This window comes from Megalops cyprinoides, chromosome 15, assembly GCF_013368585.1.
Source record: "Megalops cyprinoides isolate fMegCyp1 chromosome 15, fMegCyp1.pri, whole genome shotgun sequence".
Lineage (NCBI taxonomy): Eukaryota > Metazoa > Chordata > Actinopteri > Elopiformes > Megalopidae > Megalops > Megalops cyprinoides.
The window spans coordinates 20,317,810-20,389,898 of record NC_050597.1 but is presented as its reverse complement, the minus strand read 5'-3'; the positions used below and the strand labels follow the sequence as shown (position 1 = coordinate 20,389,898).

Sequence of the window (72,089 nt, the reverse complement as noted above, 5' to 3'; positions counted from 1 at the left end):
ACAAAGGATGTTCGTTAACAAGGACATCAGTATTCAGCTCGTCCCAGGTCTGCCACTCAAGCTCTGCAAGGCTGCTGACACAGTACTTTGCACATTGAATTACCCTCCACAGAAAGCCTGACTGTTTTCTCTTCATTTTTAATAAATGTGTTTATTTATCATTATCATTTAGATAGAAGTGAAGGGGAGGTCAAGGCAGATATATTTCCAGCTTTTCTCGTGGTAACCGTAGTTCTTTTTCTCAAAAAATGACAACTACTCAACAGCTCATTGTGGTCTGTGAATGTCATGATTTAGTTACTAAAACATTTTATATAAAAAATGAGATGTAGCTCTAAATTCAAGACACAAAGAAAGATAAGCAGGCAGTGAGAAAAAGAGTGAAAGTGTGTGAGAGAGAGAAATGGACCAGACTACAAAACATGTGGCTTGTGTATTATCTAGATTATTACCATAATTCAATTAAGTACAAAGTCATGTAAAAGTCCTGAAGAGGAAACCAGAATTATTCACCTTCGTCTGACAATATGGCGTATAAATCAAACAACCGGCCATTCGCCACTATGAGCACTAAGCTGCAAGAAATACTATGCAATTGTTAATTAGCTGGTTTTTTTTATTATTTATTTGTTTTATAGCAGAACATGGCGCTGTTTCCTGGATGCTATTTTCTTTTGGGAGTGAAAGTGAAGTTTATGACACTGTCAGCCTGGATGCGTGTGTGGGGACTGAGAGCGACGACGCGCCAATGATTTCTTCCAAAAGCCATTAAGGCAACATGGAACAGATGGAGGGGCAGCGCTAATTTATGCCTCATCAGAAAATGGAGATTGAAAGCAAAAGGGAGGGAAAGAAGCCGCTGGCAAACTTGCGGCGGTGGAGGTGTGATATGCTATCGGGTTCGGGACATTTAAGAGGAAGCCCTGAGAACTGCCAGTCACACCGCTAAATTAACCAGACCCCCAACAGCAATTATACCACAGCTCTCAAGGCAATACAACATCGGCACCGCAGCCATCTGGATGGCTCGCATGCCAACCAAGGACTAGGGGTATGGGGAGTGGGGTGGTAGATTGGATTGACTCCTGTCCAATTGCCATAAATGCATAATAATAATAATAATAATAATAATAATAATAGATTACATTTATATAACATCTTTCAGTCTGTCATAGTTCTCAAAGTGCTTTACAGTAAAGGGGGGGGGGGGGGGGGGGGCGACTCACCTCAACCACCAGTAATGTGCAGCATCCTCCCAGGTGACGCGTGGCAGCCAGGCAGCCAGAATGTTCCAGAATGCTCATCTCACATCAGCTGACATGGATAATAATAACTAATTAGTTGTGGAACAGGAGGGCCTCTGTTTTCGTCACCTAAATTATTTGTTACTTTGTTTTGTTGTGGGTGGCATGTTCCACGTGTCTTCCGCTCAGATAAGGGTGGTGTTTCACGCAGATCACCTTAATGATGAAGTTAAGTATGTATTTTTCCATAGTCTCCGTAAGTGTGGGGAAATGGCCTCCCTGAATCTGAGATAATGTGGTACCAATGGAGGCCTTGTTCTAGCCTGGACAGATAGTGAGGCTGGAGCCCATGCTAATTTCTGTGGCCTCCAACAGCTGCTGGAACAGCAGTGGAATTTATCAGCTCATGAATGAGTAATGAAACCTATGATAATACAGTGTTTTGACATGCCTCTTTTTTTTGAGTTTTCTGTTGACAGGCCTTAGAATGTTTCTTCCTTTTTTGTAATTTGAAGCTGTGTCTAGCTGTTTCCTGGTATTAAGCTGCATTAGTCATAGTAGCATTCATTACATAAATTGGTACAGTTTTTCAGGACCCACACTGCAAAAACAGTGAACTGAAAAAAATCATAAATGTACAAATAAACATAAAATGTGACATAACATAAAGCAAAATAGCAGCCACAATTGCAGTGTGGGTGTCAGATTGTTGTTAGAAACATTTTTATACTGAAATATATGAACATCCGACAGCTCCCATCATCAAATATTTGCCAGAATTGTTGCCAGAATGTCATCACTGTTCTGAAAGTAAATAATGAACGTCATTATAAAGGTGATTAAAAAGGTGAAATTAATTAAAGCTGAAGATACAAATGGTTCCTGTGGTCACTGTTGTTGTTCAATTACCTGACAGGACAAGGAATTAAGCTCCTGCAAAAGTGGCCAGCGAGTCACAGCACGGTCTGGCGATTGTCCCTGTCTGGCTTGACAAGCAGCGGCTTCTCCATGTGTCTGGGGTAGCCCATGTCTGAAGTCTCCACTTCTGCCAACTCTTAACAAACATGATGTGGCCCTTTTTGATGTTTTTCTGAGTGGCTGATGTCCATGCTGTTTGCAAGCTTCCAGATAAACACTGTTCTTCAAAGGGTTATCCCACAGGTATGTATTTATGCAGGCAATGCAGCCGCTGCTGCTCCTGACAAAGGCCAGAAAAAAAAAAAAAAAAAAATCAGAAAAGGCCCTAACCAAAGATCAGATAGAGTTACTCATCTCAAACGAAGACCTTACAAGGCCCAACTAGAACATACATGTACACATGCAGCATACTGTTTGGCCATATAGTGTGTGTGTGATAATATATGGCCAAAAGTATGTGGACACCTGACCATCACACCTATATGACCTTATTGGACATCCCATTCTAAAACCATGGTCGTTCATATGGAGTTGCTGAGCTGTTGTTGCTCCCTGACGCTTCCACTTGACAATAATAGCACTTACAGTTGACCGGGGCAGATCTTGCAGGGCAGAAATTTTGCGAACTGACTTGTGGCAAAGATGGCATCCTATGACAGTGCCACGTTTAAAGTCACTGAGCTCTCCAGTATGCATGACCCATTCCACTTCCAAGGTTTGTCTATGGAGAGTGCATGGCTATGTGCTTGATGTTATGCACCTGTTAACAATCAGTGTGGCGGAAACACCTGGACTCAATAATTAGGAGGGGTCTGCACATACTTTTGGCCATATAGTGCATAGACAGCTCTGGCTACAAGCTGCTGATATTTGGCCAAATCATTTTCCTAATACGTGTTTCCGGTGCGTGACCGAGCAGTAACAGCAGTAATGCGCACAGTGCAAGAGTTGTAGTGCAAACTACTGGTGAGAGTTTTATTTTTTCCAAGAAATGCAAGAAAAAATAATGCCAGCAGAACTATTTAACAAATGACAAAAACACTTCGGAACACAGTCACGAACAACTGCTTTGCTTGTCAATTACAGCACAACACTACTCCACCTCTTCGACTCACACCCTAATTTAATATTGCGATCAGCTTTATCCATGTTCATCTCCTCCCCCAGAACATACCAACTAAGGGAAAGTCAACTGTCGTCATCAGTTCCAATATTTCCATGAATTTTATCATTAACAACAATATTGCCCACATTGTTCTGAGAATACAATAAATAATTGCACTGTAACACTTTACAGGTCGATATAATAGCATGTAATATCAAGTTTCGCGTAAGAGACCATCCCATCTTCTCCATCCCCTGACGCTGCCAATGTCCCCCAAACCCGCCAAACAACGGCGTAAGTTATATTACCTTTTATAATATTTGCGAATTCATTTGACTGTGCAAATTTCCCCAAATTCTCAAATACATTTTACCAATGTTTCAGTCCCTTGCTTTAGTTCACCGATTATTTGTAATAATGCACGTAGTTAGCATACTTGCGGAACATGGACGGTGGCGCCCCAACTAGGAACCAGCATGCTAACTTCGGTGCTGCTTATTCCATTTGCCAGACTGGCTCTACTTATGGCAGAACTACAGGAGCAATCCTATAACAGTTCTTCATTTCCATCTCAAAGAACTCGTAAATAAAAAGTGCCTTCAACTACAAGTTGTCTCGTTTTTACCACAGCAAACCCAGTACGCGCTATTGCAATTTAATAAAATTTATCTTATTAAGGAAGGGAGGACTGTTAGACATGGCGTAAGGTAAAGTAACGGTGGGAACAACACAGACACACAGAGCCACAGGATATGAATCTCTCGGTATTACAGCAGTTGCTAGGCATTTTATTGTAGACACAACAGCACCAACTGTTAAAAATGGGACACCACAAATACTTTCCATCTAACTACTGATTGAATGCTGTACTTTTGCTTTTCTCCACAAGATTTCTCCATAAATTGAAATGCCCTCATCCCAGGCATATACAAGCGAAGTTATTAGAGCTTGATCCACCTGATCATTCCTTGCTCCTCTCAGCTGAAAACACACAGAAATTGTTAGCAGCACATAGACGTTTTCTTACAGCAGACACTGACTTTTTGATGTCACCATATGCTTTTTCCTACCCTGAAATCATGCGATATCTTATCTGTAGTCACTCCCATTTTTCTGAATTCACATGATTTCCATTTTGTCTCATGGCTTAAATATGACATACTGGGAAATATGCATAAAACCAGAAGCATCCAACTGTTAAAGTTGTAATTTCCCATCACTTCAAAAGTGAGTGATGTATAAAAACAATTAAAGCATTTTATAGGCAGACAGTACACAGAAAGATCATGGTGTTTTATCAAAAAATAAATAAGGGATAGGTACATAGTCACCTTTAAATGACTTTATGCCATTTGCAATGTGTGTGCCAGCATTGGTTCTTAGCAGGTGCTGTGCAGGTCTGCTAGTCTTTCTATAATGTTCTGTAATGTTGTCTTTCTATAATGTTATACATCAACATAATAGTGGGAGTGTAACATATATTTAGCCCATCCTGATGTCATAAAGATCAATGGATCTGCGTGTCTCCCACTAAAAAAATGATTTTCACGAATACACTGTGCATACACCTAACTCTTCAGAGCAGTTGTGGTGAGGGAACAAAATTGCCCATTAGCCATCAGAATCTACAATCGGTAATGCACAAATCATATTTATGCGTCATATAAACCATTTGCATTTGTTCTCCACCTGTGTTAGCCCAGAAACGGCCACATGATCATTTTCAATGGTAATACCTTGGAGATTACTTTTAATGCATGACTGAGGCAAATCAGGAACACATTTTGTTGGTGTTATTGCCTACTGCCAGCAAATCTCTCTGTATACATTTTTATTAAATGCTAAAGTGTAGTAAATAAACATGTTCAGCTGTAGCAGTTTCATCTGAAATCTCATAACGAATTACATGTACTTGAATAGTTCCATAGTCATACATACTGTGAAATATTTTAGCACATCCAGATTAAATACTTTAACCTTTCTGCTTTATTTCTGTAATAACGTTTCTAAAACATTCCAGTCCAAAGTGCTGTTTTCTATTTTGCAATGGAATTACTATCTCATGGAAAATACATACTGCACAAAGGGATGTGAATGTCTAAGAGACAGACCCTGACTTCTGCCTGCCCTTCGACTGAGCGCAAATAAAACACAGAAAAACAGGTCTTCAGTTCTTTCCTCTGGAGAGGTGTTGGCAGAAGAGAGAGAGGGAGGGAGGAAAATGGATGGCAAATGAATAAATAGGGAGAAGAGAGAGAAGTTTCACATTGTCAGTGCTGGATTAGACCCTTAGCAGGAGGAAAAATGGGTGGAAATCTGAAGCAACTGAAGATGAGAAGAGGTACCCTTGGGACAGAGATGGTGGGATTTCACAGTGTGGTTCAGTGATGCTTCATGAATGACCTTTGCAAACACTGTCTGAAGAAAAGCTAAAAACTCTATTAATAAAAGCGGAAGACAGAGAGACATTGTATCCCTATCCCCTTTCATTTTATTACTGTGGAGGTAAGAATTAAAGAAATTAAAAATGATACTTTAAATTAAAAATTGTCATACATTTAATTTTCCTTGATCTTTTCCTGTGATTATAAAATGTATCAGTTTTCAGTGAGGCTCCCTCACCTGTAGCGAATTTTTCATTGGTGGTAGAAAGGAGAAATTGGGGACCAGTCTTGACTGTATGACAGTATCTTTTTCAGTGTTGTGTTGTGTAGGTAGCATGTTTGTATTTTTTTTTTTTGTATTTGTAGTTTCTCTCTCTGCAAATATTTGTTGATATTTCCCAGCAAGTGGCTGGGAGGCTAGGCTAAAACAAACTGGATTTGATTTCAGACTAACACCTTCAGAATAAGTCACAGGCCTGATCCAAAGAATTGTGTGCCCTAAAATTGACCTTATGTGGCTCTGTGATGCGCATGATCATGTGATCTAAGGGTGAGGGGGCAATGACTGGGGTATTCTGATGGCCTTTAAAATGTGCCTTTGCCTTTTCACAGACAAAAACTGTTGATCTGTATAATGCATGACCTTCAAATATATGATCATGGCATTGGAGTTAAATCGATATTTCCTGAGAACACTAATTACTTCTCCACTTAAACCTTGATTTAGTCAAATAAATTCAGTACCATGCACTCAACAGTCTCATCTGGGTGAATAAGATAAATGATCCTAGTTTTATGAGCTTCCTTTATATTTCAGTGTTTGCTGTGCAGACCTAACTTGTCCTCACCCACATCACATAAAAATGGTGGAACAAAGACATATTCTCTGTCTAAATTTACTTCCCCCTTGAAAAAGTACACCTCCCTTCTAAGAGCCTAGTGGCTGTTCTATATTCTTATGGAATTCCATACAGCTGTTTGTCCTCATTACAGAACCAAGCTGCAAGACAAGTCTACTTCTAACTTTGTTTATTAGAAATTAAAGTCGTTCTGGCTTTGTGATGAGCATTTTTAATGTGTGTGTGTGTAAAATGTTAAGGTTAAATGCATTGAGTACCTGTACATTGCAGTATGCAGCATTCCAGGTCTTCAGAGAAAAGCTAGCGGAAACTAAAAATGACATTGTCCAGCCAAAAGCCCTGGCTGTCAATCCCATACCAACTAAACAAGACCTGTGGAGTTGCCTGTGCCTCACCCTCACCCTCTGTGGAGCTGTGTCTTCCTTCTGCCACCTTCGCCATCGCCTCAGAGAGGGAGATGCATCATGTTGCGGTCTGGACCTTTAGCTAGTCAGGTAGCCAGCTAGCGAAGTGGTGCAGGACGCTTTCAAAATGTCCTGCATAAACAGTGTCAGCTCTTTCTCGAAAATATCCTGCTGCCATTTAAACTGCAGGTAATGTTGGCAAATCTCCCTTTCACTTCACTCACCTAAAGAGTGTTAGCACATTAATACAGGACACATAGTGATTTATACTTATAAAACACCATACAACAGAGAACATTACTTGCAGTAATTTATATATGTGTGGGAGTACATTAGGATAGCCAAATTGATCACGCTGGTTGAGGTAATTATTGAGCATTCATTAATCAATGGGGTGTATCTCGCTGAGGCGTTCCATTTGCCATCTGTGCCTCTGTATTTGAGACTTCAGAGAAAGTATTTTGTCAAGTCGTAAACTTTTCAACAATTTATTGACAATTAAATGGCATGAATTAAAATCTAAACTTCAATATCTGTCACTAGAAGGTCAGTTTTCTTTGCGTATCCTAACCACCTGTACCCTAATTGTACATACTCATCTCATTATAAACAATTTTAATGTTACACAAGATCACCACAGTGGGGCACTTTTTATTCCACATTTCTGTTAATAGAGAGAAAACTGACTTCGCGGTAAGGTCAGAATGCACCTATAGTGTATTTTTATAATTCATGAGACACATGTTCATTGTGGGAAAATTCTGCCCCAAACGTACCGTTGTATATATCTCCCACATAGGAACTTAAGTAGCCCATGTATAAAATTGCACAGTAATTATACAGATGTGCAACTCTTCTGAGGAGCACTTAAGCAGAGTTTACACAGTCAAGGGGTATAAGTGCATCTCAGTTATCCATTTCCTACATGCATACTATGTTATAATGTATTTACTTCTATGACTTAACTTTTATTAACTCAGTGATAATACTCAAGTATGTGTATTGAAAGTTTTCTCACAGTGTAAATAGGCCTGTAAAATATAACAGTATAAATAGTGAAAACCTTGGTCCGGAAACAATAAAAAGTTATAAATATGTAATGTGATCATTTATTCCCACTTTATATTTACTGTGGTATAGCTCCTCAGCAGGGGTCCATATCTGGTGCTCAAGACAAATATAATGACAACAGGGAAACATTATCTCTTAGATATGGTCCAATCTATTTCAAGTCTCTGTCACTGCAGATGTGGAAAACTGTGATGTCAGCACCCAGTAATCCATAATGATGTATTTTAATGGTTGATGCCAGGTGAAGATAGCACATCTCAGCCTTATTGATGAGAAATGGCAGAATTTCAGGTTCAGGTAAAGTTCAAAAAGTGTATTGAGCAAGGATTTCCTTTTCTAACGATAATAAATGTAAATGATGAAAACTGAGTGCATGATGGAGGCTGATGTACTGAAGCAGATGCGCAAATGGCCATGATTTTGTCTTTTTTTTCTCTGTCCTCTATAATTAGACATTCTGGGACACGTACTCAAGAGCTCTTTAATGAAGCCTTCCTATCCACTGCATGGGGGGAGGAACATATTAATACGTCATTAATCTATGGAAGTTTACCAATGCACCAGTTTCCATTAAAGAAGAAAAATGGGGATATATATTGTGGCTGGGTCATGAAATCATGGGAGAGATGACAGCACATCTGCATGGGGGGGTGGGTTATGTTTTTTCATAGTGGTCTTTTCCAGTGGGTGTGATGAAGTCTACAGATAAATTTGTTTGTTTGTTCTTTCCTTTTAGCAAACTGCTACCACTACAATGACTCCTACTCTTACCACCACTATTACTATTGCTGCTAATGCTACTGCTACTGGCATAAGCCTTAAGAAAGGGAGTTTAGTAGCTGTAAGAACAGAATATTATTAAACATTGATATATTCTTCCATATGTTTGAGTTGGCTAGCATTGATAAAAGAAACACTGATGACAAGGCCGCTAATGTCCTTCCTTGTAGAATGAAGCGAGCACAGAACAGAGTTACGTGTGTAGGTTTCCAATGAGGAGAACCTACACTAAGATAAAGCTGGCACAATGATATTTCCTCAGGGAGAATTTGATGTTCTGTTGCTCAAAGGCACTATCACCCTGTTTTCTGTCATTCAAGTTAATAAAATTGATTAAATAACATGACATAATTTTTCCATCATTTTGCCATAGACTGACTATTCTACATATGTTGCATGATGGTGGACGCTTATGACACATGCATGTGATTTGTCAACTTCACAGAGGCTGCAGTGAAAGGTCTATCCATGAAGTTCTGAATGTTTGAATAGTTCTACAGTGATACCGTGACAGAATAAATTTATTGCCAAATAAGCAACATGAGCAAATCTGTGGATGTGTTCTGGGTTTGCTGATAAGGTCAGTGAGTGGAATTATTTGTTATCCAGCATCTGTTCATTTTAGGACAGTGTGTCGTGTAACTCACCGGGCTTTAGGCCAGAATGCTGGGGGTGAAGGTCCTATTTTTCCCCCTGAGCAAGGTATCCTACTTTAAAAATGTATGAGTACTGAATCTGTAAATTTCCCTGAACTAGCTTGGTGTTCACATTTTGAAATACTATGTTTTATTCAGGCACATCCTAGGTATCCAACTTCTCTGTTCAAAGAGGTTATTGTTTGTTTAAGGTAAATAGATGACAGAAACACATCCTTTGTAGTGCTGTCCAGGTAAAGGTATGGGTTAGTACAAGGCTGACAGAGAAAGGCTGAACCTCTACATTAACATACGTCCTGAAAATATAACACAGTGTCAAGTCTGACCTTTAGGAACAGGCCGTGCTTTAATGATAGGCCAGTTTGATTCTGGCCTCGTTTTGCTCTCTTAATTAGATTATTACATATTCCCAATCTTTTTAAAACTGTTGTGTGCTGAGTAACAGTGAGTGAGAGAGAAGCAGAGAGGTGAAAAGAGGTGAGGGTCAGCCACTGCCTCACTGATGAACAGAAACATCATTTTGCACCTTCATGTCTAAGCATTCATTACTGAGGTCACAGTCACACTGAGGTTACATTCCTTGTTTGTGCATCTTTCCTATTTGATCTCTTTTTCTAAAAGGCTTCACAGCTGCACTCTAATCCCAGGCTTCTGTGTTAATTCCTCATCCTCCTCTAAACTGCTACAAACAAAGAAATGGAAATAATGCTCCCAAAGTCTGAGTTTAGGTGGCAATGCTTTGACTCATGTTATCTGATTGCTTGGTGATTCATTTTCGTTAAGGAGTAACACAAAGCCTTTGGCTATGCTCCCATCCCAGGAATGGGAGCCTCGATGCACCCTCAGTGTTGAGTCAGAGTGGAAGTATATTCATGCGCGCACTGCCAAAGGGGGCTGACCTCCGCCACTTACTCACTCACTCTTCTACTACTGCTAGAACTACTGCAACTCTAATGGTGCTACTACTGTTCCTGCACCTACTGCTACTAAACAACCCTGAGACAAAATGTATTAAATCAGCCGTGTAGAGCTGAAGTCTTGCCATACTCATAGACAAGTACAGACACAAATGAATGAGTGCTGTGCAAAGTTTTGTAGTAGTCCACATACATTCTGATGACAAGCGAGCAAGCCAGTACTCTGGCATGATGCCATTACAAAATCCTGTGAAAATAACATTGCAACTCTGACTGTTGATGGATTTATGCTGGGTATAAGGGTCACAGTAATGTTGTTTTGTTTGGCATTGTTACAGCAGCAGTTCTATAAGTGACTGAATATAAATGTTTTAAATGTTAATTTTAAATATAGATGCTGTAATGTTTTCATTTCTATTTTCCTTCTTGTTCACATGGTGTTTCTTCTCTGCGTGAGCACACACACACACACACACACACACACATACACACCCATCCAATTATGTGACTTAAGCCAAATACTACAAAGTCAGAGGAGAATATCAGGATTGATCTGGATTGAAAAAGTTATTCTGGTAATTTTTTGGCTGTCTGGGAAAAAAAATGTAGTTATGGTGATTTTTCCAATTTCTTTTACAAAGATATCATCCTCTGGTTTTACAGTAATGCAGTATAGCAAATGAAAAGAACTCTCACAGAACATACTGGAATGCATCCAGGAACTCCATAGCGAGGGTTTGATTGATTTGACCTTAAACTATCAAACTTTGCATACCAAACTGGAAGACAGTAGAATCTGTACAGTTTTGACGTCACTTCACTCTTCACAGCAGAGGCAGATACTGACCACATAGATGAGAGGAATATCTTTTCAGAATGTAGTGAGCAGAGTTGCACTTAAGAGACGGGGCTTTTGTAGGAGCTGGAGTTGGGAGGAGAATATGGAGATAGAAGATAGAGCTGTGGTTAGGTGATATAGAGGGAGTTGGACCTGGGAGAAGGAATAACGGGACATAGGAGATGTAAGAGGAATGGGAGCTGATTTGGGAAAGGGGTGGGCTGCTGTTGGAATGGAGAGCTGGAGATGGAGATGGTAGATAGAAAAATGAGCTGCAATCAGATGTTAATAAAAGGGCTGAGAATGGTATTTGCATCATCATTTAAATTCAGCCCAGCCTGGCATACTCTCATATGTATTGAAGCAATAAAGGAGTGCAGTGTGAAATAATGTCTGTGAGGATGCCAGACAAAATGCAGTGACAAAGACTTCTGGTGGCTCATTTTTATTGGTTGGTTTTCTGCCTGGGCATTTTGGTGTAACAGTCTAATCTCCTTGTATTCCTGGTGTTAATTGTGTCAGGGTGCATGCAATAAGACCTGCATTTTGTGCCAGCAGTTAAGAGTCATGGGTCAGGGTCAGATGACATCAGCACTAAAGGTGTGGACATGCTCACAGTAAAAATAATTACTGTACTACACTTAAAAAAAATTCTATACAAATGGCTCATTAAGCAAGAAGCTATTTTTTTGAAAACTGCTATGGAACCAATGATAATGGAAGTCTTAAACCCTGATATGTGACTTTATTCACATTTCTACAGAGAAGGAAATCACATCTACAATTAAAGATGACTCTGAGGTAAGAGAGGACACACTCACCCTGTGGGTGTATATGACTTCTCTAAGAAAAATGTAGTCTTACAGACCTTGTGCTCCATTATATCTCCATCCCCAACTCCCCCAAACCATTGATTTTACAAATGTTTCAGAACCTTAGGAAGTTTGACTAACTGGGAATATTGCCAAAATTCTCTGAAGTAGGTCTGTCCTCCACCTTTGACCACCACCACTTGTGTGTGTGTGTGTGTGTGTGTGTGAGAGAGAGAGAGACATTGCTCGATGTGTGTGTACTGCATATGTGATATAAAATGATGTGCATATTTCTGTGTGTGTGTGTGTGTGTGTGTGAGTGTGTGTGTATGGGGGCATCCATGTTTGTGAGTGTAAGTGTGTGTTAGTGTGTGTGCCTTTATCAGTGGTCCTTTGTCTGAAAATGTCACAGCCATAAAGAAGCATCAGCCTTATGTTGAGATAATGTTGGATTTATGTTGCACTGACAGGCATGGTGAGTTAAAAGTGTTCATTTGCAGTTTCTCTCTCACTAATTACTGCCTCAAAAGGGCACATCCCAACCCGAAGCTATAAAATCACAGGAGCACCCTACACCTGCCTTAATGGACACTTTCCTGAACAGGTGATGTAGTAAAAAAAATCCATTCATAACCTGCTATAAGGCCACTACTATCAGTAATGGGCATCATTTTTAGAATTGTGACTAATCAGACTACTAATCACTAATCACTAAATGTTTGCGCTATTGCTGTCACAAGGTTAGCTTTGCCAGGATTTGCCTCATTGTATACACATGTAAACAGTTTAGATACCAGTTTTGCACTGAATGAGGATAATTGCTAAGTTCAAAACTGTCCATGTGGACATACATATATGCAAACATACACACACACATATATTATGAAAATGGCCTTGGAATACCCTAGATCCTCTTCACTGAACCATTAAATATTAATAAAATAACATTCGCTGAATGTCTTTAAATAATGTGAAATACTCCTTAATGTGAAGGCTTATACATTATACCACATGCACTTTGAATATTAAGTTAGTTGCCCATATGCTACAGCCTCACCATCATTACTTAAGCAAGCCAGAAGAAAATAAAACACGTGAGGGGAATCTGTTCAGTGCTGACAGCATTTTCACAACATCACTGTGGCATCACACATAAATGGATGATGGTGTTTTGTTGATTAGACAAAGTGTGAGAATATTTTGTGTTCTCACTGCCCGGTTGCCACGGCACTTGAAGTGACATGCTGCTGTACGATTCAGTGCTTTGTAATTATTGCTCTTACAGATTTTAAAAAAAAAAATATTGCAGGGACCAGAAATCGTGTTTACAATCGCAATCATCCATGTCTGTGCTTCAGTCAGTCTATGGAGAGGGAGAGACTGTCAGATAGAGGGATGCAGAGATTGTGTGAGTGACATGGATGAGCTGCATCTCAAATGCATTCATTTGAAATTCCAATTCTGACCCCTTTTGGCGCCCGGGTTTTATCACTTTCTCTAGCTGTGTTATGCCAAGTGCCTCCTTCGATTCATTGTGCTTTTTAATAACCATGAGGTCAAATGGGAACAAGATCTTTGCCTTTGTTGGATTTGCTGGTTGTGGTCTTGGTTTTTCAAGTTTTACAGTAATATTAATTTCTTGATGGTATGATGTATTAAGTATAAATATCTATTACTTATCTATTGTATTATTACATTTATAATAATTCAATTTTACTGTATTTGTATACCGTGAAGGGAAGAAATCCATTTATTACAATACAATCGAGTAATTGCTAATCCTGAGTACAGTACAATACAATACTTATTTATGTAATCTTGTAACAGATTTTGCCATTGGTAAGATCCCCAAAATGTATCCCACATGAATGTATGAATGTATTCCCTTTTACAATTATACACTTGTAAGTCTTTTGGGTCAACATACCTCAGTTACTGCCTATCCCCACCATCCCTGCAACTGGCTCTTCCGTGCATATGAGGAAATCTTTGTGCAGCCTGGGAGGTAATGACAGTGTCAGGGAAAAACCATCAGCAGCGGGGATAGAGTGGGAGCAGCAGAGCGATGGAGAATAACTACACCCAGATTTGTCATTCATACCTTGTTTTCTGAATGAATACAATCATTGATCACACAAAAAAGACATTAAACCAAAGTTACTTATTTATTTATTTATTTTGAATGACTTTACCTACTAAGCTCAGGGCAGCTTTAAAAATGTCACATTCCACCATCTGGTCGCTAAATTAGTCTTGGAGTCATTAAAGCTCAAGACTGTGTCTAAGATGTAATTTTCTGTTTGAAATATGCCCAGAGGTTTTTGCAATTGTTTAAAAAGTCCTTGATGAGGATTGACCTTAATGAGTAAATTTGCTGTACCTGGCCTTGCCCATTTAGGGGTCATTATGAGAGGGCCAATGTCACAGAAACTGGATACATACATTTGATTATATATATAAATATAAATTTAAATAAATATGAATGTAAATGTTCCTAAAGATAATGATATGCTATATCATTATATTATGTCATGCTGTATACAACAACATAAATCTCATTATTTTTTCAGAGCTACAAAAACGTTGTGAGATTTTCCTACAGGTTTTTCTTTTCCAACTTTGAGTAGCAACCATGGATAGCATCTGCAGTGGAATACCTAGAGTCTAACTACAAGACAACTGCTCACCTCATAGACCTAAGTAACACTGCACACTTTGTCAGGACACGGCTGAAGCATTTAGTGATGGGTAAAGCTGATGTCATGGATAGGCTTATTTTGTCTTTTATTTACCAAAATGTGTAATCCATGATCAATATATCTTATGGCTCTTACCCAACTCAGTAACCTCTGAACATATCATCCATATTACATTATTTGCTTAGCAGATACCCTTATTAAGGGTAACTTTCATATCTTACATTTTATCCATTTATACGGCAGGATACATGATTAGGCCAGTTGTATTATGTAAATACCTTGGTCCAGGTTAGTGCCTCATATGGGAATCAAGCATCCAATTTTTTGGTTATAACATCAGCTGTATAACCACTATACCACACCGATGCCCTACCTCTTTCTCCAGGATTGTATTATATATATATATATATATATATATATATATATATATATATATATATATATATATATCATTATATATATATCAGCATTGTATCATATATATATATAGTTTATATAGTTGTGCATTATAGTTTTAATGCACAATTTGAATGAATAATGAATTTAAAATGTTAACTCTATGTTATAAGGCCACTCTCATAGTACTGTCAGGAATAGTACTGTCAGGAATGCTGTTATTCAGACGGATTTTATTTATTTTTTTGTTTGTCATTGTTTTGTTTCATTCTTTGCAGCTGTATGTGTGCATGATGTTGTGTTGTGAGCTTTGCATTTGTTTGACTATGATTCTGTTCTTTCACACAAACACACACACACACACACACACACACACACACACACACACACACACACACACACACACACAGATATAAAAAGCTCCACTAGCTCTGTCCAGAACTTCCTGGTAGGAACCACACCATACATTCTCTCAAATATGACTCACAAAACCAGAAAACTCTCTTTTCCTGGGCTATCCAAAGACATTATTATGAGCCACATCAAAACATGTTCCTTCATTATAAAGCAGAATGCTCTGAATGATAAGGTAATGATATCACAAGGGTATGTAGAGGATCAAGGACCCTACTAGCAGTGTGAAGACCAGACCTTTAGAATCTAATGGATGCCCACCATTCATTTTTTCTCTGAGTAAACCCCACATTCTGTGGTGTTTGGATTCTTTGAAGTGAAGATTTTTCTTCCCATGGAATCATTTGATGTTTCTTCGCTGTTGTTTTGTCCTCATTAGCAACCTGAAAAAGATAACAAGCAGACCGCATGGCAGAGTGTAGGTGTGTAAGGGGGGATGTGTGCATTGGCATTTGTCCTAAAAAAATACCCCATTTCAACATGAATTAAATCCCAGACACAAACAGAATTATTCATTAACAGAAGCAAGGACTGTGTGTGTTTTGCGTCTGTGTGTGTTTTCTCCTTTTTATTCCTTAGTTAAATGACTTTTAGACAAAAGACCAAAAAAAAAAAAAAAGTTATGTTTTTTTCCTCCTGTTCTTTTTCCGCCAGCGAAGACAGACAGGTAGTAAATAGAAGATCTATTTTAGAGAGTGTAAAATATTAATGTGGCTCTCTGAAGTAGTAGAGGCACAGCTGCTGTCTACCCGCAGGTTCTCCTCCACTATGCTGTTCTGTCACTGCAAGGCCCCGTTCTTCTCAGCCTCCGAAGCTAATTGCCCAGTGAGATTCTTAGCCAGATCCAAAGTAAAAGCCTGTGCGTGATGTTCCACATCATGTCATCCATCACACAAGGACAGAACCAGGGAATCCATTCATAACTGACTCTGGCTGACTGACTTGGCCCAAGGTGTGACTGGATAACAGAGGATCTGGAACCTGGACCTGGTTCTGGGCCCAAAACAGAGTTTACTGCTCCTTTCTGAAGATGACACTTTGTGGTAGTTTTTTGTTGCTTTTGTTGTCTATTAGTTGTTCTTTCACATCTCAGCAGTGGCAACCTCATTGAACAGGACAATGTATACACACAGCCCACTCCTTCAGATTGGATCTAACTCGAATCAAAGAGATCAGATCCCCTTATCGGACCACATTCAATTACATGATCCAATTTGTTATTATAATAGGATTTGAAATAATATTGAGACCTTGTGTTCCTGCCAGTCTTACTTTGTGTGAAGTGCTCTGTGGAAATTTCAAAATGCCAGACCGGCTGCTATACTCAGTAAGATTTGATTGCTTGTGATTGATTGGTATACACTGCACATACAGGGCTTTGATTTGTAGGCAGTAAATCAAATATAACTTGATGGGACTTTGCACCAAGGAGGTGATGTGTGATGCTTGTGTACTTGAAGAATATTTTAATTTCATATGTAGGTATTCTGTTTTTTTTTATATAACAAACAAGCATGTGTACATGGGTGTGTGCACAGCCATATGGATCTTAATACAGTTTCAGAGATGCGTCACTATGGGAACGCTCAGAGGGGAGAAGAGTCACAATTACAGCTTCCTGTGATGCCACAGGTGTAAGGAGCTGTTAGAAAGCATTCACTTGCACTGGGGAAAAACATCCTAACACGTACATTGCTATTCAGGTAACATGGCCTTTGTTAGAAGCTGAGCGGAATTGGATAATTACAAGCACCGTGCCCCCATAGTGGTAAGGAGACTGCTAAACAAACATAAGGCAAGATGTTAACAATAATGAGGTACAATAATAATAATAAAAAAAAACAGTTCATGTAAAATACAATAACAAAACAAACCCCAGTCATTTAGATCACCTTGATAACTGGCTCTTACATTGTTTGCAGCATCAATCCTGGTGTACAGACACACACACACACACACACATATATGGATGAGTGTATGTGCAATATATATGCACACGGATATTTATCTACTTGCACGTTTGCTCTTGCAATGTACTGTATAAAGCCACCATAATATGTCTAGACTTAAAAGGAAACTCTTGCTTCTCTCTCTCCCTATTCCTCTACATGTGCGTGTCTGTGTGCTTCATGAGAGAGAATGAGAAAAACGGTTCTTTCTCAACTCCATATATTCACTTTGTGCCGCTCAATATCACCTGCCTCCTCCCTACCAGCCGAAAAATTCTCTCTCTCTATCTCTCTCTCTCTCTCTCTCTCTCTCTCTCCCTCTCTGAGAAGTGCTTTAGAACCGTTTCTTCCTGCCCGCCTGTCTCAGTGCTTAAAACCGTGTTGGAAGAGCGTTGAGGAACGGTGTAGAGTGTAAAAGAAAAGGAGTTATCTCTAAGGAAAAGGGAAAAATACAAATCCTTAAAGTCGGCACAGAGATATAACCACCGCGCTGTGGAGGAGGGAGTTCTACGAGAGACCATTTCTGGTTATACGCTCGCGACAGTCATCGCGGCATCTATGGCACAGGGACTGTTGTGCGTGACTCCAGGCTATGAACTTCATTCTCAACCGTGAAGGGGATTAAAAGTGAACGCGCACACCTGTTTTTCCACTGCGGTTTATTGATACGATTGGATTGCCCGTCTGCAGGAAGTAAAACCATGAAGATGTCTCCCCCAGACCGAAGGAAAAGCATGCGAGACCTGGCGCTGGAGATTGGCATACGAGTTCTCCTCTTCGGAGTTTTCGTGTGAGTAAAAGCAGCGCTGATGAGAAATGCTTGCTCGCGCTTAAAAGATATTGCGGCGTTTATTTTACCATTGAGTCGCAAACACGTAAGATGTTGCTGTTGTTTTCTTTTTTGTCGTTGTTTTCGTCATTTTGGATTTTATTTATAACGGGACTGTGTTCATTCTGATGTATTTCCTTTTGTATTGAATTACGATGGTATTTTGGCTGACGTCCATGCCGATACTCTGCTCATATTATGTTGCTACCAAAACAAAGTAGACCTCTGGCAGCATTCAGAGGCTGTATAGCTGTCTGTTTTTGACGTCTGAGTGTTTCTTTTCCAACATTTCTCAGTCGGCAACCAACACTCACTAGTTCTTTTCTGTTGACCTGTGCATGTACGGTATATATACTCAAATTATTTATTTTAAAATTTTTACAGATTGTTGTAATTTAAAGTTCATTTTGTGATGATAACTCGTATTACTTCTTCCAGTTTCGAATAAGTATGAACCAGTAGGCTAGAATCTGTAACACATCATGAATCATTCGGCATTTTAATGGACTAATGCCCATGCTCAGTTGTGGGCAGAGAGAGCGCTGTCTTGTGTTCAGGCATGGAGTGAAGTACACTGTGCAGTGAGAGAAACTATATTTACTTTAGGCTCTTACCTCATACGGATCTGAATGGCCTCGCGATTACAGCAGCGACCCAGAACTAGCTGCAGCCAAAACGCATGGTGCTGAAGGAACAGCTCCTTCCACTGGCGCAGGCTCTGATGCCTCGCGAAACCTCCACACCACAGCTGCCGGCTTTCGCTCAAAGTCGAACATTCAACAGCTGACGCGCCAACTTGTCCAACACACAGTGCCATAATAGGTCTTTCGTGTTTACTTATATGTTTGCAGATCGGTAAAATGTGTGTTAAAACACTACCAGTCACGAACTATGTTGGACACATTCTATTCGTAGAGCTGCTATATGCACGTCTGATGAGCTTTGCTGTTTAAATGAAATAGTGTAATAATTGATGTGTGTGTGTGTGTGTGAGAGAGAGAGAGAGAGAGAAAGAGAGAGACTGGACTTTCATAAGCTTTTAACTAGCCCTCGTCTCATAAAGAGCATAAATAGAATTTAGTATATGGATATAAAATTCTACAATTCTAGAATCATTCTACATATCTGTAACATAGCGTAAGGAAAAAAAAACTTAATTTTTGTTACACATTGCCACTTAATTTAAAAGCTTTAAAAATATTCGGGCATGCAGAAGTTTCAAACGGAGGTAGAGACAAAGAAATAGAGAGAAAGAGAGAGAGAGAGAGAGAGAGAGAGAGAGAGCGCTGTGATGACTCGTTTATTTTCTGGCACTTTCTATAAAAGGTGAATTTTGTGTCCTTTCTCACAGACATGGAGGAAGGCTTGTAAGCGAGGCTGATGGGTGATTTCATATTTGATTTTGATATGCTATAATTGGTTTTGCGTTGTCAAAATCACAACACTAATGACCTCTGGAATTCGTCTCTTCTTACATTTATTTCTATTTTACATAATTTAACTACCCCGCCAGGTATTTAGGGCGCAGTAGCTCCTCATCGCATCTGTGTAAGAATTATTTACGGCAGCAATGGATGGAGGGGGACACGGGAAAATTAATTAGACTTTTCTGGCAGAACATTTTACAGGGCAGTACCACGAAAACGGTTCTGTAATTACAAATGAATTAATTGGCCTCTTTAACTGTGCATTATTTCATCGTAGTAACATCTGATAAGTGAAGGAACTCGCATCCTCAGCACATCTTGCCAATATGTTCCGGAATATGCGAGAACTCGTTGCTCTCCCCGTTTTTTTTTCCATTTTCTTTCCTGCAGCCCACAATCAGAGGCCGAACAAGATGTTCAAGTAGCCACTGTGGGCATTGCTATTATAACGATATCTCTATACATCCAAAAACCGCACTGGGAAATGGTTTAATGTGTGTTGCTCTAGGACGTCTGGGACGTACCTTCAGGCACTCTTGTAAAAAAATATACCTTAAGAGCAAAATGTGTGACCGCGACCGCATGTGATCGTGCAACTGGCGGGCGAATTTAAGGAGACTGATGTAGCTACTTTTCCTCACCTTTACGCCTACAAGGTAACGGAATCGACAGAAGTTTAAAGCCCATAAAGTATTTACGCCTGGTCACTAGGTTGAAGACCAGCGATAAGCAGGGCTGTCTTCGGTGCGTCTCACTTCGCATCTCTCAGATGCTTATTCTGCAGCGTTTATTTCGCCGTGCTGTCGGTATCTCTTGAGTTTCTTGTCAGTATGCTGGGATTTGATGGGCCTTTAGATAAAGGTGTCAACCGCTGCGCCTTTGAATGCTGGTTGGTGGAGGTTTGACTACTGATAAAATTAAAAAAAATAGTGCACTCAACACGTTCGTGTGCCGGCAATAGGTGGATTAATTGTGCAGAGAGGAAGCAAATTCCAACAACTGAATTAAGCATTTATTTCCTTAGGAGGATTTAAGCCTCCTAAGAAATGCCAATATGTTTAAACCTCTTGCAGTGTCTCACAGATTGCTCACACATTAACCACAGCAGGGATTTTCTTTGAATAATCCGGGTTAAGCACTCCTCTCAGTAGTGCAATCGCGTTGATTTGAGCCCATGATCCCTTGTTCACGAGACCACAGGCCCTGACCACCGTTTCACATTGTTTCCCCTTTTTTTCATTTTCCAATGAAAAACCTCATGCTTACAGTGTTCACATGTGCAGAATATGGCTACCTTGATTCTTTGTATGGTCAGTAATTTGTCTACTGCTGTAGAGATGCATCCAGATGTCATGATGACACCTTTGCTTATGCTGTTGCACTCAAACCCATAATCATTTATCAATGTATTAATTAATTTACCTATCTATCTATCTATCTATCTCTCTATCTATCTATCTATCTATCTATCTATCTATCTATCTATCATATGGAGAATCCCATCCAGGGCCCACAACCACCTGTCTTTGTGCCTTAATGATTCCACACAGTACTCTGGACCTGTGGATCATGGGATTGTATCCCAGACTGTAACATCTTTGATGTGCCCTAAGGCAAGGTTCTGTAACCTCAGTTCTCCAGTAATAAATCCAGCTGCTCTTATGGTAGAGGAGAATTATGCATAACGAGCCCTTTGGATAAGAGTGGCCACACTGCAAAACAATAACCTTCTGCTTTATGCAGAGTTTTACGAGGGGGCCAACAATGCCTGCTCTCCCTTCTTATCTGGAGTGTCATTTGTTCTGTCACATATTAGCCTCCTCTGTGTCAACAAAGCTCCCTGGGAAAAAATTGTGTGGGGTCAGGCAGTCAAACCTGGCCCCCAGGCCATCATCAGGGACTTTGCTCAGATGACTGATCCAGGAGCTGCAGGCTGGCTGTGTCTCTGATTTAAACATATCTGCAGAAATGCGGTGGAAGTGCAATTTAAATGGAAATGATGCATGACATTTAAAAATAAATAAATAAATTAGGAGGTGACCGAAGCTATAAAACCTGTACAGTTATGTTCAGGTTTCACAAAAATTGAGGATAATGAGGTTGTTGCTACCCTGCAGTGGTGCTGCTGTGATTTAAGCAGAAACAATACAGACATATATTTTCCTGTTGAGCACTTACAGTATATGCACTATATACTCTTTAAATCATGGCGACATAGTGCCGCTACCTCTTTCCAAGAACAGAGATATTCTGATTATCTTAAAAAAATTTGTCCAACAACACTCCACCACAAGATCAGGGATGGTATATACTTCCTGAAATCAGTTTTCCACAGTCTGATTGCTATGAGTTGGGGAGCCCAATGATTAAAATCAAATCAAAGTTTAATTAACAGGCTAAATGAAACTTTTGATCTGTTGTAATGGTAGACATGTGAGTGAACCAAACTGAGGACATTTTTCTTCCAGCCGGCTGTCCTTATCAACTCACTCTCAAATGAACAATTTTATGGGATTTACAGGGAAAACTCAGGTGTTTTGCTCTTGATTTAATCAAATCAGACATTAAATCCATTTCAACCTACCCGTAACAATATTCTATATACTTATGATTGACTTTATAGGGGAGAGCTCCAATACTACGAAAATCAAGTGTGATGTTTGAGACTGGTATTTCACAATTGACACCAACAGCCTCCATTCTAACTAAAAACCTACATGGGAGAGAGAGAGAGAGAGAGAGAGAGAGAGAGAGAGTAGCTTCAACAGGCTACACAGAATGTAACACAAAATAATGACGAAATAATAATAATTTAACCATGTACATCATTAATAAACGTCAGTAAATATCCACAGGATGCTTAAAAAAGCCACAATGTCAAAAGTGACACAGGTGATTATGGAGTGTTTAACAGATGTATAGGAAGCAGTGCTGAAAACTGAGCTGTTCCCCACATTCAGAATACTTCCAACGGGGAGCTCGGAGCCACTCAACAGTCACATTGGACACATTCGACAGGCATTAGTGCGACGCCGCCTCCTTCCACACTATGTAATTTAATGTTGTAAAGGGCAAGGGCATTATCCACACCATCCTATATTTATTCTCCCCCGACGCTTTGTCACTTCACTCCCCTCTTAGCATTTTATGTTCTATGTGATTTTCCCATTAAACTTGCAAGTTGGGGGTACAAATCACTGCCACGGCTTTGGTCATGGGCACTCAATCAGAATGGCCCAAGGATAAAACCAGCTGTATATAAAATGGCATCTCAGGTTCTTTATTCAGTCAGGGAATTGATGAGTATTGTGAGTTGCCCTGGACAACGGCCTTTGAAGGCACAGAAACACAGGCTGTGGGTGTGTTCTCTTGGCTTCAAGGTTTTCAGGTTATTGTAGGGGGAGGGATTGTTACTTGCCAGAATTATTTATCTAAATACAGCATTTATCAGGAAGCAGGGACTAAAATGGTTTGATATATGGACCCAGAAAAACCAATAGTCACCAATGGCAATGTTACTAACCATATCTTACACAGCATTTCATCACTTGAAATCATAATAGGAGATAATACTGCATTGTGTTTATTGTTAACGCTAACACATCGCATGGCATCTTTTTTATGCTTGTATTGAAGGAGCTCTTTAGCTTTGGCATAGGGAGCTTAGCAAAAATTCATTATTTTTCAGCATTATTTTGCTTTATTCTTCAAAATGATCCCCTGCTCATTTCAATATCGCTATTGTTTAGTATAATTTCATGCTGTTTATTCATAGAATCAGGGATGTTGAGTAATGCTACAAAAAAGCACACTTTCTGTGCAGCTCAGGGTTGAAAGACAATCCAAAAGGAGAGGAGCTCTTCGCATTTTGAGTCAGTTCTGTTTGTCTAACTGGTGCTTTGGATTCTGAACCCACTTGGGTCCAATTCTTTTTTAAAAATCCATTCAACATGGGTTGTGAAATCATCCGAGCACATTGTTCCTGTTTTTCGAAGGCCTCCCCGACGTGTGAGGAATCTGAGATTGCTCCGATGGGATGTCAGAGACATTTTTTGGCACTTGTCTCTGTCTGACAGTGATGGGGGGGGGGGGAGGGTGGGAGCCAGTGGATTTATTTAGGCAATGTTTGTGGTGAAAACTTTTCCTCAGCCCCCTTCACGCTAATCGTTGTGACAAATTGATAGTAATTGCATGTGAATATCAAATCTTTATGCTAAAGAAAATCTCATCTTGTTGGAACCCCGGGTGCTTTCCCATCCTTTTCTTGTCTACATTGAAGTGACAGGCAGAATTGAGCAATCTGTGACATCTGGGTCATGCAATCTCTAACCCTCATTATTCCGAAGATTGAGGAAGTTTAGGCACTGGGAATACATGTTCGCCTGGCAAGAAATAAAAGTGTCAGTTCGGGGCTACAGACATCCTCCGCCAGCACGCCTTGAGGAATGATGTGGATGCGTTTTAATGGCCTTATAAACAGTTTCATCTGTATCAGCGTCGCCATATCCAGCAGCAGCTTTCCTAACGCTTTACCGAGATGCGAAATCAGAGTAAACAGCGATGGTGGTTGGGAAAAAAAAAACAACATGGCAGCCTGTGACGGCCCTGCTGCATCTGCTTATGTGCCAGCTGAAGTGTGTCAGTCCTCACACTGCAGCAGAACTAGCACAAACCAAACAAACAAACAAACCAACAGAAACAGGCAAAATATTCTTATTCAGGACACCCATCCCTAAAATTATCTCTTAATCGCTAACACTAATCTTTACCCTAGCACTGCCTCCAAATGCCTTTATGTCACTGCTGAATGGAGAAAGTATAATACCAGTACAGTGTGAATAGTACACTGAGACAGCAGTGTGGTGTAGTGACAAGGAGCAGGACTCGTAACCAAAAAGTTGCTGGTTTGATTCCCTGCTAGGGTGCTGCTATTGTACCCTTGGGCAAAGTACTCAACCCATAATTGCCTATTATGTTAGTAAACTGCTAGTAAGTTTCTAGCAGGATAAAACAGTAACCTACTGTATTTAAGTCTCTCTGGATAAGAGTGTTTGCTAAATGACAATGTTATTGTTGTTCATGAGGTTTAAGCCTCTATTTATTAAATTCTGTGTGGGGAAAACCAACTGTGCCATACAACCAACAAAGTGCCATGTTGCCATCAGCCCACAAGGGGTCCCATTAATTTGTTTATTCTTTAATCTATCCCTAACCTTAACCATACTGCTAATATTAGCCTTTATCCCATTTGGGCCTGTTAAGGTTGTGAGTAAATGTGTAGGAGGTGAGAGCTGTGGCCTGACATTTGTTTTATTATGACTGAAACCGATTCCGTCCATAGTAGTCCGTCCCCAGGGCCCAAAAACCAGATACAATGTGTGGAGAGGTCAGGGGACAGCTGAGGAAGCACCCCTAAACAGGGCACACAAAGCTGATATTAACGACCTACTCAAGGGCGAAGAGCCTTGCTGATCGAAGTGTACAAATACTTCTCCCCAACAGCGGTCAGGTCTCAAACTGACAATCCAATACTACACAAGACGCATCAATTTGAAGCGACTGCAGTTTAGAAATCTTCACACAGAGTTTAAATTAAGGGGGGGTTGTAGACAAACAAACAAACAAACAGATAAGATAAAAATTTTATGGTTTATATTTGAGGCCCATTTATATGTAAATGATGTTGCAGCTACCCCCAGCGCTCCATGGCAAACTAATCATGGGGTTAAAAGAGAAAAAAAATACACTTAAATATAGATTTATGACTCAATGTTAAAAGCAAGGTGATCTTCCAGAAATATGACCCATATCATTGCTTGATGAGGGAGACCTGCACTCTGTCAGAGGCTCTTGTGGAAAAAAAAATTGAGTTGCCAGGGGAAAGCCGGCTTTGATTCATTGGTGTGGTGATTTCAATCAGTCAGGGGCGTAAAAGGGAACAAGGGAGAGACCGACGCAACAATGCAGCTGTCTGCGCGAAGAGTGAAGGATAGGAGTCCAATTACGAGGAAATAAAGTGACAGCGGAGCCGCAGTCAGAACGTCAAGGAGACAGGGCTGACGAGGAGGATCTAACAGCACAGGAAAGCCTGTGACATTTTAATCTCAACACATTGTCTCACTTTCGCTATCTCTCTCCTCCCTCTTTCTGTGTCTTTCTTCCTCTTTCTTTCTCTTTCTCTCTCCCCCTCCTGCTGTGTCTCATGTTCTCTATTGATGAGGAGAAATTACTGAACCTATGTGCTCAGGCCTGGCGCTATGGGGGTGCATAGGGGTTCATTGCGCCCCCAGACAGACCTCAGTGCACCCCAGTTGTCTCCTTATATCCCAATGTCTATATAGTATGTATGACTTTTGGTGTACCCCCATGGATTGCAAATGCACCACTCTGTATTTTCTCAGAAAATATGTTCCTGGAACACCAAAGACTGGTAAAGTCCTGACTGAAAAATTTCAACATCATCTTTTGCAAAAGGTTATTCGTTGTTTATGTGACATGTACTGTATATGTGGAGAAAAGTTTCTTATTTTACAGACAAAGATGGTGACATTGTCAATCACACAACAGTTTCAAAATTTCATTGAAGAGGTGACACAGTTGTTCTGATTTCATGTAGATTGATACTTAATTATGATGACTTTAGAAGAATATATAGTTCTGTTTTTCTTTTTTTGAAACTTGATTCACCTCTGCTTTGCAATTTAATAAATCCATTAAATAGGATTTATTAATTGGCTTATTCCTCATCTTTAATAATGTGTTCTGGTATCTGGTGCATTCATATAATGGATGTTTACTTTTTTTAAATTAATTTGAATTGTTATTTGCTTTGGTTAATTGATTAATTAATGCTATTATCCTCTTGCTGCTTATCATTGGTCATTGTATTAATGAGTTTAACCGAAAGCCTCCAAAAATTGTCATTATATCTTAGACCCCCTTGTAGTGTGAATAAAGATAGAATGAACAAAGTAAGGTGTGATTTTGTATATATGAAATTAATCAAATTAGACTGGCAAGCAAAAGACCTGTTATAAGCACTTTCATAAAACAATTGGATGAACCAAGCAAAAAAGTTTGGTTCCTGTGTGTGTGCGTGTGTCTCTGTATCAGCAGCTGTAAATGATTGCTGAGTAATTTATTAATCTGACAATTCTAACAATCAAACACACTATGATAAGTATATATTTACCACATCTTTAAAGTAGTATTTATGGTTTTATTATAATAACAGTAGATAATATCATTGGTGCTGTAGTGGTGCATTGTCAATTATGAATGTCTCTGAGCACCCTGGATCACAATAAATATTCAGAAAGGACATGAAATTTTGGAACACACCCACCCCCTACCCAAAAAAAAAAGACAGGAGTGCTCTGCCAGGGCAACAATGAAAGCGTGTGTTATTTGACGGGTCTGCTACTCTCTGGCAGCACTGTTTCACTTCAGTGTGTTATCACTGATGGAGCAGAGGCTGTGCTGTGTGACTAGGGAGGGGCCGATCCCAAGGACATAAACTAGGCACTCCTCGACGGCCTCCTCACCTTCCCCGGACACAATAACCGTGTCTGAACCCTGACAGCTGGGCCCTGGAGCCCGACTGTCAGATCACGAATGCATTTGATGGGTTTCCGTGGTTCCCTTCAAAATGTGGGCAAGCGTAACCCTGTGTGCGTCACACAGCCTCGCACAAGGAATTTCAGCTGTCAGCTTGGGTCTTCCTCAGGTCTGGGAGTGGGTAAAGCGGGATCTCTTTATCCACCTCTCACAGTTTATCTCCAGATTTACTGTTTTGTTTAAAATAAGTATTCGATTATGCAACATTTATTCTAGGATTTATATATTTTGACATGTGAGAGATAATGTTTCTCCACTGGTCTGTTTTTGTACATCTCCCTGGCTGGGAATAGGGAGTTGCCTGACTGTTGTGAAAGTGACAGAAATGAATGTCCTTTCTGCCTTTTCTCACACCCATGTCTGAGAGAAGGCCATTCACCCCTCTCCCTTTGGCTTTGCACAATGACTCAACCACCACAGATCGATAGCTTTCCAATTCTGTGGGAGAGTTACTGACCATTCTCACTTCCAGAGGGTGAACTCACAACTTCACACCTGCCTCTTTCCTCTTAAACATAATGTGTTCCAGATCTCTATCAGGCCATGAAGGTACCAGAATCCTGGTAAAAATCAATATCCTTTTGCCCTTGGTGGCTGTCTTTGAAAGTAGTTTGAACTTGGGTCCATGCACAGCTGAAATGCTGGGATATATTTCACTCTTTCTAAAAGGCTCTGGTTTAATCCTGCCCTCTGGTTCAGGGACAATGTCTGCTCACCCTTGCTCTCAAGCTCATAGAATGCCTTAGCTTGTAGTCCATTAACCCATAGTAAATACCATACCCTACCTCCACTTCAGAGTTGAGATCCTCAGGCTTCGCAAGTAAGACCTAGGCAATCTCAGTTATGTGCACTGTACAGTACATATTGTACAGCAGATATTCATTGTTTGTCTAAACTGTGTATATGTGCGTGTGCTTGTGTGTATATGCACTCACGTGTAGGTATTTGTCCATGCATGTGTGCATCTGTGGGCGACCCAGGCCCCAAGATAGTCACAGAACTGAACAATCTCCCCTCATGCCTGCAGCAGGAAATGAGGTCAGACGATCTGGAGAAGGTCACCAATGAGTTGGACACGGTGCCTCCTCTGGCGGAGGAACTGACCGTGGAGCAGACTGACAAAGCGAAGAGCGAAATGCACGGCGTAATAGTCTGAACTTTGCAGCTCATCGGCGGGTTGATGCTGTCATTATTGACTTTTCACATTATGAATAATGAATGCACCTCTGTGAATAATGTCAGTTTGTAGTCCCTGGTTCTGACTGAAAGAAAAAAACCCATTTCTGTGAGTGACTGGGCAAAAGTCTGAGCCATCTAGCTAGTAGATGTTTCTCTATGAAAAGATTACTTATTTAGACCGATACAACGGAGGCAGTGCACAGCTCTAAAGAGGGTAGATCTTTATTTGAATTATTAATTTGAGCAGAAACTGCTCTGAATAGAGTGATGGGTAAACAGAGACTTACTTAACCAATGATCCGTTTCAGGGGGAACACTGACCCCATTTGTTTTTCATTAAAGGTCAGTTCTTAGGTCAGAGTTCGCTAGTGTGTTGCCTACCTAAATCATGGGTGAAATGTGGAGAGCATGCAATTAAAAATGTCTTTTTCAGACACTGCATTCTGAAATAAATACATAAAAGAGAATTTACAAAGAAAAAGACAGGCAATCTCGCGATCAACTGTCAGTGCCATTAACCCCCCCCACCCCCACCCCAGGCAGCAGCTGGAGTCTGTGGACTGTGGACTCAATTCAGCTGGGAAATTTTCTTCAACTGGCTTTCCTCCTGTCTATTTGACCATTTTACTGGCTACTGTTTCTCCGCCATTGATTTTTTGTCCCATTTTTAACATTAGCTGTGTCACAGAGGATTTCAGCAAAAGGGTTTCCTCTGTGATTCTGCGCTCGAGAACAACAATCAAGTCTGTCAGGATTAATCATAGCATGTGAAGCTAGAGTATTGTGCCTGTTCTATCTCCAACTCTCTCTCTCCATATATATATATGTACTTACAGAATACACAATCTGTGGGATTGAATACACTATCTATAGGAAAACCAATCTGAGATATTAAAGCAGTCCAAGTGGCTGTGGTGCCAAACTCTATACCTCCATTGGAATGTGAATACATTGGCCATTTCTCCCTTCTTCTCCACCTAGCTGAGTCAGTCCAAAAGTGCTATGGCAGTATTTCTGAGGTAATTACAAAATGTGATTGCAATGGATGTGCTTACATCAAGCAAAAGGGATGGGGAGCCAATTTTTTCTCCTTTTTTCCCTTTTACTATTTCCAGTGCTGGGCTGCTCGGGAGCCGTCGCTATGCCAAAGCGTCCTCCGGGATCTGGGCTCCAATCCCTTTCTGTCCCTGTTGCTGCGAGGAATACATCCTTTACAAAGCCTGTGAAGCATGTTCTGCTCTGCAAACAACATACCACATGCTCACCTTTCACACACTGTGCCCTTCACAGTATCGAACCACGGTGTGCAACCGTTAAAAGCACTTCAGAGCAGACCTGCACCTCTCGAGTGCTGGCCAACCCGTGCCGTTGCTATGAGGAACCCATTAACAAGCCGATCGTTAAGACAGGGAAGATGAGACGGGTGATGTGATTCCTTATCCAATCAATTACTTTAATTAACTATGATAATTGTGACCAGCGGTTGAGGAGAGAGGCAGTAACTCCAGAGGTTTAGGCCGACTGTCATTTACAGACACACACGAGCGCGCGCACATACACACACACACACAAACACACACATCTCCCTCCATCGCCAGATGTCCAGGGATTCTCAAGCCACAGGACATTTACTGTCTCTCTCTGACAGAGATACTGAAGCGTAAGAAGTAAGGCTGCTGTGACAGGGCTGACAACACTAGCTATCAGGTGCAGTGCTGCAGACTGCCATTTGAGTGAGGGGGCAGTTATTACTCTTTTGTGAGTATTTATTTCCTGATTAGCCATCCTAATTCAGAGCCATTTCCACATTCATACAGCTGAGTGTTTACTGTTTAGCATTATCATACAGACAATGGCAGTGCCCCACCTGAGAAATCAGCATGCAACCTTAACATCTCTGTTCCTTAATTACTGACCGGATGAATCTGTGTAGTGCCATTCTAAGTTCTGTTCCCTTACCTTTCTATGGTGGGAAGCACTCAGTAACACAGTGCTGTTCCAGTGTGTCTCTGTGATGGGTGGATGGCGGAGGGGCCACTCCCCTCAATCTTCACAGCGGGGCTGGAGAGGACCGGTCCTGCAGGGCCGCATCACCATCTGGCCCCTAATTCCGCCTCAGATCTCTATTACTCTACGCCCACTACCTGCTCGTCGCAGGACGCCCTGGGGGCCCGGCAGCGCAATCACTCATAAAGCATTTCCGCTCCTCCGGCATCCCGGCGCCACAAAGCTTTTAATCAGCACGACGCCTCGCATCAATACGCATCAGGGCCGAAGCGATGGAGCGAGCTCGCGGCTCCAGGTTAAATAAATAAATATATAAATATATAAACAAAGCGGGAATTGTAATTAGATGAAACCGTGTCCGTCCCCGGCTCCTCCTTCTCCTTGGTGACCCGTTCAATCCTCTGATTGAATCGAGGCTGCGTGTCTTACTGAATCAAGGACAACACTGTGCTGCCTTTTTTGCCTTGCAGAATCTGCAGTGGTGAGATCCCGGGATCTGTGAGTTCTTTAGGGTTAGGTAAATTCAGCATTAGGGCTGATATTGTAGTCATCTTTCCCATGGTGCAATGATAGATAGAGAATACAGATAAGACCATGTCTCAGTGGTATGGATTTGAAACCTGCCCCAATAAAAACTAACAGTGGGTGTTTTTATACTAATAAGCAAATGGATTTAATGGACTGGCTGGGATGATCCCCATGTCTCCTGACAGTCCGTCTTCTTCCAGCGCTGTAGCACTACAGTCCAGGACTTGTAGTCCAACTGAGTCACTATTTTCATGGCTCCTGACTTGATGTGGACTTGCCCATTGGTGACTTTGACTTGCCCATTGCTGACTTGGACTTGGTGGTGAAGTGACTTGGACCTGGCCTTGCAGTTTCTGACAGATATAATTATAAATGTTTCCAACATTACATCATAAAAATTGTCCCACATCCCACATGGATTGAACATACAAGCCATCTGATGTTTCATTAGAAACCCACAATTTTCCGATCTACTCGGCGTTGGTTGATTCACTTGCTTATATTGCAAATGTTAAACCAGCCAGCTCCCTGGCAAGCCTTTCAGCTGCAGGTTACCAGCTTTTTAAATTTTTTTTTAATCTGGTTCTTCAATTAGAGAGTTAACTTAGCTAGCCTGATAGCTTGCTTGCAGGCTACCATTTAATGTCAACTGCTGCAAATGTGGAATGTCATCAGCAATAAAGTTACCCCAGGAATCATCTAAGCTATGTTACCCAGAAAAAATGTCATTTTACTACTGCTAATTTCAGTTATAATCATTGTAACAAGATAATTGTAAAGATGTGTTATAACAATATTGTTGTCACAATTTCCATTCAGCCAGCGTTAATACGGAAAGGGAATAATTTACAAATGTGTTGTTGCTATTTCTTTTGACTCATAGAAGACTTGGGAAAAGAGGAAAGGTAAGTCGTAAAGGTAATTTGGTCTCTTAAGTTTTATTTTTTATGCAGTGTTATGTTGTCATAATTAAATCTTACAGACTTTCACAACTAAAATCATTTGTAAATTTGTGTTTAATTATACGCTCCTTCCCCACTCATACTGAATGTGCTACCTAAACCAGTCATTAAAAAAGAAAGATTTAATTTGGATTCAATGCCTCTGTTCCTGTGTAATCACAGATTTTACCTTTTCATCTTTGATAGTGGGATTTGTGATTTTTTTTTCCATTACTCCTGGACTTGAACTTGAGTACTGGTGACTTGGACCTGGTCTTGGACTTGAGTACTAGTGACATGAGACTCGATTTGGACTCAAGGTCACGTAACAGAACTGCTCAGATACACTCACCATCTGTGCCTTCTGAGAACCCCAATGGCCAGACTCAGCGTTGATTCCCAGAACATATACCCTACACCTGGTATCTGCTCACTGGAAACCTTAAGTGAAAACTGATACAATGCTGTTTTAGATCCAAAAGAGACACCATACAGTATGTCAGTATGATGCAAGGCAATGTTTCTCTCATGAGTCACTGTTTGGCTGCTCTCATAGATGATTATCAGGTGCTATGTGCATATTAGCATGATGTAAGTGTTTTGCTTTTAAGCATAATAGCTAGGCACTCTGTGTGTGCTTAAATGGATTCTGCTACACAACTTCTATTATCTATAATTAAGGTGCCTTTCAATAAGCTGCAAGATAAATGGCTTTTCAGTTTGACGTGCAACTCATTGTTTTACTGGTTACTGTGTGGCTATGATCTATACATGGGAATGACTCTGAGGGGAGTGAATGTAGGTGTGCTTGACTGAATTGGACAGAGGCTCCTGCAAAGATACTGATCAAGTGACATTTTCAGGCTTTGCCTTTTGCTACATGCTGACAGCTAGATAAACACAGCAGGAAACGTGTAACCAACAGCAAGGCAATGTTTGATGGCTTTTTAGTATGCAAACCAGAGCCTTCTCAAAGCCAGCTAAAGCTCAGTGGCCACTGTTTGTAAATGTGACAGCTTGCATATACAAATACTGATTATAGAACATGTGACAATAATATTGAAATGTTTTTAATTTGGTTAGGGACCACTGTATAAGAGGGTCCAATGAATCATATGCACACATCATCTTCATTTTTCCCAAATCAGTTCTATGTGGATTGTCAGGTTTTTCCAAAACACTGATCATTTCATATCATAATTACACTCCCATGGCTCCAGAGTGACATTTATTTAGCAACAAGGCTCTGTGATTGACAGATATACATGTTGAGGGGGTTGGGATATTTGTACATCTGGCTTCTCTCTGACAGATATTTTCCCCAGGCAGCTTTTCTCCCGCTGTGTGTCTGTTTCTGTGGGGATATTATGCTGTCAGGAGGCTGAGGAGAGTAGAGTGAGAATTCCCCTCTCATTCATAGCTTTTCTCACCTTTTCCCAGAATCCTGCCTTCTTTCTCCTCTCTCTCTCTCCATACCTGCAGTCTTCAGTTCTCTCTCTCATGTCTCCCTTTGTCCACACCATCCCCCCCATTTCCCTCTTTCTTCTCCTTGCTACTTTCTTAATCGCCATAACTCTCTCTCTCCTTCCCTCTTCCTTCCTTTCTCGCCATCTCTCATTGTGTTTCTCTCTCTCTTTGCCAGCTGATCCACACAGCTGATAGGCTGTGAGATTCAGTGGAGCGAGGTAACAGTTCTCTTACCCACATTACACAGATGTGAAGCTGAGAAATTATCCCTCTTCCAATATGTTGAAAGATGTGATATGATATACAATATACCCTTGAGGCAAAGAAACAGTGATATGTTAAACAAAATACTAAATACATACACACATACATACATACATACACACATACATACAGTATGTACATACATAAAAAATAAAACATTTGTTTCAACACTGGAGTTGTATTTTTTTGTATTATGTTGTTTTTTAGGGTTTGTGACTATGAAATTAAAATCACTTTGCTAGTTCAACTCTGCTTCCCATCCTCCACCCACACACATGCATAAATGCTTTACTTATGTACTGGCATAAAATAATCGATGCAAGTGAATTGTTCGCTTGACCAGTCGATGCCTGTTGGGCAAGACTGAAGATGTTTGCATACAATTAGATGGTTACGGGAAGACTCACAAAAGGGGGAACTCACAAAGGGGAGAATTTCAAACAAAGGCATTCATAATCTTGCCTAGTGATTTCTGGTTGGCTCTGCTCGTTACGGTTTGAGTCTGATGTTTGCCAGGGTCATACTGAATGCTGGAAAAAAATTGGTCCTTTTTGGTGCACAGCACTTCAGGGGTGGGTTGTAGGTGATTTCCCTTTCATGGACTGGGGTCCTATCTGTTGCACACAGCAGGGTAAAGCACCAGCTGTGTTAGACACGTGGACCGAAGTGCTGTTTCCATCCTAGCAGCCCGTGAGACTTGAGCAATCAGTGGTGCAGCTATCACTCTGCTTCTGTCTCTGAGATACGCAGCATGCCGCCACTAGCCAGCCAACTCCCATCACGGCAACAGGACAGGACAGAAAAAACTCAAATGCACCAGCTTCCATTACTTCTTGCATTCATGGTTCCTGACGTCAGACTGATCTTCAGCATCTGTGCCTCGTGGAATTGAAGCTCTCTGATGTGAAGCAGCTCAAAGTGCAACTGCAGCCCCTGGACATCACCCCGTGTTCCATCAAAGAGCCGATTCCAAGCCGGCTTTGTGATGATAAGAGGCAAAGCTAGGCACTGAACTCGCAACCTTCTGATATCAGAGCACTCAAGGGCTATGAAACCGGTGCTCCTGGGTGCAACAGATCAGAGAATTAGTTAATTATGAGGTCTCTTCCCGGCCCCGGTGCTTTCACAAGTAATGTGGAAAGAGATAGTGCAAGCCTTGTCCGAATACATCTGTGTTAGGCTGATGCCAGGTCAGGGATTTATTCTGGGGATTAGTTTCATCTGAGCAGCATAGCATTTGGAAAAGCAGATTGACGATAACAGTTTAATCTAAATGGAGCTATGTAATTCTGTTCTGTACTGTATACACACAGCCTGTAAGATTTTCAGTGCTCAAAAAAATCATTTTCAGACAGGGGTTATGCATTATGTGCCACTGTGGCAGCATCCTCTGAACCATGCATAAGACCAGCTCATATGAAGGGATTTCATAACAATTCCTCATAGATTTCTAGTTCAAAACCTCCCCTCACTGATCTTGAGCATCTTGCAGGTTTCATATTGAGGTGCATGCACGGGAATGCGAGGAAATATCAGGGGACAACTCAATTTGAGCTTATTGTTATGGGTGCCATGTGGCTCTTGCTTGGGGGCATGAAAATGTGCACCTAACAGGAGGATGCAGTGAGGGAATTGGTGATGACAATTTTTTTCCTGGCTTCAAGTTCAGCTGAGACAGAGGAAAAAAAATACAGTGAACAAAAGATCTTGCATTGTGTAGCGGGGGAAACAATGACATTGCAGGGGTTTTGAGTGCATTCTGTCAGGCAAAGAGCAGTCATGCTCCACCGACGTAATGAAGTTTGGGGCGGCTTGTCCCGATGGCGATTAGGATTTAGGGCAACACACACACAAGCAGGCGCTATCATTTTCCACTTAAGGATTAATGTGTTAATGAAGTCAGATCTAATTAACACCATTTGGAAACAATATGGAGCCTCCTGTTCCTCCAAGCAGCAGGTGACACGCTGGAGATGTGGCAGATTTGTCCTTCAGACTTTACTGAGAGGGCCTTATGTGTTGACTGTTTCTCCTCCTGTGTGCTAAGGCTGCCTGAGGTGCAGGTGTGGCCGTGCGGTGGTTCAGAGGTCAGTGGTGTCTCATTTCAGGGGAGAGACTTCCCTGCAGCGAAGCGCCTTTATGTGTGCGAGCGTGAGATAGATTAACACCTGCGAGTAAGGGAGAAAGCTCTCAAAGCTTCGTATTTAACAGGGTTCTGTTCTCCTTCCTTCCTCTCAGGGCAGAGAGCAGGCTCATCAATTCTGAGAGGAATTTGTGTCAGAGGGCTCCAGCATCCATTCACTGAGAGGGCTAGGGCTGCATGGCCATGATGGCAGAAAAACAACAGACTGCTAACTCTCTCTCTCTCTCTCTCTCTCACACACACACACACACACACACACACTATGCAACACACACAGCATATGGACAGAAACATGCATAAATGTGTTTATTCCACAGAAGTGTGAACATATGCTAATGCCGCCACAAAATATTCACCTTAGTTTGAACAATTGCACAGCATGCTGGGTCAGGTATTATTGTCCTCAGCATAGACATTAGAGTGGCCTAAATGATTGTGATTATGATCACTGCTATCCATTTTCTTTGATAAATGGACCCCTGCTGTCTTGTGCTGCCTCTGTGAGTGATTATGCTCATTGTGAATGTAATTGTAACTTTTGTCCTAGCTCAGGAGCATATACTCCAGACCAATTCTAACATGAGCCACTGCAATGAGCATTTGTATGTGTGTGCTGTCTCTCAGAGAAACTAATAATGAAAGCCATTTCATTTATCCCTGGGAGATAAGAAGTGACAGAAGGTGCAGTTTTGGGCTGTGTGTCGTTATTAATAAATAAGGAAGAGGGAATTGGATGAAAATGGCATGATTGATCTTATCTGTATGAGTTTTTGCACTTTGCTAGACATTTAAAATGATGTTGTCAATGGCTGTGCTGTGTCAGAGGTTATTGTAATGAAAAGGATGAAAATAAAATTCCATTCACATGATATGCACTACGTTGATGATGCACCAAATGCAAAGCACAACAATCAAAAAAAAAAAAGTTTTGCCATGTTTAGAATAAATGTGGATTTTTCCCAGGCTTTGGCTGAATCTCAAAGGTTTGTTTATTCTGTTTTTTGGTTGCCCAACTAAATCTTTTTTTATTTTTTAATGATTTAGATAACAAATAAAATATATATATATATAAATATATATTTACCTTATATTTTACCTTATATCTGTATCTTAAATGTATCTATGTCTATATCTATCTATCGCAAGAGTGCTGACCATGCAATCCACTGATACACTCCCACTCCAAAATATGTGGCCATTTTTCACACAAGTCACAGCAACAAGTTACTACAGCAAAGTAAGCACCAAAGAGAGCATGACTGCAGCTCTGCTAACATCATCTGAGTAATCTGCAGGTGCCCGAAGAGCCACAGGGTGAGACAAGGAAACCGCTGCTGACACACTCACCCCTATCCCAGTAAAGATCATTTGTCCTGCAGCTGTTAGGCTCCTGGTCATTGTTGGCTGATGATGTGGCTCGGAATGAACTTGGGCAGTAGGATAAATCTGAGTTTTAAAAGGAGTTTTAAGTAGCCATATAGGAAATTATTTTATGAATGGTATACTATTGATAATGTAAGCTCTCAAAAGCTCCAAACTGAAGGGTAGCCGCTATGCACCTGGTTCTGATCAAATCCCACTCATATCACTTAATTTTTCCCCTTTTCTTTGCAGGTGGCCAAAATGAAAGGTCTACAGGAATATCACATCCAACACACTGGCTCTATGGTCTGATGCCATATTTCTCATTAAGAAAATTGCATAATGATAACCACTACTGGTTACTAATTCTAAAGTGTTGTGACAGGGTGTGTCACAGTGGTATGGTATTGACATGATGCTTATTTTATGATATATAATATATAGATTTTTTGTCTGTGCATGGAATCATTGTTGTGGCTGCCTAGGCCATTCAGCTGCCTACCAGTGACTCATATGAAACCTGAAACTACAGGTGAATTGGATTTTTTAATTTTTTTATATGCAAGATTTGAGGGGTCTCATTATGGATGGTTCAGTGCTGGATTTATGCCAGTCTTAGGCATACTATGTATTTTAATGTCACTGTTTTTTCTCTGCTGGTTACATAGGTATAGAGAAACACTTGCATATACTTGCCTTTGAATGAACATAACCCTTTCCATACTGTATTCTGTGCCTTTTTGAGGCATGTTTTTAGCTGTGTTTCATGGTGGACAGTTCTGTCTGGAAAAGGTTCATTTTTATTCCTGTCATCCCATTTTTTAAGAATCTATTTATAAACTGTCATTATCAGATTTGCCCCTGCCTCTGGCCAGTCATGTGTCAGCTGCCCACCAAGCGCACACACACACACACACACACACACACACACACACACACACACACACACCTCAGCAAAGACTAAAGGGGTTTTTGAAAGGAGTGACAGAAAGGCAGTGCCTTTCTGAGGGAACAGAGTCTCGTTTGATGAGGTCTGGGTGACGTTAGCTTGAGGGGGAAAGTAGTAGGCATGCTAATCTCGTGGAGCTTTGACAACGAATTGGAGGCAGAAGTAAGCTGTAAGGAAGGTCCTTGTATCAAGGAGGAATTTGTTAATATTATGATATAATATTGCACCATGATCTGATGTTATTTCAGGTAATGCATTAAGGACACCCCACTCTATGCATTCCATCTTTTAATATTTATAAATTAGATATATTATATATATATTTTTTTTTTTAAATGAATTTTTTCGAAAGAAATTCATACATAGGCATCAGCTTCACTGTTTATATTTGTCTGAGAAACAAATTTGAAGCATTTAAGCGTAAGTCTTTATTTCAAGATTATGATCCCATTATCTTAACCAGGTGTGTCCAAACTTTTGACTGGCGCTGTACAACAGAGCAGGATGTGTGATTGTAAGTCATGGTGGCTGGGTAATCCCACAGCAGGACTGTGAGGCACCCACTGAAGGTGATTTACAGCTGTCTGCCTTTCGTTTCTTCAGTTTCACAGAATTCCTGGAGCCTTTCGAGAGAGTCATCCAACCGGAGGAGCTGTGGCTGTATAAGAACCCCCTAGTGGAATCAGACCACATCCCGAAGAGGGTCATGTTCGTGAGTAGGAACCCCTTGTTCTCCCTCCACCGAAAAACTCTTTAGCACACTGTCTAACATCAAAATGTCAGTTCCAATTTACCCTCAGGCTAATACTGTCCCACACAGTATATCCCTTATTAGAACAGCTCAATAAAACTGTATATAAATCACAGAAAAATGAATTATTGATGTTCAGTCCAACATTCATACAGCGAGGCTACAATATGCATTGTTGAGATCTGGCAACCCTGGTACTCCCGCTCTGACAGTTCAGAGCTCTTTCATCCTGCAGCTGGCAGACACCTGGACTAACAGGTGATCTCCCTATGTTCCCATCTCATCTGTGAAGCCAATGAAGGAATGAAGAGTGAAACCTTCCCCCTATTACAGATCTGCTGTGTGTGTGTGTGTGTGTGTGTGTGTGTGTGTGAGAGAGAGAGAGAGAGAGAGAGAGAGAGAGAAAGTGGAGGTGGAAGGCTCACCTGCTGTCTGAGAATATGGGCTGGATTCAGTGTCCATATGGCTGCACATAATATCCTTAATCTGCAGTTATGACGAAAAGTGTCACCACCCCCATAATCCTGTCAGCAATAATGGTCAGAGTGGCCAGAAAGACTCAACCTGTGTTCCCTGGCCTTTCACTTCCTCTCTTTCCTGTTATAATGAGGGCTAAAAGCTCATCAACAGCAATTAAAAGTGCAGCATGCTTATTGATCACTCATTCTTGGATCATCTTCAAGCACTTCTCCTTGGAGAACTGTAGACATTGAATATCATTTTCAAAAACTGAGAAAATTGCTACTTACATCCACTGCCAGAACATGAAAAATAAGCAAATGGGATTAATCTATATGAAATGTTCACAGTCTTCTTGGCAGGCCTCCAGCTATAAAATATAAACCCTTGTTCTCTGTGCTCCATAAAAACACAAACAATTGTTCAGGTTCATGAGTGCCCTTGGTTTTCACTTGAAAGGTGTAATCAGGTTTGCATGAGTTTGTGCGTGAGCATTAATCAAAGTGAACAGGAGTGAATTCATTAGCAGAGAGAGATGGAAGAGACATTGGCAGATTGTGACCTGGTCAATACCCAGGTATTAGCTAACATCTGTCACTGTGGCTTTAAGTCATCAGTAATACCTTGTTTATACTAATACATTTCCAGGTGCATTTAAATGTGGACATGCGAAAAATACTGTTTCTGCCTGTAGCCAGGTATTTGATACATGTGGTTGAATTTGGGTCACCCTGGTTGCAGTTGGCTGTCTGCTACTGGGTGTGGCTAGGGTGTGGTCACATGAAATCTTTCAGAGGTAGCTAGCTGATACTGAAACCTGTTAACGGTTACCTGTAACTGTTACCTGTTACTGAAAATAGAGAAACACAGGAAATAAGAACTACCAAACTATTGCAACCATTACAGACCAAACTATGCAAGAGGATACTAGAATATTCTCAAGTTAAAACTTGTGTTTTCTTGCATTTGCCATCTTGTGACCAGAAGTTGCAAAGGTTGGTACTTGTTTACTACCATGAGAGAGGCAGATGTGTCTTTCAACAGCTAACTGTGCCTTAAGGTCATGTGAGGAAACTATTGAAATGTCCCCGGTGTCATGCTGAAAAGAACCCCTGGAAACAGTGTTGACATTGGCCTTGGTTCCCCCAAAGGAGCTTCATCTGCCTTTTAGGAGATAAAGGGATCTAGTTCTCAACACCAATAAAACTGCAGCAAATCACCTTGAGAAATTAATAACCATTCACAGAAGTTAGAAAAATCACGGCATATTAGCTGCAGTGTATGAAGTAAGCTCTTTACAGAAATAAAGGCAGATCTAATCAACTTCAGTGTCCAAGGCCTCTGTCAATGCCTGCTCAAATGGAACTGAAGAAACAAATGCTCGCAGTACAATAAGTGTGTCCTAGAGCAATGTGCCAGGAATGCTAGTCACCACAACAGCTGCCTGAAAGAAGTTTAAAACTGTCTCATAAATACAGAAGCCAGGAGACTTTTCCCCTTCCCCTTAGAAATAATTCTACAATTCAAATAGAAAGAGGAAGTGCACACCTTTTGTAGGGAGGTGGCCATTGTTGGGAAAAAGGAACTCATAAACATGATCTTTCTAACATAGACCACAGAGGCAAATAGAGGAATTGATAACCTACACGCACACAGGCAAGCATGTCTGTATATGCACAGACACAATGAACATTGTCTGAAATCATTTATTCAACAGGGTTCTGTTTTGTTTGGTGAAGGCGGCTTGGTTTGAAAGTAGTATGAAATGTCCTCAAAGTCTGAAGGCCAGATACAGAGGCCTTAGTCACTACCTTATGCAGTGTGCTTCTCTGCTATGAGAAGCTGAGCTTTACCTTTCCTTACAAACTCAAAGGTCATTATTCCGCACAGAAATCATAATCCGTACAGAACTCATTACGTTGAGCAGAAGCTTAACATATGTACCACACACACACAGGATGAGCTGCAGCACCAGACTATCAGCAAACAAACCCCTGTGTCATTCATCTTTGCTTCTCCTGCCATACCTGTTTCTTCCCAACTCTGAGCATGGCAGTGATGGATGGGCTGGTGGCTCACGCGTCTACTCCACAAGGACTGACCACTCCTGGTTCAGAGAGCAGCCTTTCTCTGCCTGACGAATGTGGCCGGTTTCACACTCTTACTCTAACAGAAAGGAGAAAATAAGTGAAGGTTATCTAGACAGCTGCTGCAGCAATCAGCAAGAAAAAGAGAGAGAGAGAGAGAATAAGACCTGATATGGATTTCTAAAATCATCAGCTAATTAGATTTTTTAAAAACCTTAAACGATTTTAGAGATGGTTATCGCCGGAACAGAGAAATTAAATTTATATACACTTTGAATTAAACTCACATCTTCCCGGCCTGAAAAGTGCCTCGTCAGAAGTAATACTTTTTTTATTCATTACAAATCTGAAGGCTGAAATACAATCACTGAATAGGGGGCTGAACGAAATGAACACTGGTTGAAGCAGTAATAATTACCTGGGTGTTAAAAATGCCCAAGTTGCCGTGTAGGGAGAGCCACCGAGCGAGCAGAGGCACTAGCGCTGCTATGTGATATAATGAATCCGGTCTGTGGCAGCTCATTTTGTGCAGCGTGAATTAAAACTCTGTGCCACAGACAACAGTCTCACACTCCCAAAAGTAATTCTGCACTCAATAAGGGCCTTCACTTGTGGGAAGCAATCTGACCCGTTGTCTCTTCAGACATTCCAAAACAGATTCACGTACGTGCGTGATGTTGGTTATGTTGTATTAGGATGCAGAGCTCTAGTTCAAGTCATTTGACAATCATCATAAAAAGTTCTGTTATTTTTTCAATGCAGGCAATTTCATTCCTCACCCCCCTGGCGGTTATATTTGTGGTGAAGATCATACGTCGGACAGACAAGACGGAAATCAAAGAGGCTTGTCTTGGTAAGGTACCCAGAGTGGGGAGTGAGCTTTATGATTGTATTTCTGCTAATGGAACTGCAGATTCATTGGTTATGCAATATTCCATTTTCTGTTTTCTGTTGTTAAAAAGGAGGAAATATAAATGCACTCTCAGTAATTCCATCAATTTAAGGTTTGATGTTATTAATTCTCAATGCACAGACTGTTCACAAATTCTCTTTGTACGCCACAAAGCCCAGGGGGGGACAGAATATGATGGAGGTCATTAATAAGTAGGATTTTAACACAAATCCAATTAGGTAGACCAAGAGACTGCTGCACACACATTATCATTTACATTCAAGTCTTGTGATGTTGTAAATTACACAATTATTGAGGCAAGCAAACACTGACAAAATAAGTTTATAGCCAGATAGATGAAACAGATAATCTCAAAATGCAGGGCAAAGTTAATTCTCTAAGAAATGAATTGATGGTGGAAGTAAATATTGAATATCTGTTTGTGTGTGTGTGTTTGTGTGTCTGTGGAGGGTGTGTGTGTGTGTGTCTGTGGAAGGTGTATGTGTGTGTGAGTTTGTGTGACTTATGAGACAGTAAGTTGATGTTCTGACCTTCAGTGTGTAAAAATTCTACATTTAGCTAGCTTTAGCAATTGTTATTCAGCTTCCAACATACTGGGGTTATGTACAGATTTCACTCATAAGTGTAAAGAAATGTACTGTCTGTGGTATTGGTTTTGTAATGTTATGTCAGTATATGTGCCATCACCAAAAATGCACCATTTTAATAATGCTGAAGGTTATATCCAATCTTCACAAATGTGGTTCCAATTTTTGCATGATTGCCCAGTTTAGTCCAATCCTTACTGTCCTCCACCAGCCTTGTTGAGTATTTGTGCTAGAATGGCCCATCTAAATGAATAATCAGGTCCCTCAGAGTGGCAAATTGAATTCCCTTGCCCAGGGATTTGAATGCTGGTACTCAGCCTCATGACAAAAGCAGGTCCAAGGTAGCCTGTTCTCATGAATGCCAAGAAAACTGCCACTGATGACAAAGTGCAGAAGCATTTTTTAGCTTTCAATTTTCATTTCTATAAATCTTTCCATTTCCTTAAAAAAGAGATGGTACTTTGTAAGTAATCTAGATTCTTTGCTTCTGTTTAAAAGCTAATTGAATCCTTGGTCATGTTGAACTCATATCATTACGCTTTTCCCTCTCCCCGACGCGTTGAGCTGTTCCCAATAACAAGCTGTTTAATGACCGCTCACGGTTCCAGTCCGCCGCAGTCAGGATTCAGAGATAATTCCACTCGGCTCCAGCAACTGGCTGGGGAGGGAGAGCGGGTTATTATAGCATGCCCCGATGCCAGCACACACTCTCTCGCCGACCTCAGCTGGTCCTAAATGAGGTGTTTACTTTATCCTTTTAAAAGTTAGCAGCAGTTTCATACAGCACAGCAGAAATTTCCACGCCACCTGACCAGCTTTCCACTCTTTATTCAATCAAAGGCCAAGCAGTAAAAAATTTATAAATGTTGAATAATTGATAAAAACGAAAAGTAATATCCATTTTTTATTCAGCTATTTTCCACTGACCTATTTATCTACCCATTAGCATGCAATCTAACTCAATTTTAATAGGCCTTCCTTATTTGATCATTTCAGTGGGAAGAACTCATTAAAAAATATATCAGGAGTAATAAACATGGAACCACATGGAGCTGTGGACTATTTATCACGTTGTACTGAAATGAGACTGTCTACTTGGTCCACATCTTATCTGCAGTAGGATGCTCGGTAGCCCCTCTTTCTTCATCACCCCGGACAACTTTTTGTTTTAGCTCAATGCACGAAAAGACCATTACTCAAGGCAAAAATAGTTCATGACATGAGAGAAACTTCCAGCTGTTACTTCCAGCTTTTTGTGTGGCAGCAGAGTTTTGCTTCCTGCTGGTGCATAAGGAAAGAAAGTGGAAATCTACAGGTGGACATGTAGTGAGGAAGTGCAATGTGCCAACATGTTCCTTTTTCTTTGCATCATGGAATGCATGCGAGCTTGGAGCAGAGGAAGGGAAATCCACTTGCAAAAACCCATGTCGTCTTTAGACTTTTGTAATGAGTGCTCACCACGCTCTAACCTCGGACCAATGACTGTAACTTTGCTTGTACCTATTTCCCCTATAACTGTCACTTTGCTTGTGTCTGATTTCCAGCTGTGTCCCTGGCTCTGGCCTTGAACGGGGTCTTCACCAATACCATAAAATTGATAGTGGGCAGGTAAAGCATTCAAACTCATTGAAACTGAAAACCCAAATGCATGTGGTAACCTGTAAAATAAATTGTCATTAATCCTTAACGGACTGAATTTATATCTATTCCTTCGTTATATAGGCATTAACAAAGCCAGTGTTGATAGCAAGTAATGTCTTTGGAATAGAATCATTTACCATAACTATGGTTCATTTGAAACGTGATATTAAGATGCATAGCTCTTTTCCCTTCCATTAAGTGCACATATTTGTCTATGATTAGCTATGTAATAAGTTGTATATGGTGAAAGGAAGGCTATGATGGAAGAAATGTATGCATGAGTACTGATGTGTGTATTTTGTGTTGCCCCCCTAGGCCAAGGCCAGACTACCTCCAGCGCTGCTTTCCAGATGGGCAGGTGAACGCGAAGATGATGTGCACAGGCGAGCCGGACCTGGTGTCTGAGGGGCGCAAGAGCTTTCCCAGCAGTCATTCCTCATGTGAGTCCCCAAATAAACCTGGGCGTCAATGCCAACACCAACACTGGCACTGAGATTCCTCAGATCACAGATGAGCAATATATTAATGCCAACACTAACACTGGGGTTCCCAAGATCAGCACTGACACTTATACTAATTCCAGCACTAACACTGGGGTTCCCAAGATCAGCAATGACACTGATGCTCATGCCAACACTAGCACTAAAATCAGCACTTATGCACTTACATATGCCAGGACTTACACTGAGATTTCGAAAAAAGACATTGACACCATGAACACATTTACTACCACCGCAATTTCCACAAATCACCAATGGCACTGTCACCAGCAGCTGTACTGAAGTTCCCCAAATCAAAATTGATGTCAATACTAACACTGTGAGTCTCAAAGTCAGCACTGGCACTGACACCTATATAAATACTATCACCATGTTTTCCCCATATCACAATTGGCACTGACATCAGCTATAACAATGCACTTTTCAAACACAACATTGACACAGTCATTCCTCAAATCAGTGCAGACAATGACACTAAAATTCCCTACATCAGCTTTGGCACTGACACCAACACCAACAATAACTTGATGATTCCCTTCATATTAGCAGTGACATTAACTCATGCACAAACTCAAGAGTCTCATAATCAACACTGACACCAACACCAGCATTTATTCCAAAGACAGCATTCTCCTCCTTGGGGGTCACACTTTCTATCAATCTGCTCGCCTCCCTCTTTGAAATGAATGAACTCCATTAGCCCCGCTCATACCCACCCCCCCCCCCCGCATTCGTCTGCCATGTAAGTTTGATGGAACAAGGAATGTTGTGGAATGTGAGGAAAGCAGAATTACCATGCACAATTCAGTCAGCGAGAAGGTTGCTCCCCTCTCTGCACTTACTTCAGAATAGCCCTTTAACATGGTCAGAAACCATTGAATTAAAGTTTGCTAGGAAAGTCAGTTTTTATATTCAGAAGTTTACCCTTTGAACAGGGAACACAGCGCAGCAGCACACGATAGTTTGACGGGATGGGCTGTGCTGAAGATACGCGTTTCCACAGAGGAATATTCTATGCCCTGCCTTTTGTTCAGCGGAGTTATTGGGGACTGTGGGATGTCAGCACCACGTGAGATATTTTTGACCCGTCTCATTCAGCATGCTATTTTGGAGCGAGTAGGATGTAACACAGTTATTAATGTATTGCTCTGTGGTTGCAACAGCGCTTTTGTTTGCATCACAGTGTGTTGTGGGTGGTTGCCTGTTTGAGGTTCTGGCAGGCTGCGGAGCCTCTGAATCTAGAGAGCGAGAGGAACCTATTTGTTCTTTACAGTTGTTCGTATGTGGTTGCAGGATATGATTTCATCACCACTTCTGAGGGGTTGCTCTGTTTTAGCCTCAAACCTTAATTTGCTTCAGATGGCAAAGTGAATGAAGTGTTGTCTCCACTTAGTTTGCATAATATTAAATGTGTCTCAACTGGTTTTATTTTTTAAAACTGGAAAAAAATCTTATATACTAAACAAACAAACTGTTCTCCATTTTTATGCTATTCAGCATTCTATATCCTCAGTCTATTAATCTTTCATGTATTTCATGTATTTGTGTCTTTCTCAAAGGTACAGCAATACAGACTAAAATGAAAATTAGAGGATTATGCAGAAATGGATTGTGATAATAAAAATGCCAAAACAAAAGCCAGAGTTAGGACATTATACCATTGGGTAATAGAAGGTATAGAGATACAACATTACCTGGAATAATAGGTGAGGAAGAAACATCTCAAGGGAATGTGATTTTGTGATACAGTTATTGTTGTGATTAGTTGAATAACGATGAAGCTGAATAATGTACCCAGTCAGAGCAAAGTTAAATCCCACTCAGAGAGAAAGGATAAGTTAGAATTACATTTCATTTATGGATTCCTCTCCTCTCTCTCCTCTGATGTCCAGTTGAGGTATCTGGTTTTAATCTGTCTCACAATCTGTGACACTTGGCTTTCGCAAACTAATCCTCCTTATCTCTTCCTTCCAAGGTGAAGCGTTTGAATGGGTGCACTTCTCTCTTGGAAGCCATTTCTGCTGTGTTTTGAATGACCTCGTCAAGAATGACTATTATCGGCCACTCATGAACACTTCATTGTGTATGGCAGTAATGACCACAGATGCAGACTCCATTATATCTGGCTCCACTGACCATGGATGGAGACTAAATTGTATCTGCCTGACCATAGTTGGAGATGAAATTATATTTTAGAATGCTGGCCATAGATGTGGGCCTTAATATATCCATCTTACCTGACTGACCACAAATATAGTTAATGTCTTCATACCTTGGATGGTATTTGAAAAAAAATAAAAACTTATCCATGCTACAGCTTTTATGCAGGTTTAAATCTGCCGCTTTGTCTTTTTCTGGATATGAAATGATGGGGTTAGACTTTGGTTGACTTTTCTATGAGAAACTCTGAACTTCACTTCCTACTTGCCAGGGACATTTAATTTCCTCTCTCTATACAATCATTTTCATTTTTTTTTTTGTCTGTAGCCCATCAGGTGTGGGAGTGCTGGAGGCATCTCTGTGCAGTTAGAGCAGCGCTTAGCCTAATTGCTTCATGGTCTATTATGTCTGTGTGTGTCCGTGGGACCTTCTGGAAGGGACAGGGGGAGAGCTGTCCATATGCTGCCGGGTCTGGAGCGAAGAGTAAGCACAGTCACTCTGACTCTGACTGCTGCACCTGTCCTTATCAGAGAGCACAGGAGTGCACCAGGGGGTCTGAGGCAAACAGATGAACCGGGAGGGGCAGATATGGCACTGTTCCACAGGTATACCTCTCTTCCTTCAGGTAAAGCCTGTGTGCCCAAGGTTTGTTCTGTGTGCACAACATCATTGCCTGGATTGCAGATCTAGCACACGAGTCTACCTGTTGTTAATTCCGCACACTGGTGACTGCTGGGGGGACCAGTGGTTATGGAAGGGTTGTGGAGCTGATATCGTCCTCTTATGCAAACTACCTCACCTTCTTTAATCCCATTCTTTTCCTCTGTGGAATAAGAGCTATAGCGGTAAAGGGTAGGGATGGCTCTTGCTGCTCATATTCACCAGGTAGGAAGCAAGAGACATGCTTCCATTTTCCAGTTTTCATATTGCTAATTATTTTGAAGGCTAAATAGAGAGGTTGATGTGAGCGGGCTATCTGTGCATTGTGGTGGTGGATTCTTGAATGTTCAGACCTGTTGTGAATTTTAAAAATTCAATAATTATGTCACAAAGGGCATAGATATAGCTGAATTACCCCCATTATTATTTATTCATTTCATCTGGTACACTGTCTAGGCTCATAAATAAATGATCACACTCATGAATATAGCAGTTAAAATATCAACTCCACTTGTGGCAAACTGAGGGAATCTATGAAAACAGTAGTACTAATACTAATACTAATACTAATACTAATACTAATACTAATAAAATTGATACTAATATTAGTACTACTACTGCTGCTGCTACTACTACTTCTACTACTACTACTACTAATAATAATAATAATAATAGAAATCACTCTCACTTGACCCTCCTGTATGCATTTTTGGTAAGTGAATAGCCTCTCTAGAGCAAAGAGTTTGAGGGACAGGAGACACAGGCCCATTGCAAAGCAGTTGTCCCACAAGTGCATTCTCCATTTTCTTAAGATATACTTACAGGGAGTGCTTGTTAATTAAGGGTATAACAGCAGTACCCAGTTTAGGGTTCAGACCCCCAAACCCTTTCAAGTGAAGAATCTAGTGCCTTACCTGCTACCTTACAGAGCTACCTGTAGCACTGTATGCTGGGCTGTAATAATCTCATTAAAGCAATCATCTACTGTAACAGAAAGCTGCAGGACCAATTATGAAATAAGAATTGATCTCTCCCATAGGGGTGGAGGGTGGTTGGGGCAGAGCTTGTGTGTTTAAGTGAGCAAACAGCCTGTTACTCATCAGCACTGGGGCAGGATGTAGTTAACATGCAAAGCAGAACCAAAGGCAGACAAAGTTCCCCTCTCCTGGTAATGGCGAGGGTCAGGGAGTCCAAACGTGCAGTTGGAGGAATTATTCAGACAGGAGCTATATTTAGAGACGAGCTGCTGGCCAAGTCTCCAGATGTACAGTCAGACCACGGGCATGGCACCACCCAGAGGGGCAGATCACACCCACTGCATAAAAATTATTCTGAAATAAGATGATCTCTGACACAATGCTGAGTGACCGACAGGTCCCAAGAGACACCTGTAACCATTTTAGTAACAATGTGCTTATTCCATTCTATGTTGTTCTGACTGGGTTGGTTCAAGGACACTGTGGTTTTATCAGCCAGTTGAAATATAGTAGTAGACCGTGACAATAGGGTCTCACCAATCAAAAGAAATGAATAGATACTGTAAATGTTGTTATATTTGACATATATTGACATAATTTGTCCATTAGGAGCTGGATTGTAAATGGGACAGCTCCTAACTTATATTAGGATAGTAGGGCGTTTTAAAATCTTCAATGTAAAAAACTGGGTTAAAGCCAGTGTAGTGGGTGTAGAAGACTGCAGCATGCCCATGAGTGGTGTGAAAGAATGATGAATGTGCCTCATTTAAACCCTGCTAATGTGACAACAGGTTATATTTTCTGGTTAAACTGTTCTAAAAAAAATAAAAAACAGGCCAGCCTATGTACGAGAATATGATTTTCAAACAAATATTAGACTTTTTTTTTTCAGGTAGCTGGCAGCGGTAAGCCTAATGTCCCTGAACGTATGCTTGCAGCATTTAGAGAGATGGAACATCTGCTGACATTTTGGGGGGGAATTAAACATTCTTTGTGTTGTATAATGGAGAGGGTAACGTCGGGGTGAGTTTCCATCTTTGCCCTCACTGCCACAGCGATGAAGATGGTGATGGAGATGATGCTCCATTAATTAAAAGCAGTGGCGGTGATGTGATTGCGGGCTTATCTCCCGTGCCACAGAGAGCTGAGCTATGGGCTTAATGACCTGTGCAATGTGTGTCTGGATGTTGAGTGCACTTTTCTCACATCTCTCAGTTCTATTTACTGTGGCTGATTGCAAGGAGGGTATCCTGACCGCTTAGTGCTCGGTGGAAAAGAAGGATACACACACATATATATGTGTGTATAGTGGTTACAAATAAATATGTGTGTGTATAGTGGTTACAAATAAAATTATGTCATGCAAACTTAGCTAAAGGCTGTCTGCTATCTTTCCGGACACCAACATTATATATGAATAGATGCTCTTGTCCTGGTTAGGTGCTTTATAATGGATATATTGTCCTTCACTCTATATGCTGCAAATTATCACAGGAAACTCAAGGATGCACATTTTTATTCCCTTTGTCTTATAGACGACAAAATTGTCTACATGGTTAAGAGTTAAATATATCTGTGATGTATTTGCTTTTTGATTTTCTCGCATTTATTTACATTTTGGTCCTTTCATATTGCTGAGCTCTCTCTCCCCCTCTCTCTATATATATACACAAACACAAACACAGACACACACACAAATGCACACAGGCACTTGAAAAGCATTGCCATATTTAGAATGCTTCTGTTCGTGGTTCAGTGCTCCCTGACCTAAAAGGCACAATTAATTTGCAGCCTCTCCTGAGATTAGTAGAAATTTTTGGAGCCATCTGTTAACAGAATAATAGATGAGGTGAAGGTATGCTTTCAGGGGGAAGGAGTGGAGGTCATTAGGGCGTTTTCACAGTTACATGAGTTAAATCCCTTTTAAACCCTTTGGGACCTCTGTAAACACTGAAGTGGATGTGCTACCTCAGAAGCACCTCCAGTCCACATTCATCTGCAGGACGAGGACATATAAAGGCACCATTTAGATTGAATGGACTCCACATGAATGATTCACTGCATGGCAGGCATCATGAATAGCATCATAACCAAATTTTCTGTAAGTCTTTATCTTGTAGTAAATTATGTTGAGTGATTACTTTTTGCTCCCCATGTGTGTGTTTTTGTATATGAGTGTTTATTAGAGATATTAGGAAGCTGTCACCTGCGCTTACCTGCTCAGTCAGCATGTTCCTCCTCGTATTTTCATGTTTCACTGATTTGTTGAGATTATGTAAACCTTTTAGGAGGCAGAAAAAAAAAAGTTCACTCCCGTAAGATGAAAAACCGCTTGCAGCTTTGAAAACTTTTACAATAACCTTGTGCTCATTTGAAGATAAGATAAGCAATCAAACTTTTTGTTAATGGCCCGGAATCTCATTATTCTCCCTTCCTGTTTATTCTAGGAGGAATTACTTTATTGTGGTATAAATATGTATGAAGTGCTATAATTATTATGGTTCCTTTTTATGATTCTTAGTTTTCGGCGCCTTCATTAACTCTGGCGTGACTGCGGGGACAGGAGATTCTGAGTTCAAGCGGGCCTGAAAGGATGCAGGCTCACAGATGTGGGTTGTTAGCTGTGACATCACCGTCACATCTGTTTATTTTAACCCATTAAGTGCCGCTGTGCATCTGACACATATTATAAGGTTTGGAAAGATTAGGGCCCTGGGAGTCCAAAACGGTTCCTGGCTGGCCAGGAGTGTGCGGTTTGCTTTGTGTTTTTTGCTCCAGCTCAGTGCTCATTAATTATTTAATTATTCTTTTACCTTTTTACTCAGTTGTATATTTGCATAACCTTTGCATCCCAAAAAATGACAGCTGAAGATTGTGTTTGTGCCCTGCACTCAAGAAACATTTTATTGCAGTATCCTGTGGAAATTGCATAAGCGCAAACTTAGCAAAACTGTGTAACTCACTGGATGTGAGCTTAGCAGAAGCTCTTGTCCAGAGCAACTTTCACAACTTATAGCCATTCGTTTATACAGCTAGATACTACTAGATAAGTCGGAATGAGTACCTCGGCCAAAGACGCAACAGCCGTGCCCTAACTCTGAGCCAGCAGCCTTAGCCTTAGATTAGGAGCTCTGCCTGACTGCCCTGCCACCACAGCAATCTACTGCCGTACAGGCTGGACAGCTGCCTGGAATTCAGAAACCTGAATACACACTCCTCCGAGATGAGAGTCGGACATCCCTGGATTCAAGCGTTATCAGCAGGGCTATGCAAAGAGTATGTCGGGTTACACAAGCAATAAAAAGTGGCCCCGGCCCTCTGTTTCCTTACTGCTTATTGACTTTCAGTTTTCCCTCTGGCTGTGGCGCTTCCGCTGGCTTGACCCTCAGTTTTGTTGACAGGCCGGTCACACCCCCCGGGGTGCCGCTGGTCCATCTGCGGTTTGGAAGATGGAAACATGGAAATAAGGGGTGGCAGGGGGTGCTAATGAGCCAACAACAAACACTGTCTCTGTTCTGTCCAAGTGTGCTGTCCTGCATTCTGATCCAGGCCCCACACCTGCTCCTATATTTTAACGTTGTGTTGTGGGACTAGCCAGCAGTCGACCCAAGAATACCAATTGTCAAAGAAAGACACCCCCTCCCCCCCACACACACACACACACACACACACACACACACTTACAATACATACACAAACGGCTGATAGAGACTTGCTCTTTTGAAGAAGAATGCTTACAGTGCAAATTTCAGTCCTGGGATTAAGCTGTTTAATATCTGTGAAGACAGATATCTTCCTAGTGCTTTTTCTTTGCTCACAGGATAAAAACGGTGTTCTCTTTTTGTGACTGGATAGCTATTCGATGTTTATCATTTAAATGCTACTGTTCTTATAGTGTGGGAAACAGTATATGCTATAGCTAATTGTGTCATTGAGCAGACTGCCAATGCAGAAAAGAGATTTGTGAGTTTCCTTAACCTTTGGGAGTACCTGTGAGGAATGATGTCTCTCTCTCTCTCTCTCTCTCTCTCTCTCTCTCTCTCTCTCTCTCTCTCAATGTTAAAGATACACTATTGAAAACGACATTTACTGGCATAGCTTCACAATGCAAAATATTGCCGAGAGGGGATTCAAATGGGAAATCGGGAGACGGAACTATCCTCTGCTTAGCATTCACCCTCATGGTGCATTGTGGGACTTTTAGTGGGAAAGTAGCTGCTGTTGGCATGTGGGTGTATCAGAGGATTGCATCTGCTGGGCACTTTTGTGTGAGTGCAGAGGGTGTCATGGCGGACACGCCTAATGTACAGGTATCGATTCCAGAAAGGGTGAAAAACCTGCATCATCTTACACACACTGAACAGACACTACTCCAAACGAATGAAATGTTGGTGGTATAATGTTTCTGGATGTGTGCCCACTGTCCTTAGGTCTATTGCCACTGTGACATCTAGCTTCCATGTTTGCTGCTTGCACTTTATAAACATGAAGGATGGGGATTTTACTGTTTTCCAAGAGAATGTCTTTCCCTTTCTTTCCCTCCTTCCATCTCTCTCTCCCTCTCTCTCCCTCCCCCCCACTCCCCCCCCCCTCTCTCTCTCTCCTTCCCTCCCTCACTCCCCCTCTTCTCTCTCTCTCTCTCTCCCTCCCTCCCTCACTCCCCCCCTTTCTCTCTCTCTCTCTCTCTCTCTCTCTCTCCAATTGGCCTCTGTCTCTGTGGTACGTGCGCCTGATTTGCCGGTTGGGTGACAAATCAGCAGCCGATGTGAGCTGCTCCGCTGTCCGCAGCAGTAAACTAATGACCCTGTCTCAGTGTGTATTCCCACGGCTCTGTCTCTGTGCTTTTAATTCACACACGATTAGAATGCTGCTTTCTGCTATGTTGCTTATCCCAGCTGCCATCTTCTGAAATTCACCCCATACCCCACAAGACCTTGAGAAGCAATTTCTGCTGCCGTGCCACGATTTGTTACAAGGCCTTTCAGAGCCACAATGAGATTTTCCGGCTGTAAGGGCATCCCCTGGGCTGCCATGACATTGTTTAAATGTTGCTGTAACTCTTTTGAAACATCATCATGTTTGCCACAACACTATCATGGATATATATATATATATATATATATATATATATATATATATATATATATATATATATATATATATATATATATATATATATATATATATTATGTCTATAATGTACGTGGGACAGGCGTGTAGCATACCGGTAAGGAGCAGGACTCATAACCAAAAGGTTGCTGGTTTAATTCCCCACTGGGGCACTGTTGCGGTACCCTGGGGCAAGGTGCTTAACCCACAAATGCCTCAGTAAATACTGAGCTGTGTAAATGGCTAACATGTAAAAATTTTGATCTGTAAGTCACTCTGGATAAGAGGAACTGCTAAATGCCAGTAATATAATATAATCAGACTGTTACTTGTTAGCTTCATCCATGTCCTTATAATGGACGAAAGCTGTAGAAAGGTAGATTTAGCCCAGGGAGGGGATTGGGGTGGGGTATCGTCCTTTTTGATTATCCTGTCCCTCTGAGAAATGCTGACATAATTTTATGTCAGCTTTTAAGAGTAATTAATTCAAGGGTTTTTTCACAGTAATTAGATCATGTAATGTGCACAAATTTGCTCCATGGAGGAGTGTATTAAAAGACTTGTCACCTATCTTTCAGGATAATAATTCTGTTCTGACTGCTTGCGTATACATGTGTCCGTTCAGGAGCTGTAAGAGGGAATCATTAGAGGGAAAAAAAGCCAGGGGGCTGATGCAAGTGCCGGAATGTGAGGAATGCTGAATCACTCCTGCTTTTATGCAACTCCACCTCGACCCGACGGAACTTTGGACTGCATTATCATCTCGCGTGGGGAACCCTACTGTGGATGTGAACATTACCTTTTACCATTAACAGAGGAGATGGATGAAACTTCCACTCTGTGTGAACCGACTGTCATTCACAAAACAGTAATGGTGCACTGGGAACCCTTCATAAGAGGAATGTGTAATTTTCACACAGTACATGATTACCGTTATAATGGGGAAGATGAGGACAGACTGGCAGAATGGGCTGAAAGGTGAACATTTGTTCACATTGTTGCAGTTTCCTCTGGCTTTCCGGGTCCTGGGTTCAGATCTTGAAATGCATCTTTTTGGAATACATGTGGTATACCTAATTTTTTTCCTTCTACTCCAAGTTAAGGTAACTGTCAAGGCTGCTCCTCAGTGACGAACAGCACTACCGTCATGAAGAATCCACAATGCAGAGAGTTTGGTTAATGGCATTTCCTTCTATTAAGGCAGCTTCCTCTAACCTTGATAAGGCAATGATAAGTTAATGGAAAAAAGTGGCCAACTGTGCACTTTCAGAGTTGCTCATGTGTGATTTATTGTGATTGCAGCATTCTCACATTTTAATTTGATTCTGTGTTGTGGTTTTTGTAGTGGTGCCCTCAGAAATCAGAAGATTAAGAGAGCCAGAAAATAAAACCCACTTAATTTGCTTCCAAAATTTTTTGCGCGGGCCATATGTACATCACCCCTTTTACCACAGGAACGGCTTCTGAGGGATGCAGCGTTGGACTCATCGAAACTCGGCATTAATGAGGTTTGGGCCAACTGCAGAATCAAAGGGCTTATTGCAGTTTATTATTTCTCTGCCGAGTTGCCAGGGCAACAGGTTGAAAGTAATAAAGAAAGTGGCGAGCACTCCGGGATTTATGGGTTATCATCTGCGGAGAGCACCCGAGTGTCTAAGGGGGGACAAACGGGGCTGAGAGGCAGACAACCTGACAGCCACAAAGCAGAAAATTACACAGGGGAACTGAGAGGGCATGTATCCTTACTGACAGTATCCAGCAAAAGAGAAAGGGGCCATCATTTACCTATAGAGAGTGAGAGAGAGAGAGAGAGAGAGAGATTGAAATTACCTGAAAACATCTTTCATAGATCCTTTTATCATCTGGCTAAATATAAACCACTAATTATGAGGAATCGTTTTATTTTCATTATTTTCATTATATTCAATTCCTTAAATTTCACCTCTCGATCTAGCTTCCCCTTTCTCTTTCTGTTGCTCTCTCTCTATCTCTCGTTCTTCCTCTTACCTCATTCTGCCAGATAGGAATTACAACGCTGGCAAGCTCTGACTCGGTGAATTGTATTCCATTTATCCGTTTAATGCGAGGAGACATGAGTCACGGTTCAGCGAGGTCTCGCTCAGAACTCACAGCGCGAGTCCAAAAGTAATCCCGCTTCGGTGGGAGAATTACGGGTATTCATGGGAATTGAAAGCGCTCATGTGCCAAGAGCAACTCTTGGAGGAAGGAGAACTTCAGAGTTGTCTGATGGTGGTCTCTGTGTCTCTCTGTCTCTTGCTCCTGCAGTTGCATTCTCTGGCCTGGGCTTCACCTCCTTCTACCTGGCCGGGAAGCTGCAGTGCTTCACTGACAGCGGGCGTGGCCGCAGCTGGCGTCTCTGCGCCATGGTTCTGCCCCTCTACAGTGCTATGATGATTGCACTGTCCCGCACCTGCGACTACAAGCATCACTGGCAAGGCAAGTGTCACAGCTACTGCGGTGTCACCGTACAGAGAATCTAGCATGTGATTAACTAGTGTATGCTCCCAGGGAGACTGCTTCATGTCACAAGTCAGCCTTTTTTTAATGTAGAAGCTCTTGTTCAAGGGTTTGACAACAGCACCAGCTTGGAATTTTGTTCTTTGCTTTTAACACTCCTAAACATTGCTGGTCTGTTTCTGGAAGACAGGACTAATACATATTTACTCTGAATTTAATCAATGTGACTAATAATAACTTGTAATTAAATAACAATTTAACATTTCCTTCACAAAACAGTTTAGAAAGTTCAACACTCACTAAAATGAAATAGAAGTGTGATTATATTGCAGAAAAAAGGAAAGTGCGCATTAATTTAGTCAAAGTCAAGGAAACATTTTTCTGAATATAGTGGTGAGTATCAGTACTGAGATCTGATAGCCTATCACAGCTGGACTGGCAGCGGAGAGCAGTACTGTACCCTCTTTTTTTACATTGGCTGATTGTACTACACAACAAGGGTGGATGCGGTGAGCTGTTTCCTTTTTATATTATGCTGTGTAGATCCATTCATGCTGCATTTCCCATAGAGATGCAACAGTGTGGTGTAGTGCTAAGGAGCGAGGCAACGGAACATTTTGCATTACATTACATTTACACTTACATTTTAGCAGACACCCTTACACAGAGTGCCTTACAAAGTGCAGATACAAAGCGCATCTCATAAACTCACTGGGTTGATTCTGTGGTGGGGCAATCTTTCTGCAAGGATACAACCTGAATGTCTTCAGTAAATATGCAGCTGTGTAAATGGATGTAAATATTATAAGCTATGTAAGCCATTCTGCATGAGAGCATTTGCTAATCAACTGGGATGTAATGTGATATGACAGAATGGTATTCACAGCAGAACACCTTGGCATTCCAGTGTGGTCCCAGAACTTATTAGGATACTCAAATGGGTCTCTTACATCAGATATCACCCCAGAATCCCATGTCTGTCCCTATCTCTGAGTGCAAAGTGTCTGGTTATCCATTCCACTGGTAATGAAGTGCTCTTAACCCTGTTGAGTGGTTTTAGGCTTGCCTGCTTTCTCGCGGAGAACAAAAAGAGCAGGGCATCACACTCGAAGGCTTCAAGGAGAGGTGCCATTATCGTCTCCTTCGCACTCACCTCCGTGATCGGCAAGGACTTTTTACTCAGCGCTTTGCCATGTCCGTCTCTGCCAAGGGATCGGCTGACTCTGGAAATTACAGAGAGGCCTCCACACTGTCAAGCTCTGTTCGTTTCTTTCAGTGAGAACTTCCTGTACCTTCTGTCATTATCACAGAAAAAAATATTCCATGTTTGTACGTTTCATCTATATATAAATCTTGTTTTGAAGGCGTTTGAAATTCTCTCTGGCAGAGCTATTAGAGCGCTACATGACTATATAAAAGACACAAGACACCTAACTGAGGAAAAGTACCTCATTAATTGCTTTTTATTAAACTTTTTCTGAGTAACATCAGGTTTAGTGGCTTTTGAGTCTCCCAGGCCATCATATGGCCATTTATGTGTGGTCAGAATTAACTGACGTTTGACATCCTGCCAGCCTGCTCAGGACATGTATTGTAAGCAACATGAATTTTAACTCCCACATCTCTGATTGCTTGAGATCTGTATTCTGTGACAATGGCATGGCATATATGTATTTACAGGGTATTTAGAGTTGTTCTCAATTCATGAATTACATAAATGCCAATTCATGAAAACATGACACAGAATTGCCATTTATCATATATTTAAGTAGTGATGTGAAATTAAATGTGAACTCTTGGAGAAAAATAAATTAATATGCAGTTTAAGGTTTGACTCGTGGAAAGTTTTGCAGTTTAATCAAATCTACGAAGCACAAACCAAAGGACTGTTTATTTGAGGTATCCCAGTATCATATAAATGTATTTTAATAAGAGAAAAATAGCTCTTTCTACAGAACATATTTGATCTCTAGGATTTTCAGGGTCCCTCATCCTGAATTTCCTCTTTCCTGGTGGCGTATCATGAATCTGTGCACCTCCACTGCTTCTCAACAATCGTTAAAATATAAATAATAAAACGAACAACGGCGCGGCCCATTAAACCTGATGGTCTCAATCTGTGCCGTCAGTAAACACAGGCTGTGAGCTCACATTAGCCTGCCCTCTGAACCATGCTGATTTTATGAGAGCCGGCTTCCACCTGTCTCCTGCTGGTCGTGACCCCGGAGACTCTGAAATCTCAACAGAAAAAAAAATGTCAGATACAAGGGAGGAGGTGATTAATGTTGATTTGCTTGAGATCATGAAGAGACAAGACCCATCTCCCAATTCCGATCACACAGAGAGGCATAAAAACCTCCTGAAACCCCACTCCTACAGATGCAGATAGTATATGCAAATCAGCCTGCTTAATATCCCAAAGAATGTTTTGCGCTGCCAAATGTGAGGACATTAAATGGAATTGTGATGGAGCCCACTGCAACTTTATGCTAAGGATTGTTCCAGTTAGGAAGCAATTCTGCTGCATGGGTCCCTCACACAGAGGATACAGAGCATCTGGTAAACAAAAATAACTCATGAATCGTGATGAGTCGTGTCCAGGCTATACAATTTATTTATTTATTTATTTGCTTCAGAAAATGTTTCCAAAGCTTTTTGCCGTCACCAACAATGCACTGCTTTCAGGGAGGGTTAGTGAGCAGTGGAGATTCTCCGGCCATAGAGCATCTTCCATGCTCGTATATGCAGAACATTATGTGGACACAACCTTTATGGCACCCCAGAGTAATAATTTTAAAAAAGCATGCAAAGGTTTGCAACACCCCACTAGATACAGTACCAGTCAAAACTTTGAACACACCTGATTAAGATAATGGGAAACATTCAAAGACATTATGATCTAAAGACATATGCTTAAATTCTTGAAATTTCTTTCTTAGACAAATATTAATAGTGAAGATTATGCCTATGTTTGAATTTTTCCCCTACTTTTATTCTTGAAGAATTCTCACACCGGTGAATATGACAAGGACATGTCACACTGTAGAATCTGAGAGGAACATGTTAATAACTTACTTGGATGAATAGCTTACTTTACCTCAACAGAAAGACTTACTCAGGCACTAATTGGTAGTCACAAATAATACATTCAGCATTTTTGCTTTAAGTGGAAGGTGCTTTTTGATCAAAAAAGGGAACTGTGTTGGAGACATTTTATATTTAAGCGTGGGGATTTTAGTGCAGAATCAGATGCTGGAGCTGAGGTGTGAAGAATTCAAATGAGAAGAGTCCTTTAGGAGCCATATGATGTGATACTCAGGACACATTAGAAAACCTAAAAGCAGGATGGATGTGGTCTGTGTGAACTGATGTAGCGGGCAAACATAATGCGCCTTGGAACTGATGGTTTAGTTCATTCTCAGTACCTCACACTTTAGTCACTGTTAGCAACTGGTACAGAGAAGAAAGGAAAAGAAGTTGAGCTCATAGTGTCAGACCCACAAGAATGTGGGTCTGTTTAAGGAATCAGAAAGAGTCAATGAATTCAAAATGCTTGAGAATTTTAAATGAACTCAAATCCATGGAAATATTCTCTTCCTGTACTCTATTTCCACCATCGTGGTTATTTTTGATCTCCACAATGGTCGATATTCATGAGTTATTTCCATCCTTGTGATGGATCAGGTTGCAGTTCTCCGTCTCAGCTACCGAGCAGAGCAGGGAATAGGGAATCAGTCTCCACCCTGGATGCATGTGGGTATGAACCCCAAGGGGGACACTGCTCTTGTACACTCAAGCTGGACCCGAATAAGCGGACCTACTGAAGTGGGAATGAGAGTCACTGTAGAATCATGCATCTGCTTCACCAGCAAATGCATATGTGGTGACGGAAGCTTCTCCTCCCCTCTCTGGCAGATGCCTTCGTTGGGGGAGTGATCGGCCTGGCCTTCGCCTACATCTGCTACCGCCAGCACTACCCGCCTTTCCTGCACATAGACTGCCACCTGCCTTACGCCAGCCTGGCTGCCACGTCCAGCGCCGCCCAAGACGAGCCCCAGCCTACCGACAACGCCACCGGCCTCCCCCTGGAAGGGCTGACGGAGGGGCCTGTATGACTAACGCAGACCCCCGACCCCCCTCCCCTCCCAAACCCCCTTCACGTGGACTATTAGCCACAAGGACTACTAGCACTTAAACATTCCAGTGGACATGACTCCTCCTCATCTTCCTCCTCCCGAACCTGCTTCCTTCCGTTCCCGTTTTGTGTCAGCCATCTCGCGGCTCCTTATTTATTTACAGTGCGCTGTGGGAGACAAATAGAGGCAAAAAAATAGAAGCAAATACACACATGCAAGGTCACAACAATAATGGCGTCAGCAAAGTCAATTAAAATGTCATATCTGCACTCTGCAGATGTTTATTTGCTTTGGGTTTTTTGGCCCATCTGCCTCCATATCAATATTACTGTAGCAAGATGCATTTGGCTGAAATATTTAACGTATTTCACATAGGTGGGGAAGAGGAACTTCAACGTCATCCTAAGATCAAATAAGTAATGCCATTAGAATTACCCCACATATAAAAATTAAATATTGAAAATTTATTTTACAGAATATATTTTTAGCTCAATCAATCTATAAAAAATATGTACATTATTCCCACTTTGGTATATTGCAATATATTTCTGCTTTGCATTAATGATTAAAGATTTGCATACAGAAGGGTATTAGGAGACGTGTGAGAATTTGACCCCTAACTCATTATCCCAAATGAGATTCTTTTCATTTTCTTCTGCCCCAGCAAGCCAAGTTCTCATTCGGCCTATCAGAGAAGTTGTAAAGAAAGTTAGGAGCATTCCCAGTCTCCCTGCATTTTCTCTGTCTCGCTTTGGAAAGTTGCTGGTTGTCCATAGCAACATAATGATATATATAGACCTGATCTATTCATCCAAGGATTTCTGTTCAAGAACCTCTTCTCCCTCTGTCCCCATCAGTTTTCCTTCTCGCTCTCTCTTTGACTTCTTCTCCTCCTCCCTCACTCCCACTCACTCTCTCTCTTTCCTCTTCTGTTCTTCCTTGTCTGAGAGCATTATCAATATGACATTTCCTCGGCGAGAGCCGATCTTAAATTTAAATGCAGATTAGAGGTCACTGGGATAAATGAATGATAGGGTTTATGCGATCTGCATGGGAACCGAAGTAGAGCTGAGCATAAACTTCAAGATGAACCTGAATTAATCCTCATTAAGTGCGGTGTGGCGGAATTGACACGGATGAAATTAAGGCCAAACAAAAATTAAGTGCCCAAATCAGCCGCGGCAGAACAGAGGCATTTTAAAGCCCTGCTTCTTTGCTCCGCAGTTGTTGCAAATAGACACTTCAGAAAGGTCAAATCTTGCATGAACAGAGTGGCATTTCTAAAATGTTATATAAACATTACCATCCCATTATACCTTAATTGTGTCTGAATGGTAGCAAGCCTGCATCAATTTGCCTCTTTAATGAATGCAAACGCCAAAGATGGCAGTTTCTAAATAATGGATAAATCATTCAATCCTCTAGAGAGCTGTACAATCAGAAGGCGGGAACTAATTTAGGGCATAATTTCCATGAATTAATAATGCATAATTTAATACAGGGAATCGGTTATTACAAGGCTACGACTGTATTCAGTGGTGGACGTTTAAAAGCCTTTATGAAGTTAATTTGGAAGGCATAGATAAGATTTGCATACACTGGATTCCTCCCCCAGCTATGTATTAATCTCATAACATTGCTGTAAGATTACAGTGTTATAACTCTAATAACACTGGAGTGACATGCTGAGATCATTATGTGTTCACTGGGATAAGGTTGCTGTCACTCTTGGTCTCAGACCAATTTTTGCCTCTGTTTTTGTCTCTCTCAGTGACTTGCACACTCACAAACCGTCAATCTCACAATTAAAAAAAACAAAAAACAAAGATGTAGGTAAAGCCACCTGAGCCTGTTTCAGTAAGGGTTATTAATTGGATTTTGGTTGTTATTGTTTGCAAATGAAACATACTGGGGAGTGTAGGTGTTGAACAGCTCGGCTATGCACCTCATATCGAATAACAACCAAGGGCACTCTTCTGCAGTACATCTCAGTTCACACCGAAAGATGGATGCTTTTCGAGGATTTTTAAAAAAAAATTTCCATAACTGCTTAAAAAGATGGGCTCAGGTTGGGCTGCCTCCCGCTCTCTGAGTTTGCAAATTCCCCCAGCCACGAATAAATCAGATTTCCAGAATCCATGCTATTCATCGTCCTCGAATTAGCCGTTCGCGTTTTTGTGTACACGTTTCCTGACATAGTGGATGTGGAATGTGCTTCTGGTGCAATAATAAACAAGAGTTTGGGATTAAAAAGACGAGCATGAGCATCACAGAGAGACCGTCACTTCCGTGACAGATGACACGAGACACTTTGTAGGTGCTAAATACTAGGGAACACATTTTCTGTATAACAGCTTAGGGGCCTGCCACTACCCTCTGCTAGGTCTGAGTCTGCAGACATATAACCTTCTCACAACCTTACAGTGATTCTGAGAATTTAATTATTATTATTATTATTATTATTATTATTATTATTATTATGCAGGTACAAAAATGATAATTGAAGATGTAACACTACTGTCCAAATCAAGATGAGCCCAATCACAGTAATGTTTTGAGAATGGTTGGTGTTTGCAGGCTTGGGAGTTAACCTTTATGTCTAATTCAGTTCCTGCTCGTGCAAAAAAAGGGAGATTGACACAGATCACATCTGACTTGACACGAGGAGTGTGTTTCAAATGAGTGAGTCTGTTTGAAGAAAAAAAAAAAAACCAAACTGATGTTTAACTGTCATACATAAAAAAAAGAAAAAAAAAGAAAGAAATGAAGCATCTGTCTGATAGGATAATATTGTCATTGATCATGGCATGCCAGTGCTATTTGTGACAAAGAAATTATTTTATATAGAAAAGCATGTCTGGCTGTGAGAGCACTTCAAATTGTGCGTTGCTGTTCAATATATGTACATATAACAATGAAATGCAACCTTGTCTGTATAGGGTGTATGAACAGAGAACCTTGAAGAATGGAGATTTTTGTTCTGTAGTCAGTCAATAGAAGAAAAGGTGATTATTTTTTCTATGGGACATTTGCAGTTCAGAAAATAACACACTGCCATGTGGAGCTCACAGCAGAACCCCAGAGTTGTGAATGCCTTCAAAAGGGGTTGTCTCCAGTACGTAAATATTAATTAACACATACATTATTTACAACGGAATATTGAGAAAGTCGTCAATATGCTCTAAAAATGATTACATTCTTATTTAGACATGTTTAGTCTCCATTTGGCAGTAGTTTTAAAACCGCATAATGCTCATTTTTGCTTGTGACGACACTGAGGCATTTGGTACTCATTTAACTTGCAATTAATCCCAGCACCCATCATGGGGACTCACCCTGCTACTTCCTTCCCATAATTTAAAGGTTCATCAATCAGGTTGGAATGAGCTGTTGATTGAGTATTGATCTGGATTTAAAATATTTTAACCGCTATCTGCTGTAAACTTTTTAATAGCCTTTTTTTGCTAGTAGAAAAGATAATTGTAGAGATGCATCTTTTACAGCCAGTGCAACAACAAAACTCTCTATAAAAATGTACAACTTGAGTATCTTAATCTGTTTTGTTGAATTGTGAGGCGTATTCTTATTTTGTTCAGTGGGCATGAAAATAACTTCATGGAGTGCCAAGAAAGCTGAACATACTTTTATGAACACAAACACCTCCCGCAATATATATATTTTTTTCATACAGCAGTTAGTTGTTCAGTTGTCCAGTCCATCTGTAATCCAGTCCAATTCACTGAGCAGTTCAGTCTAATACAATTATAGTAATGTATTGTTGACATTACCAAACGGTGTAGATGGGAAATTCCACATTCAGCTGAAGGGTGTAGGATTTGTGTAAACTTTGGACTACATCTCCCATCATCACCTCTACAGAATTTTGCAGGTTGCTTTTTTGATAAGCACATCCCTCTTTTTGTGTCTCTGGAGTTCTTCTGTGCACACAGGCAATGTGTACTGAATAAGGACATGAGTATTTAGCATTAATGTACCGTTCAGTAAATAATGCGGTGGGTTTGTAAATGAGAGCCAATGGGCAGATATGGGAGATGAAAGGCAGGATGGATAAGCTGTCCCCCTCTGTTCATAATGAAGGTGTGTGTAGTGCTGTTATGCATCAGTAAAGCCACACTCCAGTGTGGTGCATCTGAAATAAACATGGTGATATGCTCCAGCTTGTGTTGGGTTGCATCTCTGCACAAAACTGGATATACTACACATGTTATGAAGCTCACACATCCTGTACCAGTCAAAAGTTTGGACACACATGCATAATGGGAAAACATACATTCAAAGACATTTTGATCTCAAGACTTGTGATTTCTTTTTTAGACAAATATAAATAGTGAAAAAAATGTTGGCTATTTTGAAGAATCTAAAATATAAATTAATATAATTTTTGATTTGCTTATAACACTTTTTGATCCCTGCATAATATCATAGTTTTGATGGCTTTACTATTATTCTAAAATGTGGAAAATAATAAACATGAAAGAAACGTGTCTCTCTATGTACCTGCACTCCACAAACACATAACCTCTGAACACACATACACACACTTTCTCATCTAGCTTTATCCATTTAGTTTTTGTTGCCTCCCTGAAGCAAAACAAAGCTGAATGGTGAATCCTGAAATGAATCCTCCCCTGATAACAATGAAATGCACTGAGATGGAACTTTCCTCTGCAGTGGAGAAATGTTGGCAATATTATGTGCAGCTTTGAGTGTATGTGCAATGTGTGTGACTGAGTGAGTTTATGCAAGTTTGTGTATGCGAGTGAGTGTCGGATATGTTAAGGTGGTGGAGAAAGGTCTATCACAACTGGTTTTTAACAGCACTGTTAAAATTCATGGACATGAAACCATGTCTTTTATAGTGTGTCCTTGATACTGCTTTATATGGTGTAGAGCATTGTGTGTCAGCTTGTGCGTAGGAGCCTGACCCATAGAGCAGGATGTGCAATACAATAAAAATAAAACAAATACAATCAAATGTTATAACAAAAATTAATGACTATTAAAAACAACATGCAGCCGTTTTCGAGCACAAGCTAATTTCCTAACAAACTTCCCATCAGCCTGTTTGGACAGCTCTGCAAGTGTGTCACCATTCTAGACAAGACACTGATTCCATTTTATCACTGTTTGACTTTATAATGTATTGAATACAGTCTGAGGGACTATGACTGTATATTTCAAGAACAGCATATATTATGCCTGAGGTCAATATTGAATTATATCACAATAAATAACACTGCATACAACTGTGATGTCATTGTTGGTTAGTCTACTTTGCTAGCTCGCTGACATTGGCCTAAGTATATCATTGAGGAACCAACTTTGTCAATATTCAACATTCCTCCAGTTGCTTTAATACACAATCATTATTCAAACAGCTGATAAAAATAATACAAAACAGGATGGATAATACAATAATACAATAGAAGGAATATTGTATTGTAGTGTATATTGTATTCCCACAGAGGTAAAAAATGCTGAAATAGCCCCCCTGAATCTTCTGCGCAGTGGTGTGGTGACCCTCTCCTGTGGTATGTTGTTTTACAGCAAATGCACTGCCATGGCCAACAGAGAAAGCTCAGGGACAAATTGTGTAGTTTGCTTTGTAAATGTTATTGATATCAGTGAGCCATGAATACTATTTTCCATTCTTGACAATCTGTTCAAAGACTTCTTTTCTTCATTGGCGGCAGATGCCATTTTCTAAAGTTTGCGCTGGTAGTAGGCTTACTTGCTTCGTAACCACGGCAACTGTGAGGGGAGTGTCGCACAAGCAGCCTATCCACGGCACACCTCAGTAATTTGGCCTAGTTGGTTGCTTTACATGGTATGATGTCTAGTAACAAATTATTTTATATTTCAGGAGTGCTTGAAAAGTCATTCTAATCACTCAGCGGAGAAAGTTCAAAATGTAACGCAAGATTTAACTCAGGAAAATGGCACAGTTTCATATTTTACAGAACGGGTGGCAACCTTATCAGATACGTATAATTTGCAATCAAAACAATGCAAGTCACTTCCCATTATCACTGGTGTGATCTTTGCAGCATGGTGACAAGAGGGGGGGTGGAATTGCTGTTTGTGGCAGCAGTGCAAGGTTAACTAGCAGTCGCTGGCTAAGTGTAACAATCGGCAAAGAATGAGAAAGACTTGTTTCACAGTTGCTGGAAAAAGAAAAACAACCAAACTTGGACTCGTTAGCTAATACACAGCTACAAGTAATTAACTAACCAGCTTGTTGTGAGGCAAATTTTTCTGTTTGTTTCGCTATCAAGTCGCTGAGTCAGAGTAGACATGCACAAAGTAAAGAATGCTTGATAAAATTATCAAGGTATTCCAAAACATTTGGCTTTTTTTTCCAAAAAAAAGGCTAAGAATTGCCTTTTTTAAATGTAAGCTGATATTTAATTGCATTTATCTTATCTTGCTTATGTTGTTGTGTTAGTGATTCGCATTCAGAGGTCAGTAGAGGTTGGATTGCCATATTATTTTTCAACACCAACTTCCTTTAATGAGGGATCATTTTTTGGTTTGTCTGCACTCACTGGCCATTTAAAGCTATACAAATGCACTATAGCACTGTTGGTGTGTGTTATGAAATGTGGGAAGATTATATAGATTCATAGGCTTAGTTTGAATTCAGGAATTGTGTTACAAATCCATCACGTGACAGGACTGACATTATCTACCATGTTAGTTGCTAACAGAAAGTAACTTTCTGATCACAACCAGTCAACAATTTAACCTTCTCTCAAAAAAGGAATTACATCCAATCTTTGTCACTTTTACATTAGGTTAATATTGTTATTGTTATATTGTTTGTACATGATCACTTTAGAGAACGCTTATCCAAAAAACTGTCAAAGTTATTGTCCCCCCAGTAAGTATGTCGTCATATGTAAAGTATGTGTCTCAGTATGTATGTGAGTATGAATGATGAATGTGTGTGTGTGTGTGTGTGTGTGTGTGTATGCGGCCACATGTCGCACGACAGATAGCTCTCCCCAGGCTGTGGTGTGAAGGAGCGCTGGGTCTCCCAGCCCAGCTGACTCTCGTTACTCTTCATTAAGCGTCTCGGCACAATGAACGATGGCTTTGATTAGCGGCCACAGGTCCGCGGATTCAGGGAAGGAATAATGGGCGGCCTCACCGCAGGGAGCATCACTGCAGCAGCACCGGCAACACTGGCAGCACCGAGGATTTACCTCTTCTGCTCGGCTTCATTTCTCTTTTTACGTCTCAAGTTCCATTGATATGGAAATCGCAACTCTTATCAGAACCATTCAGAACCAAACAGGACCATTTATGTCCTGTAGAATCAGTTGCATGGTTCTGTTCTGTGGGTATCTTAAGTCATGCAGAAGGGAGAGGTGCACAGCAGTCTTGCGTGACTGAAGGTGGGTGATTATGTCACCCATAAAGACTGCTTTTGCTTGTAAAACAGAAGGTCCCCTTTGAACATCCTATAATAGAATGAAACATGAATTCTGGGAATTTGAAAATTTCAGGAAATAAGTGATTGTAAAAAAAACCTGACACAGAGAAAAGCTAACTTTGTCAATACCTACTGTTTTAGGTATTTTATTTCCAAGGTCCATTACCCATACCTCACCTTTCACAATAAAAAAACTATATACTGCATCTTATCGCACCTGGAGAAAGGAAAAAACGGGATGAAGAAATTGCAAGAAAATGAATCTGTCTTTCAGTTCTCTTTATGCTTCATTACACACCCTGCCAAGTCAGCAGGCACTCTCTGCACCTGTTACTCTGTAATGATGTGCGCTTACTGTATATTCTAGTGTAGGTGCTGTGGTTTGTGTGTCAGAAACGCATGCTATAAATATGCAGACCCCTGCAAAGCATGAGGTCTCAGGGGAGAGAAAAGATGAACAAGGAAAAAAGAAGATAAATTACTGTCTAAGGCATTAAAAAGGAAGAGACTTTTCCAACAAGGCTGAGTATGGCCCTTGAGTCCAGTCTCTCAGCGGCGTGCTCAGGAGAGCACAACCTTCCGAAAGACTGTATGGCCTTCACCCGTAATGCGTCAGAGAATTATCACTGCAGTAGAACCTCTCCTTGGATTAAACAGTAACAGGCTTTCAACTGCACCAAGAGGAGATATGAAGACAGAATTTGTGTATGGCAGGTTTTATGACAAGTTTCCTTCTCTTTTTCATTATCAGAGCAATACTGCTCTCCTTCAGAGCCTGGTGTGTTTGTGGCTTTTGGGAGTTTAACTGGGGGGCATGAACACCTCTGTAACTCTATGAAGACAAAATAATTGCAGCAGCAGCACTGAATGGAACTCTGGTGTCTGCTTAATAATTCATTATGCTTTTATGCAACTGCCATGCTTGCGTGGGATCACCATAGAAATGACAATAAGTGTGTGTGTGTGTGTGTATGTGTGTGTGTGTGTGTGTGTGTGTGTGTGTGAGTGAAGCAGCACTACATACCCTACATAACATTTTTATATGCATAAAGGAGCCCCACTGCATAGCATAACCTATCAGGGGGATTTTGCAGAGAGTAAGGAATTTGGCTGGGTTTGGAAATTTATGGCCGGCTACAACATGAATGAGTGCCCATACGTGCTTATCGCTGATGCTCTCGATGGCAGAAAGTGGCACCGGTCCCCCCCGCCGCTTGTAACTGGACCCCTTCAAGGCCCCCGCATGCACATGGCATCACCTGTATACCAGCAGACTCCTGACTCACTGCGGCGTTCCCATGGCGAGCTGACCAACGCGCGCAAAAACTCCCCGCTGTTGTTTTGCTTCCCCCCTGCCAAAGCGGTGCTAATAGATACGTTCTCTCCCGGCCCTCTGATGACTCATTTCTCCAGCGTCGGGCGTTTATTGACTTTCAGTTCACGCCAGAGATTGCCGCGTGATGGGCGAAGTAAAAATCTATTAGGGTCTTATTTATGACACTCAGAGAGCAACGAGAGTAACTAGGAAGTAAATAAAGTGGTTGTCTTGAGGACAGCCGAGCGCACATACAAAGAGCGCGTGCAGGAGAGAGAGAGGGAGGGAGAGTTCCTCTTTGATTATTCTGCATCAAGGCTTGTGCGCTGTGCACTTAATACATCTGTAAATGCGTTTTCCTATTTAATGCACTAATTCATTTTTAATCTCCCCGTCTCTGTTTATTTTTGCTGCATTTGGCAGGATTCCATTTCCTCAAATGTCCATTGAGAAAATATGGTAATGCTGAGCTTTAAAAAGGGTGTCCCGCACCGAGATACAGTGGTACTCTTGCTACATAAAATCCAAATATTATGTAAATTTCGTGTTTTTCGTTTTTGAAATTGTGTCCTATTATTTAGCAGATGATGCAACTGCAGGATGGTAGTGGGCAACACAGCACTTGGGAATCTGTGTCTGCTTGACTGCTGAACAGTTAACCTTGGGCAGCTGTGTACGGAAGTGAGCCTTACAATCGATTCCAAGGGATCAAAAACCATCACCTGGGAAGACTCCTCTGCGTCCGCAGTCTGTGAGAAGAAACTTCCCTGACAGGATTCTCTATTACACAGAGCCTTTGCAGAGGTTTTTGACATCTGACCAAATGACCACATACTTGGAATCTGCCCCCGGGTCTAGATAACTCAAGAAGTAAGTAACTAGTAATATATCCCAGTTTCTGTAGTATGAAGTAGACTGACGTGCAAGAATATCTTGCGGAGAAAGATGCCACTTCTAAAGCCTTCAGGAGGGGAAACTCAAACCTCCTGTTGCCAGGGCAAACATTTAAACCTCTGAAGACACTGAAGCAACACATTAAAGCAGACAAATGCAACACTGACCAATGCAAATACACCATTACAGCTTGTCTAGTATATGTAGCAATAACTGGGGAACTTTGCAATGAACTTGTAGCAGCAACTGTCAGTCATGCAATTATTCTCCAGTGGACTGAGTGTTCAAGAAAAGTTCCAGAATGTGTCCCAAAAGGAAAGTCATTTGTCACAAAAGTTCCATTTGTCACTAAAGTCCCTCCGCAACACATAAATCTTTTAGCTTGCAGTGTCCCCACACCCTGACACTGCTGCAGTCAGGCCCTCTGGATATCTGCTTTCTCGTTCTCTTAGGTTTTTATGCGTTTTGAGAAAATTAAATAATGGATAACCTTAAAGTTCCCAGCCAAATAATGGAGAGCCATCGAAATGGTTGATAATAAATGTATCAACTGGTAAATATTCTGTGAATTTTTATGTGAATTTTGCTGATCTGGATGCAAACAAGAGACAAAGATGTGGAGGGATAGGAAGTATTTTAATGATTTAAACAAAACCCACCCTGGAGAAAAACGTCTGAATCAAAGCATAAAAGGAAACAGACATCCTTCTTCTCAGATGTATTATTTATACTTGCAGGTGTATATATGTACAATGTCAATTCTACATGACTTTGAAGACTATTTAATTATTTTGCATGTTGGATGCACTGGAGACTTAAAAAAATAGAGATTTTACACATTTTTTATCACTCACACTTTAAATTTTGTTGCATTTTTTGCTTAATTAACATTAACAAGCTGCAAGAGGCGTTTTCTAGAATTAGATACTTACACTTTGAGTCTTTTATCCTCCGTATGTTTTGCAGTAAAAATCATTACCGTATAACAGCACAACCTTAATAAAATATTGACTAACCTTTTTTCCTCCACAAAACAAGTCAATAAATCTGAGAGGTCTCTCTTTAATATTTTGTCATGCTCATCCAAGTCCTTAAAGGAGGTGTAAATGATTATTTTGCAAGTCAGTCCTTCTGACTTTTATGAATAGACTTTTGGTTTTAAAGTAAATTTGTATTCCTATCTCTGCTGTCTCTTTTTCCACATATTTGTATATATTTTTTTGGATGGGACCTTTAAAGCTGTCTGGGTTTGGGAAATAATGCACCCCCTCTCCCCCCGTGTGTGTGTGGTAGGGTGCTGAAATGTATGATGATTTTTCAGCAAACATCAAATTAAGCTTGTTGGTGTTATTTGAGGAAATTGCATTCTTGAAAAGAGCAGTATTAAAAATGCATTTACTGAAACACAAAGAAAAAGTGTCTCAGAAATTCTTTTGCAAAGTCCTTTCAAAGTTCTTATCCCCATTTTCATTTTTCTCGGAAGAGAAAGCTTTTAAACCTCCTAGAAGTCTATCTGATCAATGATAAAGGGCTTAGCAGTGTCTCTTAGTTACATACTGCTGGTCAAACCCTTTGAAAGCTCACTGCATTCACATCGAAGGATAAACTGATACTGATCACCTAGCAACACGGCCTTAAAATCTAGAAAGCTGGAGCTGAGTAGAGAGCAATTCCATCTGATTATATTAATGTTATTAAATATGAGAAATGATGTCGCATGCTATTTTTATTTGAGCAGGTCTTGCCTGAGAATGTGGCAGAAAGTTTTGACAGATGAATATATTACACCTAATTTAACAAGCTTTA

At 40.9% G+C, this 72,089-nt stretch overlaps 1 protein-coding gene across 1 annotated transcript; it reads left to right on the top strand.

The window, feature by feature from the left end:
* Positions 1–17,777: 17,777 nt before the first annotated feature.
* Positions 17,778–61,050, top strand: plpp4 (phospholipid phosphatase 4). The gene is made up of 7 exons (XM_036546966.1): positions 17,778–18,237; positions 38,764–38,872; positions 42,220–42,310; positions 44,502–44,565; positions 44,914–45,038; positions 56,291–56,461; positions 60,398–61,050. The coding sequence occupies exons 1-7, from the start codon at positions 18,149–18,151 to the stop codon at positions 60,595–60,597; spliced, it is 849 nt and encodes a 282-aa protein (XP_036402859.1). The 5' UTR covers positions 17,778–18,148; the 3' UTR covers positions 60,598–61,050.
* Positions 61,051–72,089: the final 11,039 nt, after the last annotated feature.

What these genes read in the sequence shown, in the direction of transcription:
- plpp4 (XM_036546966.1), top strand. Translation starts at nt 18,149, where the DNA reads ATGAAGATGTCTCCCCCAGACCGAAGGAAAAGCATGCGAGACCTGGCG. An exon ending in CTCCTCTTCGGAGTTTTCGT is followed by an intron (nt 18,238 to 38,763) that starts GTGAGTAAAAGC and finishes TCGTTTCTTCAG; the next exon opens with TTTCACAGAATTCCTGGAGC. An exon ending in CTACAAGCATCACTGGCAAG is followed by an intron (nt 56,462 to 60,397) that starts GCAAGTGTCACA and finishes CCTCTCTGGCAG; the next exon opens with ATGCCTTCGTTGGGGGAGTG.